The 55678-nt window shown below is 35.7% G+C and overlaps 2 protein-coding genes across 2 annotated transcripts in view; both read right to left on the bottom strand.

Moving 5' to 3' along the window:
- Positions 1-22825: 22825 nt before the first annotated feature.
- On the bottom strand, positions 22826-27634 carry LOC113451710 (vomeronasal type-2 receptor 26-like). The gene is made up of 4 exons (XM_087916152.1): positions 27338-27634; positions 25837-25977; positions 24787-24913; positions 22826-23706 (listed from the first exon to the last, which is right to left on the bottom strand). The coding sequence occupies exons 1-4, from the start codon at positions 27632-27634 to the stop codon at positions 22826-22828; spliced, it is 1446 nt and encodes a 481-aa protein (XP_087772278.1).
- A 26742-nt stretch (positions 27635-54376) lies between these two features.
- The window catches only part of LOC113451709 (vomeronasal type-2 receptor 26-like), a 2595-nt gene continuing 1293 nt past the window's right edge, over positions 54377-55678 (bottom strand). The window contains exon 2 of the mRNA XM_026723101.2: positions 54377-55278. Within this exon, the coding sequence (XP_026578886.2) occupies positions 54377-55276 (900 nt within the window). The 5' untranslated portion in view covers positions 55277-55278. The remainder of the gene's footprint in view (positions 55279-55678) is intronic.

The following is a 55678-nucleotide window of genomic DNA, read 5'->3' as shown; positions in this document are numbered from 1 at the left end:
TATCTTGTTTAGTTCCATAAAAAAATTTTTATTTAGTTTGATTGAATTGTCTGGAATAAATATAGAAATTTTGGCAGAATATTCATCTTAATCAAAGCAATCCTGCCCAATAAGGAAAGTTGTAAATTGCTCCAGAAATCTAAGTCTTTCTTAGATTGTTGGAGAAGTTTGTCATAATTGTTTTCTTTTAACGATTTGCTTTGTGGAGTTAGCCAAATTCCTAAGTATTTTTTTTTTTTGTCACCTGTATTCCCATTGTTGTCTCTAGCTCTTTATTCTGGTCTCCTGTTAAATTTTTTAGTCATTAATTTTGTTTTTCCCTGTTTATTTTAAATCCCACGACTTCTCCAAATCATTCTAGTTCTTCTAATAAGTTGTGTCCTTTTTCTATGGCTCCTCCAGAAAAAAACCAAATCATCAGCGAAAGCCTGTACTTTATATTCTTCTGATTTGATCCTCAGACCTCTAATTCTCAAATTTTGCCTAATGTACGTCAGAAGAGATTCTAGGCGAATATGAAAAGCAGAGGGAGAGAGGGGCAACCCTGTCTTACCCTTTTTCTATTTTTATCGGGCCAGTTTGATCCCCATTTATTAGAATGTTTGCCCGTTGAGTGTGGTAAATTGTAGTGATGACATTTTCAAATCTGGTGCCAAGATTCATATTATATATTATATACTAAATTTACTGGAACAAGAAAAATTGGAGATTAGTCTGAAAATGACTAAACAAATCTACTTTGAGCATGCAAACAAGCCAGGGAGATGGTTAGCCCACAAACTTAAGAAAACGAAAGAAAAAAGATTGATACACCAATTAATGGACGAGGGGGCAATATGCAAGAGGAGATAGAGAAGAAAAAGAGATCACTTTAATTACTTCGAAATTATACAAAAAGAAGAAGTCTCTGAGGATAAAATAATGAAATACCTGGAGGAAGCGAATGATAAAGCAATTGGAGAGGAAGAGATAGAATTATTAAACCAAAATATAACATGGTCCAAACTGAAGTCAGCAATAGAGAAGCAAAGTAACAATAAAGCACCAGGACCGGATGGGATACCGGTAGAACTTTACAAAATTATCATAGAACAAATTGGACCACTGATGCTGGATGTATTTAATGAGGTACTCTTAGCAGCCAAGATGCCGGACTCGTGGAGGGGAGCCTTAATTTCGCTGATCCCGAAGGAGGACCTAGACCACAGACTTATTAATAATTATAGACCAATTTCGCTCCTGAATGCAGATTACAAATTATTCTCTTCTATAATAGCCAATAGATTAAAACAGGTTTTAAACACTTATATCCATGAAGATCAAAATGGATTTCTCCCATTTTGACAAATTAAGAATAATTTAAGAACAGTGATAGACATTTCAGAATACTATGAAGCCCACCCGGAAAAACAATTTGCATTTATGTTCTTGGATGCTGAAAAAGCATTTGACAATTTAAATTGGCATTTCTTAATTCAAAAAATATATAATATGAATCTTGTTTTTATCTTTAAAGAATAGTTTGGAAACTCGCTTGTATTCTTTGTATGTAGAACACATTTGAAGTCATACTCCCTTTACTAATGCCTTGATTGAAGGAAATTAGAAGGCAGATGAATCCTTAAAGGATGTTGCATCTTTGTTTGCTGATCCTGTTGCTAGTCATTCTTATTTTCATCAAAATGCCAAATCGCTTGCAAAGCAATTTAAAATTTCATTATCTCAAGCCTGGGATATTGTCCATACTTGTCCAGCTTGTCAGCAACTGGCAGTTCCCTTTCCAGTGGGTGTCAACCCATGAGGAACCCAAGCTAATCAAATTTGGCAAATGGATGTAACTCAATTTTCAACCTTTAAGCCATACTGTTATCTTCATACGTCTATTGACACTCATTCGTCTATTGACACTTCCTTTGGGTTACTGCTCCAAAACATGAACATGCTTCAGATGTTATTTCTCATTGCCTATCCTCTTTTGCTGTAATGGGTCAGCCTTCTCAGTTTAAAACTGACAATTGCCCTGCATATATTAGTAAGAAACTTCAAATCTTTTGTCAGAAATGGAATATTAATTTAGTGCACGGAATTCCTTACAACTCTCAGGGTCAAGCTATAGTTGAGCGAGCTCATCGTACTTTTAAGGCATTGCTTCAGAAACAATTACAAACTGAGTCTGGCCCTTACCATCTGTGAAAGATTCAAAATCTCATTGCTGTAGCATTATATACTTGGAATTATTTAACCTTTTTAGATTCTCTTGCAGACTCACCTGTTAATTTGCATTTTCGAACTACTGAACCTTTAGCAAGGCCTTTGGTAAAGTATCGCCAAGCTCCAAATCCAACCTGGAAAGGCCCTACACTGCTAATCACCTGGGGTCATGGTTACACCACCATGGAAGATCCTTCTACTCGACAAGCAGTGTGGGTTCCAGTGCGCTGTGTTCGTCTTAACCCTAATTTGTGGGTTCATCATGCCCAATACATGTTTATGACCCATGACACAAATGTTACTTTATACTATGATCCCCCAATGGCATTTGGTCAAATTTCTTTTACCCCTAACTTGATCATGTCTTCTACATTTATTGTCTCACAACTACAATCTATTTCACACTCCTGGCTATTTTCTACACCCCCTATGCAATTGAATTCTGTCCATTGGCATTACTTGAAAGTTAGTCAATTTACAAGGGGTCTGTGTTTCTGTTGTCACACTAAGCATACTTGGCTTCATAATTGGTCTGATTATGATGCTGCTCAGCACATATTAAAAAAGCTAGGGAATTATAGTTATTGTTCTGACTACTATTGGTTTTCAGGTACCTTTAATTCTTCTTTGCATGGAATTAATAAAGCTCCTGATATGTATCCTGATAATTTTTCTATTTTTAATGCCTCTGATTAATCTAATACAGGATTGATATGCACTACTAATGTTCATCCTCAGAATTATCAATGTGCAACTATAGGTTATTTTACTCTACCTGTTCAAATAGGTACGCTGCTATCAACTCGACAGCGGCGTTCCTCTCTGGGGCCTACATGTAATGATGAAGTCATTATTGACACACAATTGTCTTCTGGTTCTACATTTGGCCATGCATTGGCAGGGGCTGTTACAGGAGTCCTTCCTCTAGGCTCTTATCCTGGCATAATTGCTCAAGAAAACAGACGATCTATTCTTGGTCTCATCTGCAGACTTGGAAAATCCATCAATGCTACCGCTGCTATTATTCGTGATTTGCAGCATGAAATAGAAGACTTAAATCAAGATGTCTTACAGCAGCGTTTTGCCATAGACTAACTTTTAGCCCATCAGGGAGGGTTCTGTACATTAGTTGGATGCCATGGATGTGCTGTGCATTTTCATTCTTTGAATAAAAGTATTGAGGATGAGCTTGCCAATTTATAATCATACATTCAAAATATTATCCATGCTCATTACTCACCTTTTGAGTGGCTAACCAATTGGCTCCCTGATTGGTCTTGGCTCAGACAGTTTTTCTTTTATGCTATAATTATTATTATTGTACTAATTGCAACCTGTTGTTTTATTCAATGTATTCCAAATTTATTCACATTGTTTCATCCTGCTTCCCCCTCTCTTAACCATTTTCAATTACAATACATTTATAAATCTTTGAATCCTCCATCTAAAATAAAAAACGAGGATATGTAGAGTTGTAATTGCAGGAATGTTCCAATCTCGGATGGCAAACCTCAGGTAAAGAATGTTTCCAAGGAGATGGGAGGAGCTTGCGCCGTGGCGATACGGTCTGCAATCGAGCTCCTCGATTGCAGCCGATATCTCCGCCACTGGCCGGTCCAACGGACCTACGCTGTCCCGTAGGGACAGCCATCGTGAAGAGCATATCCTGAGGATTCCGGGGATACCGCAAAATCCCTGGAGAGCCCGGGTGAAGCTCTTCTTGCCAGCGGCGGAGAGGCAGCCCCATGCTGCTGAGGCCGGGCGACTCCCAGACGGAAAGAGTTTGAGAAAGAGTTTGTCGGTTGGGTGAGAACTTCTTTTTATTTAATTTTTTGAATTTGGAAAGTTTACTCTAATTATCTGAAGAAACCTGTGTGATTTTTGTTTTGTTTTTTGACAAAATTGATTTAGCGGCGTTTTTTTAGGGAAACGTCAAAGAGAGAATCCATTTTTTTTCTTTTCTTTGCTTTCGGACTCTATTGTTACTTATTGGATAACTGGACTGTTTTCTTTTTCTATATATTCATATGTTTTATTCTTTTTCTGGACTTTTTATTTTTATTTTTCTGGGCTAGAGGCTTCTCTTGATTTTGTTTGATTTTTCGGTGTTTGTTTTGTGTATTGCAAGACGGCTTTCCCTTAAGAGAGGAGGGGAAAGTGAGAACTATGATACTTTGTAACACTGCCACCTAGAGGCTCGGAAATATTTAAAAAAAGAAAAATAGACTCTTCTTCTCAAGGACATCCCCTGATAAGATAGAGGAAAGCACTTTGTGGAATATTATTACAGGTGTCTTTCTGGATATACATGGCTCAGCTTTGAAGCTTGTGGGAAAGAGAAGGGAGCTATAATTAGAGCCTTGGATAATTAAATAGAGTGCAGTGTTGTTGTTTTTTTTTTGAGTTCTGCCAACCCCTTCACTAACATCAAGGTCCTGACTTTTAAGCTTGATTTATTTGCAAAGGAAGCCTCTGAATTTCTTTTTTCTACTTATATTTTATTTTGATTTAACTGATTTTATTTTTCTTTTTTGTCTCATTTGGATCCTGTTTTCTCTTTTTCCTTTTTTTTTTTTTTTTTTTAATGTACATTAGCGGACTATTTCTTTTTCCTTTTTTAATTGAGGTTTTTCTTTTTCTTTTTTTTTTTTTTCTGGCTGGACTAAGTGTGGAATCTGAAGAAACTTATTTTTCTTGGTTTTTGTTTTGTTTTTTGTTTTTTCTCTTTTTCTTTTTCCCTTCTTCCTTTTGGCTTTGTCTTGTTTATTATTATTATTGGGTTTTTATTTTTACTGTTACTTTTTTTTTTTTTTTTTTTTATGGTTTTTTTTTCTCATTCTTTTTATTGAACTAAGGTCAGGAAGAATTTGAAGAATTTTCTTTTTCTTTTTTCTTTTTCTCTCTCACTTTTGGCTTTTTTATTGTTGGCCTTCTTACCTTGGATTAAAATTTCATATTTCTTTCTCTTTTTTTTGTGGACTAAAATTTGAAAAAAACTTGAAGAGTTGGAACCACTTAAAATGAGTAAGAAATTTATATCTTCGGTGCCTCTATGTCTGCTTCTGCCTCCCCACCATCTGGACAGCGTTCAATTCAGACATTGTTAAAGCAAGATAAGGAGAAAGAAAAGAACAAGAAAGAGTATCCTTCCAGATGATTATGCAAGGAATTCAAGATCTTAAGGTAAAATGGATACTATTGAACAAAGAACAGGTAGGATGGAACAGATGATGGAAAAATATGAAGAGAGACTCCAAAATGTTGAAGAGGGAGGCAAACAAAGAGAGGAGAAAATTGGAAATATCGACAACAGATTAATAGCGATTGAACAAGAAAAAGTGAGATGTTGAAGTGGGAGTTGGATAGATCAGAATTTTATCTTAGATTCCAAAATATAGAAGAAGAAAAGGACAAGATTTGGTTGCGATAATGGTAGGAATCTTGGCGGAGGCACTCGAGATAACAGAAGAGAAGATGATGGATGGAATTGATGAGATATACTGAAGTTTTACAAGATATACATGAGAAATAACCTACCCAGAGAAGTTCATATTAGATTTATTAAAAATCTTTGAAGACACAAATATTGCAAGTAGCAAGAGAGAAGCCACTGAAATACAAAAGTAAAGAAATTTTGGTTTTAAAACAAATACCTAGAAGAGTGAGAGAGATGAGAAGAGAATACCGATTCTGACTAAAAGGTTATTGGAAAAAGAGGTGTCTTACAGGTGGTTGATTCCAGAAGGATTGATGTTTACGTGGCAGGAACAGAGACATAGAATTGATTCAATTGAGAAAGCAGAACTGTTTTGCGCAGAGGTTTTTTGGAGGCAGAGAAGGAGGAGCAGGAAAGGAGGTCCCATCAATTGAATCTCAAGAGGAACAAATGGAGGTTGGAAAAGAAGAAGGTGCAGTAGGTGGACAAGTTGATATTAAAGATCAACGTGAGGCAAGACCCACGCAGAGTGGTTAAATCTAAATATAAAACATAATTATGGAAGAAAAAAAAATTGATTACAATGAATATAAATGGACTGAACTTAGCTGCTAAGAGAAGGAAGATTTTCCATAAATTAATGAAATTAAGGTTCTATATAATTTGTTTACAAGAAGTTCATATTAAAAAGCAACATGAACAATTGTTATTACAACCAAAATTAGGGAAATTGTATACCTCTTGACACAATCCAAGAAAAAGAGGGGTGGTTTTATATATTAAAGAGGCCATTCAGCAAAAATGATTTATACAGATGATGATGGGAGAATATTAATGGTAGAAATAATGGACAATAATAGAAAGATACTTTGATTGCAATTTATGCACCGAATGATAAACAGGAAGAATTCTATAGAAAATTACATACTAAGACTGCCGAACTTGACTATGCTAATGTAATTATGATGGGAGACTTTAATGGAATTGTGGATAATAGACTTGACTATATTGCAACAACAGTAAAGCATAACAGGAAAACTCTTCCTAAATCCTTTTTAAAATGATAGATGAATTAACTTTAAAAGACATATGGAGAGAAAGAAATGATAAATCTAAGCAATTTACGCTCTATTCAAATAGGCATTTTATCATGGTCCAGACTGGATATGATTTGGATCTCAACAGATTTAATGTCTAGTATTCAAGAAGTAAATATTGAAACAAGTACTTGGGCTGACCATAACCCATTGACAATTGAATGGAAGGGACAAAGGAAAAGATCGAGATGGACATTAAATAATTCTATTTTAAAGGATAAGGAATTTATACAATGGATGGAGAAAGAATTGGCCTTCTTCTTTAAAGAGAACAGAAAAGAAGACACCTCAATACAGAATGTTTGGGACACAATGAAGGCCTATGTTAGAGGCTTGATAATAGACTATACAAGAAAAAAGAACAACAGGAAAAGGCGAACTCTTAAAGCCTTGGATGATGAATATAAGGACTTGAAAAAGAATTACAGAAAATGCCACACAGAAAAGATGTTAAAATGAAACTGGATATAACTAAACATAAAATGGATTTAATAGAGAAAGAAGAACTGGCACAGAAAATTAGGAATGCTAAACAGAATTATTTTGAGGATGCAAATAAGCTGGTGAGATGGCTAGCATACAAATTGAGAAAGGAGAAAGAGTCGAGGAAAATACCGCAGTTAATAGACGACCAAGGTAAAATTTGTTATATGGCAGCAAAGAAAAAAAGAGATTATTTATGATTTTTATAAGCATTTGTATAAGAAAGAAGACATTGACGAGGAGAAAGTTAAACAATACCTACAGAATGCAAATCTACCTAAGATACCCAAAGAGATTGAAGAAATGCTAGAAAGTAATATAACAATGATGGAGTTAAGTCAAGCACTTAAGAAACAAAATAATGGAAAGGCACCAGGTCCAGACGGGTTTCCTGTAGAATTTTATAAAATCTTTCAAGAATCACTGTGTATTCCACTGTTAGAAGTTATGAATGAAGTTATGTTAAAAAGATGATACCTAAAACATGGTCAGAGGCTTACATTACACTTATTCCAAAAGAGGAGGCGGACCTATGCAAATCAAGAATTATAGACCGATTTCTTTACTAAATGCAGATTATAAAATTTTGCTTCAATATTAGCAGAAAGACTTAAAAAGTACTTCTTGAATAACTCTTATCCACTCAGACCAAAATGGGTTTTTGCCAGCGACAAATCAGAGAGATAATAATGAGAGTAATTCTGGACACCCTGGAATACTATGAGGCACATCCTGAAAAGCAAATGGCCTTGATATTTTTAGATGCTCAAAAGGCATTTGATAACGTGAATTGGAGATTTATGTTACTTTTAATGGAACAGATGGGCTTTGCTAGAAGATTTATTCAGGCAATAGAAGCAATTTATAATGAACAAACAGCTAAGGTAATGATGGAGGGAGAACTTACAGATCCTATTAATATAAGAAAAGGCACAAGACAAGGTTGTCCTCTTTCTCCTTGATATTTGTATTGACTTTGGAAGTGTTGAATAGAAATATCAGAGAAGATAAAACTATAAAAGGAATGAAAATTAAAAAGGAAGAATTTAAACTACAAGCCTTTGCAGATGACCTAGTCTTTATCTTGGAAGACCCTATAGAAACAGCCTTGAAACTGTTGGAAAGATAGAGGTCTATGGGGAGGTGGCTGGTTTGAAAATAAATAGAGATAAAACAAAGATTTTGTCAAAGAATATGTTGCTGAAACAAAGGGAAGAGTTGTCAGAACTGTAAAAATTCAAGTTACAAACAAGGTTAAGTATCTGGGGATATATTTGACATCAAGATGTAGTACATTGAAGGAGAATAATTATATTAAACTTAAACAACAGATAGCTCAAGACTTGAAAAAATGGAGAACTTACAATTGTCATTAATAGGAAGGATTTCAAATAATTAAGATGAACATTTTACCCAGAGTCTTATTTTTGTTTCAAACAATACCAATTAGGCTTGGAAAAGAATATTTTGAGGATTTAAATAAAATTGTTTTGAAGTATATATGGCAAGGTAAGAAAGCAAGAATAAAGTTAAAGCTTTTACAGGATGCTAGATTTAGAGGAGGTTTGGACTGCCTAATTGGGAGTTGTACTACCAAGCTGCAAACTTGACGTGGGTTAAAGAATGGATAACATTAAGGAAAACCAGATTGTTGACATTAGAAGGTCATGATTTGTTGTTGGGCTGGCATGCTTTTTATATAGTACAAAGGAACTAAAACACAGGGTATTTTAGAAGGCATTATATACGGGAGTCTCTGTGGTTGAATTGGGAAAAGATAAAAAAACAGTGTTATTTGAAAATTCCAGTTTGGTTATCATTTATAGAAGCGTTTTTCTTATCCTATAATCTATAAAAAGGAACAAACAGTTAACTATGGGGAATTATTAGATGAAAAGGGTGAACTTAAATCGATGCAAAAATTGGAAGAACAAGGTATACGGATGAATTGGTTTCATATTTGCAAATATATTCAAAGTACCATGAGGATTCCAAAGCAGAGGGATTTTATGATAAGCAAACTGACTTGGATAAGATTTTGATGGGTACTGATGAAAAGGTGATTAAAAAAATTGTATGGTTATTTATTGCAAATTAAGCTTGAGGAAGAACAAGTTAAAGAAACTATGATTGCGTGGGGAGGAATTTTGGATATGGGATTGATTTAGAGAAATGGCAGAAATTATGGTCGCAAAATTATAAAATGACAATGTCTACAGCCTATAAAGAAAACTTGTATAAGATGTTTTACAGGTGGCATTTTCCCCCGACAAGGATAGCAAGAATGTTTAAGAACAAATCCGAAAAATGCTGGAAATGTCATCAGAAACCTGGTTCATACTATCACATGTGGTGGACTTGTGAGGATGCTAGAAAATATTGGACCAAAATCCACATGTGGCTGGAAAAAATGACAAAGAAGCATATAGACTTGAAACCGGAGTTTTTTCTATTGGGAATACTACCAGATACTTATAGTAAAGAGTTGAAATATTTGATTGTAAATGTATTGACTGCTGCTAGGATTGTATTTGCAAAAAATTGGAAAAATGAGAAAAATTCCATTGCAAGAAGAAGTTGTAAAGAAAATTTTGGAATGTGCTGAGATGAGTAGATTGACTTTTGAAATTAGAGAGCAAGAAGATAAACAATTTTATTTAGTTTGGGATCTTTTCTATCAATGGTTGAATGATGAAATATTAAAATATAAAAGTTAGATAATAAGGAATAATAATGACTTTATTTTCCCTTTCCTTTTATTGGTTTTTGATACTATATTTATATAATAGCTTTCTTTGTTTCTTTCTTTTTCATATTTGGGATAGAATTGGTATGATTATAAGATTTGTTTTAGAATAAAATATTTAAAATATAGTTATCTCATAAAGGCATGACCGAATAAAAGTTTAGTCAAATTTTTCTTTTTTTCTTTAATAGAGATACTAGGATTTATAAATTTGTATTGATAAGAGTATTATATAAAGTAACTGTAATTGTGACTATGAGGTGAATGCACAAAACCGATGGACCAACCGACTTACGGTGTGTACAAAAATATGGGGGAGCTGATACTTTTATGCTTTGTTGTTGTGTTTTTTATGTTAAAAAAATAATAAAAATTTATATATAAAAAAAAAAAAAGAATGTTTCCAAGCAAGTACAACTCGGGCAAACAAAGTTACTAATCTATGGATAAAGGAGGATTAGAGAGGGGAAGTAGACATATGTTAGACTTTAACTAGAGATAATTAATTGTATGGATTACTGTACTAAACAGTAACGAAAGTTAAGCAGTAACCAAAGTTAACCAATGATGGAGGATAACTAAAAATGTATATAAATGCAAGACTAGACTCCAATAAAGATCATCATCATAATTCAGTTGTTCATGATCAAACAACTCGACTGCCTCATCATTACAACGTTGCCAAATTGAAAGGAGAAGTCAATCAAGATTATTAGGGTATGACAGATGATTTTTTTTTCGCACTGGAGTTCTTTATTATTCAAAACAGTAAGGAAAGAAAGAGGCTCCAGCTTATTCCCATGGTGCAATTAAGCCATGTTTTATAATGACCTATACCAAAGAATACCAAGGGAAAAATGTGATCACAACCGATGAATGCTTTTTATGATATTTGTATTAAGTTCTGCATGTTCATAAGATGTAAAATAAAATAGTAGCCTAGAAATTCAAGTTGGCTCCTACTTTGAGCACTCTAGATTGAATAAGTTTTATATAGATTCCCAGAATGCCTTGAAATTTTTCTGAATGTGCTAGAAATGTTGCAACCTGTAATTAAAGAAATTGAGATATTTACTGAACTAAACATGGGTGTATAAATGTCATGTTTTTAGACCTTCTAGAATTGGTCTGTAACATTGCAGTTACAGACTAAATGGTAGCAGTGTATAAAAGGCAAGGGGATCTGGGACCACTTTTCTTCAGCAGAAGCAAAAGAGACAGTGAACTGCAGAGTGTTCATATTTGCTGATCTGCTGAGGCTAAAATCTTGAAAAGAAGCATATTTGTATATTTGTATATTTTGGTTGACTTCTCCAGACACAATCTACTTTCATTTAGTCACAAAAGTAAAATTGTAGAATAAACCTTTCCTTGTCACTTTTAGGGGTAACATGTGTCTTCCTCAATCTCAGGTCATCTACCAGAGACCTGGAAGTTTAATAATTCTGCACAGTATCTTAGATATCCCCAAAAGGTAAAGATAAAGGTTCCCCTCACACATACATGCTAGTTGTTTCCAGCTCTAAGATAAAGCCGAAGAGCCTGTTAGGAATTGATAGTCACCTAACAGTTGGGTTGGAAATATATAAACCAGGATAGACATTTAATACTGTCTCTTTAAAGGAATGCTAAAATTATAATTGGGTGTGGTTCCTCAAATGGCCATAAGATGGAGCCAGAAACCTGGGTTGTGATGTTCTGAGTGTTGCTAGTTGCTAGTTGGTTGGTGTTTGCTATTTTTGGTTCCTGCATTTCCCTATTGACTGTTACTGATCGTCGTTATTCTTGGATTGATGTGAGTCTATTATGGAACTGTTTTTGATACTGGACTTTTTTATTGGATTATCCCTGGACTGAAAACTGACTGCTATAACAGTGTATGACTTGGACTGTTTGTTGGACTTTGCTTAGCTGTTTACTGGAAGTAAAAACCTACATTTTACTATTCAGTGTATCTGTGTACTCTCACTACATTTCCCTGGGTGCGCTCATTCTCCTAACAGGGATGTACCTCAACACTGGTTATCGGCCCAGGCCATACCAGGCTCAGATAACTGAGAGTTGGTGTGAATGCACAATACCATATAAAGACACCTGTTTACTGTTTAATTGTGGTTACTGTCCTGGTAAAAATGGCATAAGACCCATCAACAAGTCTATCACTGATAACCCGGTTGGATGGAACAAACTATGTTTCCTGGTCTATGAAGTGCAGTCTACTTCTGCATAGAGAAGGGTTATGGAATGCAGTTCAAGATTCACCGGATGTAAATGATTGGGATCCAGATGATGAGGATGATGCCAAGAAGCTTGCTGACTTTAAACAGAACAACGAACAAGCTCTTTGTATAATTGGATTAACACTGAGTGACCAGCGGCTAATCCATATTCATGGAGAAGAGTCTACTGGTAGGTGTTGGGAGAATTTGAAGAGGATTTATGTTCATGACAGTGTAGGTGCACACATACATCTTACACATAAACTGTTTAGAGTCCATCTTCTGAAAGGTGGAGATATGTTAGCTCATTTGAACTTCATGAAAATAACTTTTCAAGAGCTACATGAAAAGGAACTGATATTTTCAGAGCTGCACCAAGTTTACATCATTCTTTCCTCATTGGATGAAAGTTATGATGATTACATATCTTCACTGGAAGTCCTGCCCAGAGATAAACTGACATTGACTGACATAACCGGAAGGTCGTTAAAAGAGGTGAGAAGACAGCTGGATAGGGACCAACTGAGGAAGAAACAACCACAAGAAGAGGATTTGTCTTCAACTGCCTATACTGTTAGGAAATGCTTTTCTTGTGAGGCTAGGGGACATATATCTAGATTCTGTATAAAGGTAAAGTGACAAACTACTGGTAATCATCAGAAGGCTAAGAAGAATATTAATTTAGCTATGTCTAACAATTCAACTGTAAACCAAGATTTGTGGGTTGTTGATAGTGCAGCATCACAATGAATTACTAAAAATAGAAGAGGTTTGTAACGATGTCCACGAATAAGCAACATGTATCATTGGCAAATGGTTGGAAGATGAAAGTGTCTGGTGAAGGTACTGCATATTGTTCATGTGTAAATGAGCATTGAACCATGTTATATGTACCTAAACTGAAATTTAATTTGCTATCAGTAAGGGCTTTAGTTAATCTTGGTTATGTAGTAACCTTTAGGGGAGATAACTGTATAATAGAAAAAGAGGGTAAAAGTGTTACTGCTACATTAGAGAATGATTTATATGTGGTACATGATGACCAGTTGAAGATGGCTAACTCAGTTTATAACAAGGTTAAGCCACATGAAGAATGCATACATTTACTACATAGATGTCTGGGGCATATTAATTTCAAAATGCTGAAGCAAACTGTCAAATTGTCAGAGGGAATAAAATTAAAACCCTGTAGCAAGTATTTAAACTCTAATGCTTGTAGCCAGGAGAAGAGCAAGGTTACTCCAGCAAAAAGACTTAATAGGTTTAAGACCAAAGAACTTTTAGAGGTTGTTTTTGCTGACAAAATTGGTTTTAAGAAACCCAGTTTGGGAGGTGCCTGCTATGTTTTGAGTATAATGGACCATTTACTCATGGTACAGTTTCTGCTATCTCATGAAAAACAAAACAGAAACATTTCAACATTTCTTTAACTGGCTAAGATTTGCTGAGAGAAAAATGAGGAGTAAAATAATTACTTCAGTTACTGATAACGGGACTGAGTTTATTAACAAGAGATTCCAAACTATGTTGAAATTGGCTGGTGTTGAGCATAAACGTTCTGCACCTTACAGATCCCAACATAACTCATTTTTAGAATGAAGAGGGGAAACGTTACAAGCCATGGCTCACACTATGTTATCTATGTTATTATGGGGTGAAGCCATAATGTGTAGCAACCATGTGTTGAACAATGTAGTGAACACAACAATTGGTGAATTGCCATTCACTCGGTGGCATGGCAGAAAACCAAATTTAAGTTATCTACACACATTTGGAGCTCCAGCATGGGTGCATATTCCCTCACAAGTAAGACTGAAAGGGCAACATAGAACTAGGAAATTATTTTTCATAGGTTATGAAGCCAACCATAGATCGTTTAGATTTTGGGAACGAGGCACAGCTAATATTTATTGCAGCGCTAGTGCTAAATTTCTTGAGCACTTTGGGTGGCATAAACTGGAACAGGAATCCAGCAATTGTGTTATTATTGACACCCACGTAGTCCCTAAAGATGAAATAGTTAAACTATCAATAGCCATTAAAGAGGATGAACAGGCATAGGAGGAAGTAGAAGAACAGGCAGAGGAAGAAGTAGAAGAACAGGAGCAGGTGGAACAGGAGAGTCCACCAGTAAGCCCTGTATTACCGAGATGTTCAACCGAAGTAACACGACCACCTGATAGATATCAGGCTAGTGTTGTATGCCAAGTAAATACAGTTCCTAGTAACTATAATGAACTGAAACTGTATCCTTTTAAGGATCAGGCTGCTTGGCAGGAAGCAAAGGATAAGGAACTGAAACTCTTACAAAGGTTGGATGTATATGAAAATGTCAAGTTACCACCAGGTAAACATGCCATAGGGTGTAAATGGATTTATAAACTTAAAACTAGTGTGGATGGGACTGTTACCTATAAAGCCAGGTTAGTAGCACAAGGATTCAATCAGACAGCAAATGACTATGATGAGGTGTTTGCACCTAGTCTGAAGGCTACTACATTATAAGCAGCATTAGCGTGGACAGCTAAGGAGAACTACATTATAAATCATTTAGATGTAGAGATGGCATATCTGCATGCACCATTGCAACACACTATATATTTAAAGAAACCTTTAGGTATCAAAAATGATAATATAACTGATTGCTGGAGATTGAAAAAGAGTCTTTATAGCTTGAAGCAATCAGGATATGAGTGGAACCACTGTATATTTAAGTAATTAACTAAGGTAGGTTTTGTAGCTGGCATGGCTGATCCATGTTTGTTTAAAAAGGAAAGTAATAGTGTAGCGTCATTGTTGCTATTGTTTACTGATGACATAGCATTAATCACCAAAACTGAACAAGAAGCTACTGAAATAATTTCACTGTTAGAAAAGAAATTTAAAATAAAATAGTTAGGTGAAATTAAACAATATCTTGGTTTAAAGAAAGATAGAACTAGGGGAGGATACATGATCTCACAGGCAGATAAAATCAACCAGTTACTAAAAAAAATAATAAAATGGAACTTTGTAAACCGGCTAAAACACTGATGAGCCAGGAGTTTAGCCATAGGTGATGTACAAAGTCCTGTTTTTGATAAAGATATTTATCAGTCCTTTTTTGGTAGATTATCTTATCTCAGTAATTGGTCAAGGCCAGATATAGCATTCAGTATTAATCATTTAGCTAGGTTTAATGCTGAGCCAACTGAAAGGCACTGACAAGCTATTAAGCGTGTGTTAAGATATTTGGAGCCTAAGGATGAACTAAGTTTAACTGCATATGCCGATGCAAGTTTCACTACAGACATAAATTCACATAAATCTGTGTCAGGTACTGTAGTATTATTGGGAAAAGTGTTGATTGGATGGAGGTCTATTCAACAGAAATATCTAAGTTTGTCAATAATGGAGGCTGAATTCTCATGTTTGCTTTATTATGTACAGATTAATTTGTTATAAGCAACTATTGGTTGATATGGGAATTTGATGTAAAAGATTCCATTGTTGTTTATGAAGATAACCAATCAGCAATACAGATGGCTTCCAATCTTGCCTGTAAAGACAAGATCAAAACACATAGATTTAAGATATTTAAATGTGAGACAATGTGTGCAAAGTAAAATGATTAAACTGGAGTGCAGCATGTCAGAGAATAACATTGCAGATCATTTTACAAAAGCCCAAGGCTCTGTAAAGCATAAGACTTGCTGTGAGGATTATGGACTTAGATTGTAAGCTGTTATATATTGTCCTATCCAAAGGGGAGAATGTTAGGAATTGATCGTCACCTAACAGTTGGGTTGGAAATATATAAACCAGGATAGACATTTTAATACTGTCTCTTAAAGGGAATGCTAAAATTGTAATTGGGTGTGGTTCCTCAAATGGCCATAAGATGGAGCCAAAAACCTGGGTTGTGATGTTCTGAGTGTTGCTAGTTGGTTGATGTTTGCTATTTTTGGTTCCTGCATTTCCCTCTTGATTGTTAGTGATCGTCATTATTCTTGGGTTGATGTGAGTCTATTATGGAACTATTTTTGATACTGGACTTTGTTATTGGATTATCCCTGGACTGAAAACTGACTGCTATAACCGTGTATGACTTGGACTGTTTGTTGGACTTTGCTTAACTGTTTACTGGAAGTAAAAATCTACATACAGTGTATCTGTGTGCTGGTTGTGTGTTATTCTTCACCTCTCTCACTATGTCTCCCTGTGTGCGCTCATTCTTCTAATGGGGATTTACCTCAACAGAGCCAGCACTATCTGAAGACATCTCCATGGTCATGTGGCCAGCATGGCTACATGCCGAAGGTGCATGGAACACTGTCACCTTCCCACCAAAGTGGTCTCTACTTTTCTACTTGCATTTTTCAAATTGCTAGGTTGGCAGAAGCTGGGACAAGTAACGGGAGCTCACTCCATTATGCAATGGTATGGATTCAAACCACCAAACTGCCCACCTTTCTGATTGACAAGCTCAACATTTTAGCCACTGAGCCACCGCTAGTACTGCACTTTTCTGGATAGAGAGCTCTGATGCCATTCCTGGGATTTGTTGGAGCCACACTCCTTCAGAATGGTTCATTCCAGATTCCAGAGGGGTGGAATAATACTCCAAGATATTTAAAAGAAAAATAAAGTTCTATATGTTTTTCTGGCAATGACATTGGAGGCATCCATTTAATTTTACCAAAGTTCCATTTAACTTTACCAAAGTTCCATTTAACTTTACCAAACTATGAGAACAAAATACATAGCAAAGGAACCTTAACAATGGCACTCTTAATTTTTTTACACCAAAACCATTCCTTTTTTTTTAAGAACAAGTTTTATTGATTTTTGAAGACAAACAAAACATAACACATAAAAGTAGAAAACCTCCTTTCTAAGAATTATTTATAAATTTTAACAAGGCAAATAAAGCATTATTTTTTTAAAACATTATCACATTATCACAAACATTATCACATTTCACATTTCCATTTACATATATATATCTTTTCCAAATTTCTCATTATTTCTCCCTTCACTTTTATTCAGTTATATTTCTTTCTATCAAAGTTTTAGTAATTCTCAATCAGTCATAAGCACACAAAATACATAACCTAAAGCAAAACATTGGGAAAAAAACCTCCTTAGTTATCATTTATACATATCTTTTCCCAATTTCTCTCCCTTTGATTTCATTTCTCCAAGATTTTATTAATTTACAATCAAACATAAATAATCCACACACAAAACATAAAACATAAAACTTCTTTTGAAAAGTGACTTGGCCCCAGGTTACATCTTTTTTGACAGACCTAAATTAAATTCATGCCCACCTTATATACCCTTCATATCTTATTAACCATTTTGTATTTTCTATATAACTTCTCCCATCTTTTCACTCTCTTAATTATATTTTATTTATTTCATCTTATTTCAAAGTCATTATACTTATATCTTTTGTCCGTTCTTTACCAAACATCTATTTATCTCTTCTCTTTGACAAAAAATTTCACCTGTAATCACTTTTGAAGTATGACGCCTTCTCCTAAAATAAAGCTTAAAATAATACATAATTTCCATCCTGATTCTGCTTAGTACATACTACATATTAAATCTTAAAATAAAAGAATAGTAAACTTATAGTATAGTTAAATGTATAATTTCTTTTCTAATTCTAATTCTGATAGATACATTGTTTTAGAATAAAAAAATAAAATACTAAGGTTATAATAACATTAAAACAGTAACAAATTAAACTTTAACTAAGCATTAATCATTTAACACATTCTCCTAATATTTTATTAAATATCAACATCTATCATTATTAAACATTAATATTTTATTAAATATTCCAATAAACTATTTCAAATGCAAATACTACAATACTATCTTATGCACTCTTGCAGAATCTTCTTTAATTATAGACTATCCATCATCCTTTGTCTCTAAAAAACACCTTTCTTTTTAAAATCTTGTTCTAGCCCATAGCTTTTTTTTCTTTTTCCCTCCCTTTCTTCTCCAATCTGGTCTTTTTGCCCCCCCCCTCTCCTCTCCCCCTTTTTAAGTTTCCCTCTCTGTTGTAATTCTCTTTTCAATTGCTTTTTAACATTGTACCTTCTTTTCACCCTATTTTTCTTTTTCTTGGTTGTTTTATTAAATCTTAAATTCTCATTTTTCCTTCCTCTCTTCCCATTTTCTCTCTTAGTCAAACTTTTTAGTCCATTAAAAATGGCTTCTTCCTTTTCTTCTTCTTCTCCTTCTCCTTCCTCCAGTATTTGCTGGTACGTAGAAACCACCATTTCCAAAAAATGGAAGGCAGCTCCCAAGGAATCCTTGCCACTTTGTTGTCTTTCTTTTAATTTTTCATATTCCATTTTCAGTTCATCAACAGATGGTACCATTATAGGTTTTTAAAAACAACCCAGATGCTTTCAATCTTAAAGTAATTTCCAAATGTCAGAGTTATCAAACAATCCAAACAAACACAAATTTTTTCCTCTTCTTCTCTTTACAGTTTTTCCTCCAGAGGCAAAATCCCAAATGTATTTTAAAAGCCGTATTACCATTAATTAATGGTCTTGTAATCTTCAAGGCGTCTCCTCCAACAAAGTTTTTTTAAAAAAAATTTTTTAGTCCTCTCCTTCCCACTTATAACAAAGAGCTTATTTTTACCTTTAAAAAGCAGGTTTTTCTGTGCTCCTTTGCTTTCTCCGTAAGGAGGGGCAGTGAGCTTTCCTTCAGCACTTTTGCTGATGTAACAAATTCTTTTGGAAACAAATGTATCAATCCAAAGTCAGGTTTCCAGGGTGTTTTAAAAGTAACATAATGTCCTGGTTCAGCCAAGAAAACTTCTCCTTCTGGCTCTTCCTCCTGCACAATCTTATCCAGTTGAAGATATCTTTGTGGCTGCCATACTGACAGCCGCTCCACCGTCTCAGGAAAAAGGAGTCTAGCTGGCTGGGGAAGGGGGGTGCGATATTCCCAGACCCCTGCCTGGATCTCCTCTGTCTTCTGCTGCCCCTTCAGGGCAGCAACAACCCCCAAATCCAGTTGGATCGTGGGTACCTCGATGGCAAGCGCGGCAGGGACCCACAGAGAAGTGAATTCCTGCCACCGCCGAAGCCTTGCAACCGGAGAACTGCCAAAACCATTCCTGTGTAACCACAGAATGATATTCTGAAAGAAAATATGTAGAAGCAAAGTGATTTTAAAGTCATGCATGATGTAGCAGACTCCAGGATGTTTATCATAGTTGTAACTTCCTTTGGAAACCTTGTTTGTATTTTTGGATTGTTGTGAAACATGAGTGGGTTTTTTTTTATTTTTCTTTTTTTAAAACAAAATTTTATTAATTTTCAAAGACAATACACAAACAAACAAAACATAAAACATCTTTTCTGAAAGCTGCTTGATCCCAGGTTACATCTCTTCATAAAGACACAAATTTAAATTCATGTTCATTTTATATACCATTCCATATCTTATTATCATTTTATTTTTTCTATGTAGCTTCTCAACTCTTTTAACTTTCTTAGTTTTATTTTATTTATCTCATCTCAGTTGAGATCATTATGCTTATTATTCTTTGTCTGTTCTGTTTCCAGCTATCTATTTATCTTTTCTCTTTAAGCAAAATTTCTCCTGTACACTAATTGGAGTATGACGCCTTTATCTCTTTCCCCTAAATTTATAACACTTAAGATAATATATAGTTCTCATTCTGATTCTGCTTAGCACATTTTAAAATTACACATTATATTTTAAAGAAAGAAAAAATTGTAAATATGTAATATAATTAAAACAACAATCCATACCAATTCAAATCTATCTTTAATATTAATATTCATTTGAATATTAAACATTTTACATATTACTTTTTGATTGAATATCATACTTTTATGGGAACACTTATAAGCTATATGAATTAAATTTTTTACCCATGATCTCTAAATGAATCTTGTTTCTTTACATCTTGCTCCACACCATTGAAGCTTCTCATCCCTTCCTTCCTCCCTTGCTTCTTCTTCTCCCTGCCCCTTGTCTCTCCACCTCCCTTTTCCTCTTCTGTATTCCCCCTTTCTGTTGTTTTCTAACATTACATCCACTGCTCACCTTATTCTTCTCTTTTTTGGTTGTTTTTTTAAGTCTTAAAGTCTCCTTTTTCTTTTCCTCCTCCTCCCTTTCTTCCTCAAATAAAGTTACTTGTTCATCAAAGATGGCTTCTTCTTTGTCCAATCATCTTGTTGCGCAGTCAGTTTCTCATAGGTGCAAATCGCCATTTCTAAGAATTGAAAAAGAGAGCCAAGAGAGTCCTTCCATTCTTGTTCCTCTTCTTTGTATTTTTTGAATTCAATTTTCAATTCATCCACAAGTGATGCCATTGTAGAGAGATTTTTTTTTTCAAAACAACCACCCAAGAGTTTTTAGTCCTTCAAAGATAATTTCCAAAAGTCCCAAAGTTACCAAACAGTCCAAATAAGCTGTTTCTTTTAGCACTTTCTTCTTTCTTCACTTTCTCTTTCTGGGGTTATTGTTTAGTTGCAATATTCCAGTTAAAATGTATCTTTTAGAAGTCTTGTTAGTATTTAATGATTCTTTAAAATTCTAGGCAATCTCCTCCTTGCTTCCAAATCTTGCTCCAGTTCTTTTCCTCTCTCTTCCCACTTACAACAAAAGAGATTTTTTTTTTCTGTTCGCTGTCAATGTTAGGAAGGAGAGTGAAAAAAATAGAACTTTCCCTTTTAACTTCCATTCGCCGGTTGTAAATCTCTGGAAACGATGTATCTTTTGCTAGTTTTAAGTTCTAGGGTACCTTCGTTGTTGCTTTGTCCCGGTCAGCAAAAAAACTTTCACTTCTTAACTCCTCCTGCACTTTCTTTTTCTGTCTGAGCGCTTCTTTGTGGTGGCTATTTCTGACCACCGCTCTACCACCTTCGGAAAAGGGAGTTTAGCCAACTAGGGAAGAGAGGTGCAATATCTCTCGACCCTGCCAGATCCCCTCTGTCTTCACCACCTGCTACGGAGGTGGCTAACCCTGAAGCCGGATGACTCAGGGCACGCCAGCGGCGAGCGCAGGCAGAAACCATGCATGTTCGTGGATTCCTGCCTACCCCGAAGCGCTGCAAACCCGAAGGCCCATGAGTGGGGTTTTTTTTTTCAAGCTGCGTATAAACTTGAATCAACCTCTGAAATAAACACAAATGTCAGCTCCCTACTGATAACAATGAATCTGCTTTCTTAATGCTGACCATATGGCCATGTTTTCTGGAGGCTTCAGAAGAAGTCTGGGAAATTTCTATAAGAAGGAGAGGCTCATAGTAAATTATTCCAAAATCCATATGATTTTTTTCCAAAAGCACTTAGATGTCTCAAATGTTATTGAGTCAAAACAACAATAACATAGAACATTTTTCCCCTTTAAATATCCTGTAATCATCCCTCTTGAATCTGGAATGAACCAGTTAGATCTTTTCTGAAATGGCAAACAAGAACAATAGGTATATACTTGATCTTTTTCATACTAAAGGAAGCAAAAAAATCCATCTGCTACCATAACACTTTTTAAATCCCAATCCATTTCCAAGGTGTACACATATGTCTCAAAGTTTGCATCCAGCCCTAATAAATGTTTCATAAGTTGTGTGCAGGATTTTATTTGCTTTATACTATCAGTCTAGTCCCCTAATATTTCCAGGAGAATCACTATTTCAGCAATATTTTTAGTAGAAAATTATTGTTCTTTATGAAAGACCTTACATATAACCAAACTTTTACATGCCTTCTATGCTGTTCTATATTTCTTTGTTTCCTGTTACATATAATTTGTCACTGAAATCTATCAGTCATCAATGCTATCATCTATCTATCTATCTGTCTATCTATCTGTCTATCTATCTATCTATCTATCTATCTATCTATCTCTAGCTAGCTAGCTAGCTAGCTAGCTATCTGTCATCTATGATCTATCTATCATCCATCTGTCTGCCATCTATCAAGTTATATAGCTATCTAGCTATCAGTCTAGCTATCTAGCTGACTGTCTGGTGCCTGGCTATCTGGATGCCTGACTAGCTATTCAATATTAACTTCTAAAAAGTATATAATGCTAGCATGAATACAGTATAACTCAATATATCAGCATTATATTGTTTCATTCAAAAAGTATTGTATCTTTATCATAGTCAATTAATTTGTATACAGCTATTTTATTATTTTCATTTTATTATATTCAGTATTTAGTAGTCTAAACTACTTTACTTTCTTTTCTCTATTTTTAGAAAATGTTTATACAGTTTAATTGAATTTTGAGCAAGTTGAAAAAACATTGCATAAAATACTTTTAAGACAATATAATTAAGATTTTAGGTTAAGTAAACTAAAAAAAAAAAACCTCTCCAAATTTATTAAACTGAGCACCAAACAAACAATTGTGAAAATGCAGCTTCCAGTTTCTCTCATTCTGAACATTATATAAATAAAGAATCACGACAAATTCCAATGCATATTTTTTCATCTTTGGTTGATATATGGGATTTTCTACAACCACCATGACATTTATTATCTGAACTTTAAAGTATCTCTCAAAATTAATGCCTCATGAGATTCAACTCAAAATGCCAATCTCATGTTGGAGAAAGACATAAAACAGGATTGCTTAAATAAATAAATTCAGATTAGGCCTCAAAATGATGATGTAACATTTGGGGAAAAAGATACAAGCCAGAAGCCCAGCACTAGAGGTCAAGAGGGAGAAGATCTCCACTGCCACTGTGTATTTGCCTTTGGTGCTCACATAGGCAGGGATAAAGGACAACCAGACACTGCAAAAAACAAGCATGCTGAGGGTAATAGACTTGGTTTCCTGAAAAGTGTCTGGTAGTTTCCTAGATAAGAAAGCTACAATAAAACTGACCATAGCCAGGAAGCCCATAAAAGACAAGACACTATAAAACATTTCAACTGACCCTTCATTGCATTCCACAACTATTTCAGAAATGAAGGTGTGCATATCAAAGTCTGGGAAAGGGGGTGAAGTTGCCAGCCACACAGTACAAAGAAGAGTTTGCATAAAGGAGCAGGAGAGAACAATGGAAAGGGCCAGTCTTTTTCCAACCCATGTCCTCATCTTTGATCCTGGCTTGATGGCCATGAAAGCAAGAATCACAGTGATGGTTTTGGCAAGTATGCAGGAAATAGCCACTGAGAAGATGATACCAAAAGCAGTCTGTCGAAGGAGACAGGTCACCACCATGGGCTTACCAATGAAAAGCAGAGGACAAAGGAAGGAGAGGAGGAGAGAGAGGAGGAGGGTATAGGAGAGGCTGCGGTTGTTGGCTTTAATGATAGGAGTGTTGTGGTACTTCAAGAATACTCCCAGTATAGAAATTGTGGTAAAAGAAAGAATAATGGCCACTATCATCAAGCTGCTTCCTAATGTTTCTTCATAAGAGAGATAAGTTAAATATTTGAGATGGCAGAAATTATGTTTATTGTTTGGATATTGATCTTCTGGGCACTGGAAGCATTGGTCCATATCTGCAAAAGCAAATATAAGTTGAGGGTAAAGAAATGGTTGATAGGCCACCAGTCTCAGAAAAAGATATAAAACACATATGTTATAAAAATATACTTAAACAAATTCATCTTTGGGAAACAGCATGTTGAGTGGTGAACAAATGTAATCATAACAACAACAGTAATAATAATAATAATAATAATAATAATAATAGTAGTAGTAGTAGTAGTAGTAGTAATAGTAGTAGTAGTAGTAGTAATTCTTCACTGGAAACTGTGCCAAAAGTTTGGATTTCAGTATAGAAACAACTAGTGGGAATGTCAGGCTGAGATGGTTCTGAAGAATGAAAAAGTCAAGATCTTGTGGGACTTCAGAATTCAGACTGACAGGTACTTAGCCCACAACACACCTGACATAACAATAGTTGAAAAGAAAAAGATTTGGTTCATTGATATTGCAATACCTGGTGATGCATGAATTGAAGACAAGCAGCAAGAAAAAAATCACAAAGTACCAGGACTTACAAATTGAAGTTGAGCAACTTTGGAAAAAGAAATTGTGTGTTATCTCAATTGTAGTTAGAGTTCTTGGAGAATTACCTAAAGAGCTACCTTGCTATTTGGAAACAATATCTGGTGACAATATCTGTAACACCCTCAAGCATCCATATCTGCCTATACAAAGTCCTTGGGAAGTTTACGATAGATGAACAAAATGTCAATTCCAGTCTGAATGTCAGCTGACTGTATGACTAACCTTAGTAATAACATACTACTTCATTTCATTCATAATCCACCCAAATATGGATGAAAATAATTAAGCAAGGACCATTATTTATTTTTATAATACTTTTTAAAAAGCATAAATATCTCAAAGGTATTTATGATCCTACAATGAAAAAGATAAACCATTCACATTGAATTGAACTAAAGGAAGGAAGGACTTTAAAAATGCCTTAATACAGGATGTATTCAATATTCCCTTCATTGCTATTTTGACATTCACCTGATACTAAATCATTGTGAAAAAATATACATGGTTAGGAAATTGAGTGTGATAAGTGATGGAGGATATCCAGTATCTTTCACAATTTCTCTTGCCTGTCTGATTTGTGATCTCTCCCTGCGGACATAGGATGCAATCATAGCAGCAAAATGGTTTTCCTTCTCTCAAGGTCTTTCGGTAACCTGGAGAGCAATTATTATTACACAAAGAGAGAGGAGATGCCTGCACATGAAGGAAATAAAAATAGGTTAATATATTTGTAAATTATATTCACAGATTGTCATTACAGCATTTTCTAACTTTTCTAACTTAAATAAAACAACATTCAGAAACATAAACAATTCCTGGCCAATAACTCATACAACTAATGCCATCAGGCTAAAAGAAGATCCACTTTCTAGTTTATATATCAACTAGATGTTTCAGTTATTGTGGGCAGTGCTTCTTGTAGTCCCCCTACACTATGAACTTAATGACACATCTTTTATTACTGCAAAGTTAACCTGTGGATAAACCTGAGCTGAAGTTACCCTCCAAGAGTATACAGGTTGGGTCCCACTGTACAATTTGTCACCTAGCCTACCAATTGTATGACAAATATCACATGGATACTGAACCTATCCATAGGAGGACTCAGATTTGTTAACAGTTCTTGAAATAAAACAAGGCAATAGAATACAGGTAGTCCTCGACTTTTGACTACAATTGAACCCAACATTTTTTTGTTAGGCAAGACAGTTAAATGAATTTTGCCCCATTCCTTGCCACAGTTATTAAATGAATTATTGTAATTGAGTCAGCTGCCAAGTGTTTGAATTTTGTTCATGTGATCGTAGTGATGCTGCAAGAGTGCTAAGTGTGAAAAACAGTCATAAATCACTTTTTTTCTGTGCTGCTGTAACTTTGAATGGTCATTGAATGAACTGTTGTAAGTCAAAGACTACCTGCATACATTTTATCAGTATAGTCACTTGAATTCAATTTGCTTAGCTTTATGTGAACCTCCTTGTAATATTAGGCGAAGTAATAAATCAAACTGGACATTACAGGGATTCTACCTGATTGAACCAGGTGGGCCAGATAAGGTCACCCTCTCTAATGGTCAGCAGGTGATATGAGAGTGGGTCTGGATCAATGGTTCCCACCTTAACTCTAAGAAAGGACTGGTTTGGGAATGTGACCCAGTTTATGATTTCAAATCCACCTCTGAATTCACCATTATCATCAAAGGAAATCTTATTTCCGGCACTGTTATTAAATGAAACACCTCTCAGAAAATAGTGAAGCTAAACAGGAAAGAGAAAAAAGTAAGAAAAAATAAATAAAAGCATGGTAAATTCAAGCAAAGAAAAAAAAACCCAAATACTCCTATTTGCATCATTGTTTTGGTGGAAGTGGAATTTTAAGCTTCTTTCCATTCTAAAAAAGGATAAATAATGTTTTGAAAGCTTAATCTCTAAGTAAGATTCCCACAATTTTTAAAACTTATATTTATTTCTTATGGACAAAACCTGACATTCTTGTGCACATTTAAAATGTCCTAATTAATATATAGGAAGTATCGAAACAAGGTGTCTACATGATTATCTTAACAATTGCTAGATTTATAGTAGTACTTTTTAATAGAAATACATTTTGGAAAACCTCAATTGAAACAGTTGATGGTCAAAATGCATCTGGTATCACTTTCATTACCTCCCTCTTCCTTTCCAAAATATATGATAACCATATGAATCTATTTTTTTAAATAAACTAAATAAGAATGAGCAAAAATGATTTATGCAAATTACTGTTGATATTGAATTAGATATGTGATACATTTGAAAGATATAAGCATTTTTCATATGCAGAGTTGAATAAAATTGTACAGGAGTTTCAATACAATATCTGAAAGCAGGAACATTGGTTCTAGAATAAGAACTCCAAAACTAAAATTCAAATATACAGAAATTAGAGTCATAACTCAACCATGATGTGTTTGCTGCAAACATTTTTGAACTAAAAAAAATCTTTCTGAAAGGAAATTATTTAGTTTCCCAATATATTTGACAGAACTCCAAATCAGGAACTCCTAGATTTAGTTGATGGATTTTATAATGAGATACCTTTTTTAAAAAAAGTTTGGATTACAGGATCAGTATGAACATAGTACAATATGCATTCCTCTAAAAAACTCTTCTTGGTGAAATATACTGCAAAACCAGAACCAGATAAAGACCGAAATGAATTTTACACATTCTTACGAAGATAGTGGAGAGGGCCAAACAAGGAGAAGAGGTTGTAATATAAAAAGAAGAAAAAATTCACTTCCAGATTGGAACAAGTTTTATTATATCAGCATTGTAATGGATGGGATTTGGGACTTAAAACAATTGTAGAAGTGAAAGCAAAAATGCAAACTCAAGATGTGTGAAAAACAAAGCACTGGGCACCTCATTTCAACCTTTTGCTTTGCAGATAAGCTTTAGCCATAGATTTAAATATATGTACTCAACAGGAAGAAGCCATTGGCTCTTGGTATAATGGAAATGTGAGACACTCGGGTCACAGACAGCTGGATTCAGTTAAACAAAATGGGTTTATAATTTTGCTTTGCATCAAAAGAAATAGTTACGTATCTTTCACAGTTCTGATGAAGAGATTTACCTTCCATGACTGTTGCTTAAGAAGTTTCCAGGTCACTCCTGGTCTTTGCTGATCTATGGATGAAAACAGGGCATGCAAAGCATGTGCAACAGCATAGACAGCATTGTAGACACAGTAACTGTGGGCAGTCATCCTTGCTTCAAAAACAGTCATTGGAAGAGCCTCCAGCTTCTCCTCTCCAGTGCAGATATTCTGGTCCTCTGTCTCAGAGGAAGATTTTTGAATCACGCAATCAAATAACTGCTGCCAGATTTCTTTCAAGAAGCCATCTCCTTTATGCAAAAGAGGCTTCCTCATTTGAACAAATCTGTGGAATCCTGACACTTCCTTATATTGGACTGCCAGGGATAGAGAGCCATGAAGGAAATTAATGCTCCAGTTTCTTTGAAACAGGGCTGATGTAAAGTCCACATCTGCTGTCATGATCCAGACCTTTGCTTTCTCTGACAAACAATGAAATGATGTAACTTCAAGTAGAATCCACAAATATATTATCCCTTGATATTCTCCATGAAAGATAATTGTATTCACTCTGCTTTTCCATGCAAGACTTATATTTGGAATTGCTGATAATGCAACAGCTTGAGCTTCACTTAAACCCTTATCTGTTAATTCTCTAATAAAATCAAAGCAGACCCCATGCTGTGAGAACAAGGGTAATATTTTCCAAAGGAACGTTTCAGTTTGACTGCCAATACCAACATAAAACACTCCAATCCATGTCCATTTGAAATGTTGCAAAAGTCGGAGAATTCCATGATACTGATAATCCACATTTGGGAACATCCAATGAAAGGAAATTGCTTGATTTGGTCCATTTGTCTCTGGAGCAGAAGTATATGCAAACTAAGAAAAGGAATATGTGAAAGAAGAAGAAGAAGCTGGGAGAAAGATCCATTTGAGAAAGAATAGTTGCTTAGCCTTATTTTTGTCAGTATGTTTTTAAGACTGTATTGCCTATCTTTGACTGAAATCACATGATTCTGATATTAATTTAATGCATGTATTTTATAAGCAGCTAAACTGAAGCCTGTTAATACTAATAAATATTAAAAGATTTAATTCACATAGTTATTATGGTAAAATAAAGGTCAGCGTACTCCATAGTTGGGCTTACTTTACATAGCCTCCTTTATGGAGTTCATTTTTAGTTGTTTGTTTGTGTTTAGTTAATGTTCAAATAAACATTCTGCAAGGACTTCTTCAGTTTCTCCTCTGTCATGAGGAGGAGCTACCTGTGAAATCTTGTATTTACTCAGAATAGTTGCTATATGAAGAAAATCATTTGAGTTAGGTCCTCCAATGACTGCTACCAGATTGTTCTGAAAATCACATTTATAATTTGGGATGAATCTGCCTGGTGTGGAGAGAATTTCCATTGTAGCTGCATATGTAAGCTTTGGATCAAAATAGTTGTTATAGATGTTGAAACCCAAAGTGATATTGGTTAAAAGTGTAGGGTCTGCATTAATCTCCTTTACAGCAAAAACCAGAGCCAAGATATGTTGGTAGCTCTGGATCAGTAATCTGTAATTCAATTGGAAAATAATAAATAGACTCAGTCAATTACAATACACGTTAACTCCACTTGAAATAAATAGTATTGTATTGTCAACATGTACACATCACCTCTTTCACATATTTGTGCATCATCACATGCAAATATTTAATTTGCATTAAACTGTTGTTCCTTTCCCCCCCAACTCTTTCCAAAACTACCAGCAGTAATCCAGAGGATAACAGCTAAGGCTAAGCAAACCAATTCTATTACTTTTCCTACATGTTCTAAGTTGGGATCTTGTTCTGCAGCAGGTTCACAGTAGAACTGATACTAGCAGTTTTTATATTATATATATTATGTTGCTTATGAGACTGAATGGAATATGGTCTATGTTTATTAGTGGATGAACTTCTTCTACTTCTTCTTTTAAAAATGTAATATGATGATTTGCAGATATTCAGCTCTGCTAAATGTATTCCTCAAAATAAAACAATAATCAGAAAGGAAATATGTCTCCCAAAGAAGAAATTTGGACCTACGAGTTTCCACTGATCAACACATACCCATTGTAAATATTATGTTTAATATTATTTCACCATTCACAAGAACAATTATAAAGATAGATAGATGATAGATAGAGATAGACAGAGATAGAGATAATAGAAATAGAGATAGAGATAAAATGATAGATGAGAGAGAGATGATAAATGGATGATAGATAGATAGATAGATAGATAGATAGATAGATAGATAGATAGATAGATAGATGATAGGTAGACAGACAGACAGATATATAGATGATAGGTGGATAGATGATAGATGAAAGATGGATAGATGATAGATAGATGATAGATGGATGACAGATAGATAATAGATGGATGGATGGATGGATGGATGGATGGATGGATGGATGGATAGACAAGCAGGCAGGCAGACAGGAAGAAGACAGACAGGCAGGCAGGCAGGCAGACAGACAGATGATAGATAGACAGCAGGTAGATACAAATGGGTTGTATCCAAATAGATAGTAGTTGAAAGCATTAATTTAAAAGAACACTTACTCCATAATAAGTGAATTTGATCAAATATAGAAAAAGATTCACTTTCAGGAGAGATTCCCACCCCACTAAAGAAATAAAATATCATTTGGTTCTAACTATTATTAGACAGAGCTACAATATAGTTCTAAATCATCCAACTCCTTACATGAACTCAACAAATATTTCTGGAAAGGGATGCCTTTTGAATGTGATCTCCTCAGAAGCAACAAAGCTCTGAGAAATTATGCCACCAAGAATGAATTCACTTGGTTCATGGTATTTATGAAGACTGGGACTAGGGTCAGTCCTAGTACATTTTTTGAAAGGAATCTTGCAAACACTTGTAGGGAGGGAAACAAGGATCAACACTCCAATGGTTAAAAACATATACATCTTCATGTAAAAAACCTATTCATTTCACACACTTTTGGTCAAAAATAATAATAATACTATTTAATACAGAAGCAAATCAAGAAACATTGAAACTATTTGCTTGCTTCTGCACAGATGGATCACAACTCTTTTGTATTCAAAATTCCAGTGGTTAGAAGAGATAATCAATTCTTTACTTTTGAAATATGAAATTGGCAATGACAGTGAATGTTCAAAGTCAAGAGAGAAAAGAATTAAGACCATAGAAATAGGGCTAATGGATCCCATTCTAACTGTGTTTTATTATTTGCAGTATTATGGAAGAAAACATGTTTTTCCCTTTCAGTTTATTCCCCTGATGCAATCACAGAGACAATGTTTGTAATGACCACTCCCAAAGGAAAATGTAATAGAAAAGCCAATTTCTAAAAAAGTTATTTTTCCTGTGATAGTTGTGAAATTTGCAGGGGGAAAAAACATCAAGCTGTTTTCAACTTCAAGTCTTGATCTTGGTTGTTGATGTATTTACATTACATATTTCTTTCATATTTGCTTTTTTTTACACTAATGTTAGTTCTGGTAGGACAATAATGTTTTTCTTTATACAGATATGGCCAGCTAGTCATGCATAGCAATAAAGTACAGTTGCAGAAATGAAGATTTCTGTAGCCATTTGAAGACAAAAATATGGACACGCTAGAATTTAAAAAGAAATGGGTAAAGCAAACAACAGCCTGCTTATATTCAGAGGTGGTATTCAGTAGGTTCTGACCAGTTCTGGAGAACTGGTAGCAGAAATTTTGAGTAGTTCAGAGAACCAGCAAATACCACCTCTGACTCGAGATTTTACAGCATCTTTCCCCTGCCACACCCATCAAGCCACACCCATAGAATCAGTAATAAAAAATATTCAATCCCACCACTGCTTGCACTGGTCAAAGAAGAAAATCTTATCTGTCCCTTTCCCAAGGAATCTTGCAAAAGATTGCAAGAAATGCTCTATTACCTACAGGATTACCAATAGTTACTTTCTTTTCATTATATGTAAGTCCTTATTAGCGAGCCAGTTTGGTGTAGTGGTGAGGACACTAGAGTAACAACTAAGAGACTATTAGTTCTAGTCCTGGCTTAAACACAAAGTCTGCTGGGTGATCCTGGGGCAGTCCTCTCTCATCTTTAAGAAGTAGGAGGTAATGTCAAAACACTCCCCCACCCCAAGAAAGTTGAGGCCTTTTTGACCTCAACCATGACCTGGATGACTGAGAATCTCCATAGATGCCATTTTGCCTTCAGTCACAGCACCAGCTGAAACCATATTTCACTCAAACTCCTCATAATATTTATTGTTTTATTTATTTATTTATAAATTTTTATTGGTTTTTAAAACAAACATAAACAAACAAAACATAAAAACATTAGCCCATCTTCCATATATGTACATACAGCGTGCCAGTTGGTTTACAAATTGTTTTGTGCTTCCATTTCGTAGTCTTCAATTACAATTACATTGTACATGATCTCATATTTTCAATCAAATATTAAATACTTTAATATCATTATTAATCAATCATTTGACTATACTTTTATTCATTCATGCTTTAGGAAATAATCATATTTTACTTAATTTGTTTTATGACAGTTCATATTATCATCCCAAATCTATCCTAAAATCATTTTGTAGATATAATAACGAAAGAATACATCTTTATATATTTAGTATTTTCTAAAAGTCTACATATTTCATTACTATATTTGATTTTCTAACCATTGATAGAATAGATCCCAAATTTTATAAAATTGTTCATCATCTTGTTCTCTAATTTCAAATGTCAACTACTCATTTCAGCACATTCCAATATTTTCTTAATGATTTCCTCCTGTGATGATATTTTCTCATTTTTCCAGTTTTTAGCAAATACAATCCTAGCCACTGTTAATACATTTACAATCAGGTATTTCAAGTCTTTACTATATATTTCAGGTAAAATTCCCAATAAAATTGGGAATTTTATTGGTTTCAAATCTATGTTTTTTTGTCATTTTTTCCAACCCCGTGTGGATTTTAGTTCAGTATTTTTTAACATCTGCACAAGTCCACCACATATGGTAATATGAGCCAGGTGTCTGATGACATTTCCAACATTTTTCAGATTTATTCTTGAACATTCTTGCTATTCTTGTCAGGGAAAAATGCCACCTGTAAAAGATCTTATACAAATTTTCTTTATATGCTGTTGACAATGTCATTTTATAATTTTGAGACCACAATTTTTGCCATTTCTCTAGGTCAATCCTATATCCAAAATTCTTCCCCCAAGCAATCATAGTTTCTTTAACTTGTTGTTTAACTTCTTCTAGTTTAATTTCTAATAAATATCTATACAATTTTTTAATCACCTTTTCATCGGTACCTGTCAAAATCTTATCTAAGTCAGTCAGTTTATCATAGAAACCTTCTGTTTTGAAATCTTTATCATACCTTGAATGTATTTGCATGTATGAAAACCAATTCATCTTTATACCTTGTTCCTCTAGTTTTTGTATAGATTTTAAGTTCACCCTTTTCATTCAATATTTCACCATATCTAACTGTTTGTTCCTTTTTGCATATTATAGGATAAAAAAATGCTTCAATATTCCATAGCCAGACTGGAATTTTCAAATAACATTGTCTTTTAACCTTCTCCCAGTTTAACCACAGAGACTCCCATATATAATGTCTTCTAAAGTACCCTGTATTTTAGTTCCTTTGTACCATAAAAAAGTTCCTTTGTACCATAAAAAAAACAACAGATCATGTCCTTCTAGTGTCAACAATCTAGTATATCTTAATGTTATCCATTCCTTAACCCACATCAAATTTGTAGCTTGGTAATACAACTCCCAATTAGGCAAACCAAATCCTCCTCTTATTCTAGCATCTTGCAAAAGTTTTAACTTTATTCTCGCTTCCTTACCTTGCCATATATATTTCAACACAATTTCATTTAAATCTTCAAAGTAATCTTTTCCAAGCCTAACTGGAATTGTTTGAAACAAATATAAAATTCTGGGTAATATGTTCTTCTTGATTGTTGATATTCTCCCTATTAATGACAGTTGTAAATTTTCCCATTTCACCAAATCTAGCACTATCTGCTGTTTAAGTTTGATATAATTATTCTCCTTTAATGTACTGCATCTTGCTGTCAAGTATATCCCCAAGTACTTGATCTTGTTCATGACCTGAATTTTCAATAAGTCTGCCAATTCTTCCTTTTGTCTTGATAGCATATTATTTGTCAAGATCTTTGTCTTATCTTTATTTATTTTCAAGCCAGCCACCTTTCCATATCTTTTCTATCAATTTTGATGCTGTTTTTAGTGGTTCTTCTAAGATAAAGACCAGGTCATCTTCAAATGCTTGTAACTTAAATTCTTCCTTTTTAATTTTCATCCCTTTTATATTCTTTTCATCTCTAATATTTCTATTTAGCACTTCCAAAGTTAACACAAACAACAGAGGTGACAGTGGGCACCCTTGTCTTGTTCCTTTTCTTATATCAATAGAGTCTGTCAGTTCTCCCTCTATCATTACCTTTGCCATTTGCTCATGATATATAGCTTCTATTGCTTGAATAAATTTTCTAGTAAAGCCCATCTGTTCCAGAAGTAATAACATGAATCACCAATTCACATTATCAAATGTCTTCTGTACATCTAGATATATCAGAGCCATTTGTTTTCCAGGATGTGCCTCCTAGTATTCCAAAATGTCTAAGATTACTCTCATATTGTCTTTACTTCATCTCTTTGGCAGAAATCCATTTTGATCAGGATGGATAAAATTATTTAAGTATTTTTTAAGTCTTTCTGCCAATATTGAAGCAAAAATTTTATAATCTGCTTTTAGTAGGGAAATAGGTCTATAGTTCTTGATTTGTAATGGATCGGCCTCTTCTTTTGGAACAAGTATAATATAAGCTTCTGACCATGATTTAGGTATCCCCTTCTTTAACATAACTTCATTCATAACTTCTAACAATGGAAGTTTTAATGATTTTTGTAATGTTTTGCAGAATTCTGCCGGAATTCCATCTGGGCCTGGTGCCTTTCCATTGTTTTGCTTCTTAAGTGCTTCAGTTAACTCCATCATCGTTATATTGCTTTCTAACATTGTTTCAATCTTTTTAGGTATCTGGGGTAACTTAGCATTCTGTAGGTACTGTTTAACTCTTTCATCATCAATATTCTCTTGTGTATATAGTTTCCCATAATAGTCTCAGATGATTTCCTTCTTCTCTTTACTACCATAGCAAATTTGGCCTTGATCTTCTCTTTACTACCATAGTAAATTTGGCCTTGATCATCTATTAATTGCAATAATTTCCTTGATTCTTTCTCCTTTCTCAATTTATATGCTAACCATCTACCTGGTTTATTTGCATCTTCAAAATAGTTCTGTTTGACACCTCTAATTTTTTGTGCTAATTCTTCTTTTTCTATTAGACCCATTTTATGTTTAATTATATCCATTTTTAACTTAATGTCCTTTTTCTGTGGCATTTTCTGTAGCTCTTTTTCAAGTCCTTTATACTCATCCTCTAATGCCTTAGAGGCTAATCTTTTCATAGTATTTCTTTTCCTTGTATAGTCTATTATCAAGCCTCTGGCATATGCCTTCATTGTATCCCATATGTTCTGGATTGATGTATTTTCTTTTTTGTTTTCTCTAAAGAAGAAAGCCAGTTCTTTCTCCATCCACTGTGGGAAGTCTTTTTCCTTTAATATAATATTATTTAACATCCATCTAGATCTTCTTCTTTGTCCTTTCCATTTAATTGTCATTGGATTGTGATCTGCCCAAGTACTTGTTTCAATATTTATTTCTTGAATATTAGTTAACAATTCTGTTGACATCCATAGCATATCTATTCTGGACCATGATAAATGTCTATTTGAGTAGAAGGTGTATTGTTTAGTTTTAGCATTTCTTTCTGTCCATGTATCTTTTAAGTTTATTTCATCTACCATTTTAATGAAAGATTTAGGGAGAGTCTGTTTTGTTTTATTGTTTTCTGTGCTGTATAGTCCAGTTTGTTGTCTACAATTCCATTAAAATCTCCCATCATAACTATATTAGCATAGTCCACTTCAATTATTTTCATATGTAATTTTTTATAAAATTCTTCTTGTTTGTCATTCGGGGCATAGATTGCAATCAGGAGTGTTTTCATATTATTATCCATTATTTCCACCATTAGGATTCTTCCGTCATCATCAATATAAATAAATTTTGCTGGAATGGTCTCTTTAATATATAAAACCACTCCTCTTCCCTTGCATTGTGTCAAGGAGGTAAATATTTTCCCTAGTTTTGGCTGTATCAACAATTGTTCATATTGCTTTTTAATATATACTTCTTGTAGGCAGATTATATCAAATTTTAATTTCTCTAATTTATGAAAAATTTTCCGTCTTTTAATGGCTGAATTAAGTCCATTTATATTAATTGTAATCAATTTTTTCTCTTCCATGGTTATATTTTATAATTAGGTTTGGCAGCTCTTGTGGATCTTGGTTCACGTTGTTCTTTGGCTTCCTCCTTTCCACCTACTGCACCTTCTTCTTTTTCAGTCATCATTTGGCAGTCCTCTTGGAATTCAATTAGTGACATTTCTTTTTCTGCCTCTTCCTGTTTCCCTCTGAAAAATTCTGTATAAAATGATTCAGCTTTCTCAATTGAATCAATTCTGTATCTCTGTTCTTGCCATGTGAACATTAAACCTTCTGGAATCAGCCATCTATAATTCACCTCTTTTTTTAAGGAGCAATTTGGTCAAGAATCAGTATTCTCTCCTCATCTATCTCACTCTTCTGGGTACTTGTTTCAAAACCACAATCTCCTTATCTTTATATTTCAATGTTTTCTCTCTTGCCACTTGCAATATTTGCGTTTTAATGGCTTTCTTTGTAAATCTGATGTGACCTTCTCTTGGTAGGCTAATTTTCATTGCTTATCTTGTGAAGACTCGATAGATCTCATCTATTCCATCCATCATCTTCTCTTCAGTTATTCTTAAAGCTTCAGCCAATATTACTATCATTATCTCAGCTAGCTTTTATCCTTTTTCTTCCTCTATGTTTTGGAATCTAAGATAAAATTCTGATCTGTTCATCTCCCATCTCAGCATACCACTTTTATCTTGTTCAACCAGTTAGTCTGCTGTCAATGTCTCCAATCTTCTTATCTCTTTGTTTATCTTTTTCTTAGTAGTCTCTCATCATACTTCTTCATCATCATTTGTTGGATGTTCTCCACTTTTTCATCAGATTTCCCTGTTCTTTGTTCAATGTTCTCTGTTCTTTGTTCAATGTTCTCTATTCTCTTTTCAATATTCTCTGATCTTGTTTGAATGTTTTGAATTCCTTGTATAATCATCTGCAGGGTCATTTTTTTCTTTTTCTTGTTCTTTCTCTTGCCTTAACATTGTCAGTATTGAACGTTGTCCTCCAGGTGTTAGAGAGGGGGAAGTAAAAGGTGAAGAACCAGGAACTGTTAATTTCCTACTCATTTCAAACAATTCAAAATCTTCAGGTTCTTCTAGACCTTAATCCAACTGTAAAATAAGCAATTGCAATTCCAAATAAAAATAGTAGGGAAAAAGAAGCCAAATAGTAATAATAATAATAAAAAAAGAGAAAAAAAGAATTATTCCGGTTCTTGTATACCTTAATCCAATTGATTGGTTAGATAACAGTGATAATTCAAAAATGAAGGAAAAGACCATAAACACACACAAAAGAGAAAAAGTTGTAAAATCCTAAAAAAGACAGAAAAGTGAGGAATAAAAAGCTAAAAAAAAAAAAGGAAAAATTCTTCAGGTTCTTCAACACCTTAATCCAATTAAGAGGTCTCAAATATAAAAGGCTGCATAAGAGAAAAAAAAGGCCAGGAAGATAAAAAAGAAAGAAAGAAAAAACCAGTATAGGAGGTAGAAGGAAAGACAAAAATACCAAAAAGGCAGAAAGAGAAAAATAAAAAAGGCTACTCCCTTAAAAAGAAAAGGAAGGGAATCATTAATACTAAAACTTTTCTTTTAAAATAAAATAAAAAGCAAGTGTAAAAATTTAACTTCCAGAGACAAGCAAAAAAACAAAAAACAAAGACAAGTTCCAAAGAGCTAAAAACCAAATACATATTTCAAAAAGCAAATTGTTGAGGAGGGGTAGCGCAGCTTAGGAAAAATCAAAAGATCACACTGTACTTTATTTAGTTATCCAAGGCTCTTGTTATAACACTCTTCTCCAGAAACTTATCACCTTTTCTTTTCCTATAAACTTCAACATGAGACTCCAGCTGTTGATAGAAACCCAGAAGAGAACCTGCAACAATACTCTCCCATGCTCTTCCCTCTATCTTATCAAATAGCAATGTCCTTGGGAAAAAAGTCTCAGTTCTTTCTTTCTCAGCTTTGTCTGGTCACAAGAGAAATAGAGTATTTCCAACCCTCTAGTTGGCAGTGTTACAAAGTCCCTGGTAGATCCAAGAGAAGCTCTTTTTGCCAGTGGCAAAGAGGCAGCCATTAAAGCTGCTGAAGTTGGGACAGCTCCAAAATGAAAGAGAACAGAAAGAGAGAGTGTGCCGGTTTGGTGAGAAACTTTTCTTTATTCTAAGATTTGAAAGGACACCCTAAGGAAAAGAAAGAATCTGTAAAAGTGTTGACAGAAGTGATTAAGCGGCAATTTTAAACAGGAATGTCAAAGTAATGTTTTTTTCTCATTGCTGGATTTTCTATACATGATCTTATATTTTGAAACTGGTCTGGTTGGTTTTTTTTTTTCATTTATTTTTTTCCTCCTCTTGATTTTGTAACATTTTAAGCTAGAGACTACCTTTTAGTTATTTCTTTTTTTAAATATCTTTTTCTTTTTTTATTAATTCTTATTATATTTTGCTTGGAAAAGGAGGGAGAAAGTGAAAGCAAAGAAACTTTGTAACACTGCTGTTAGTTTTTGGGGATAAACCCCCAAGCAGAGTATGCAGCAGCAGTCAAGCCAGGCAGGCAAATGAGAGAGAGAGTGGGCCCAAGAGTATACACACACTGGAGACAAAAACACTGTTTGTAGTTTTAAAATAGTTATTTATTGCACACAGAGATTAAGAAGTGTCATTCAGTCCATATATCATTATCCAGTATATCCATCCAGTTATCAAGTCCATTAACAGTAAATACAATGTCCTTATCTGCTTGTAAATCTTCTCCTCCTGATACCTTTCTCTCAAAGACAACGCTGAATCCTCAGCTCACCAAGTAAACAGTCTTTGTGTTCAGTTGAAATGGTATCTGGCACAGTAGCCTCCAAAAGCAAGCAGACGTTCCAACACAGCAGGCAGCAGACCAGGAACAGAACCAGGTGCATCCAGAAGCCGGGTCTATTACGTTTCCCTTCCTACCTTTATTACTGCCTGCAACCGCACCCACAATGACATTGCAGTTTCTTGTACTTAAAGCTACAAAACACTTTAAACTAGGTTTACATATTTATTCAACCCAAACCTGGTTGGTGTATCCATATACCCAACATTCTCCCCTTTTGGGTGACATAAATATGTAATGCCTTTACATTCTAAACCCATATTTTTCACAACTCTCTAGATGCTTAATGGCACCTTGGGTTTTAGTAAAATGATCAGCTATATTGTCCTCCGACATGCAGTACTCCAGCTGTATCAATTTACTCTGTACAGATTGTCTTACATTAAGATACCTCAAATCTGTATGTTTACTTCTCGTTTTAACTGCAATATTAGTGGCCATTTGAATTGCTGCCTGATTATCTTCATGTACAACTACAGGGTAATTTACAGTTATACCCATATCCTTCAACATTTGTTTGAACATAATTAACTCAGTACACAATAAAGATAAACAGGAAAATTCTGCCTCCATAGTAGACAAACTTATATGCTGTTGTCTAATTGACTTCCAACCAATTAATGTCTTACCCAGCATTATGGCTGTTCCTGAAGTCGACTTTCTTGTGTCTCTTTCTGATGCAAAACTAGCATCTGCATAAGCACTCAATATGAGATCATCTTCTGGTTCTAAATACAGTGCATGGTGTAATGTTCCTTTAAGATATCTTAAGATTCTTTTCAATGCAATCCAGTGACATTGAAGCGGGTCATTGTTATGTCGTGCCAGCTGATTAATACTAAAAGCAATATCTGGCCTTGACCAATTGCTAATATATGATAAGCTACCAATCAAAGATTGATACAGTTCCTTATCACATTTGGGACTTTGTGTATCCATTTTGCAAATATCCTGACTCATTGGAGTCTTTACAGGCTTACAAAGTTCCATTTTATAATCTAATAGCAATTTAGATATCTTATCTTCCTGAGATATCTTATAACCTTTCTGTGTTTTCACTATATTCAAACCTAGATATCTCTTTATCTCACCTAATTGCTTGATTTTTATTTTCTTGGCTAATGATGATATTATTTCATTTGCTTCATCATTAGTCTTAGTTATCAGAGCAATATCATCAGTAAACAACAATAATAATGATACTTTCCCATTCTTTTCTCTCTTAAATAGACATGGGTCGGCTAAACCAGCTTTAAACCCTATATTGGTCAGTTCCTTCACAATATACTGGTTCCATTCATAGCCTGATTGTTTAAGACCATAAAGGCTCTTCTTTAATAACCAACAATCATTATCATTATTATTGTCTTCTTTAAATCCATTAGGCCTTTTCATATAAACAGTATGTCTTAGTGGAGCGTGCAAATAAGCAGTTTCCACATCTAAATGGTTAACTATATATTTCTTGCTTGCTGCCCACACTAATGCTGCCCTTAAAGTTGCTGCTTTCAGACTAGGTGCAAATACTTCATCATAATCATTTGCACTTTGTCTAAAGCCTTGGGCTACTAACCTTGCCTTATGGATTGTGTTTCCATCCTTATCTGTCTTTATTTTAAAAATCCATTTACAGCCAATGGGTTTTTCATTACTAGGTAATCTCAGGTTTTCATACACTTGCATATCCTTCAGAGACTTCAATTCCTTATTAATTGCTGCATACCAATTTTCTTTCTCTTTAGAAGGATATCTTCTAATCTCATCCACAGTACTTGGGATTCTATTTTCCTGGCACACTGTATTAGCCTGGTATCTATCAGGCAGTCTAGAAATACGTGTAGTCCTTCTGGGTATTACTGGGCTTGGTTGAGTTACTACCTGTTCCTCATCTTCAGCTATTTCTTCCTCTAGGGGCTGTACTTCTTCCTGTACTTCTTCCTTTACATTATTTTTAAAGTTACAGGGATACTTAATGGGATTTCTGTATGATTCAATAATCACCTCGTTATTGTTATCCTGCTCTAACTTATCCCATCCTACATGCTCTAGAAATTGGGCATTGGCACTACATAACACCTTAGATGTGCCTTTCTCCCAAAATCTATATGCCCTATGGTTAGCTTGGTAACCAACGAAGAAAAATTGTTTAGCTCTATGTTGCCCTTTACGCCTGAGTTGTGTAGGGATATGCACCCATGCTGGTGCACCAAATGTGTGCAGGTAACTCAAATCAGGCTTCCTGCCATGCCACATGGTGAATGGTATTTCACCAGTGGTTGAGTTAACAACGTTATTTAATAAATTATTAGCACACATTGTGGCCTCCCCCCACAAAGAATCAGGTAACCCAGAATCAGTTAACATAGTACGGGTCATCGCCTGCAATGTTTGGCCTCGCCTTTCAACATATGCATTGTGCTGTGGTCTGTATGGTGCAGATTTTTTATGCTCTATACCAGCTGACTTTAATCTATTCTGGAATTTGCTGTTAACAAATTCTGTACCATTATCTGTCAACAAGGTTATCAGTTGCCTTTTAGCCTTTCTTTCTGCAAACTTTAACCAGTTGAAGAAATGTTGATATGTTTCAGTTTTGCTTTTCATTAAGTAGCAAAACCCATATCTAGAGTAATGGTCCATAATGCTCAGTATATATCGAGCACCCCCCATACTGGGTTTCTTTGGACCTATAATGTCTGCAAATACTACTTCTAAAGGTTCTTTAGTTTTAAAACCATTTAGTCTATTTGCAGGCAATATTTTACTCTTATCTTCACAACAGACATTACAACGCAAATACTTATCACAGGGTTTTAACCTTATTCCTTCAGATAACTCTACTGTACGTTTTAGCATTTTAAAATTTACATGCCCCAAACGCCTATGCAATAAATGAATACATTCATTATGAGGCTTGGTATTATTAAATACAGTTTGTGCCTCCCCTTTCTTACTATCATGTAAGACATACAATGTTCCATTTAAAGCTGCAGTTACCTTTTTGTTATCTCTTTCCAGTATGCACTTATTATTTTTAAATGTAACCACATATCCTAGTTTATCCAATACTCTTACAGAAAGTAAATTCATTTTTAACTGTGGTACATATAACATGTTTATATTCTGGTTTAAACATGGACAATAAGCAATACCTTCACCCTTGGCCTTGAGCTGCCAACCATTGGCAAGTGATATACGTTGAGAACTTGTAGACATTTTTATAAACTTTGTCTTATCTCTCGTGATGCAGTGGGATGCTCCACTGTCCACCACCCATATATCATTCTTCATATCACAGTTGCTAAACGTGGCCAATTCAAAGGATTTCTTTGGCTTCTTTAAATTCTGGTGTTTTCCTTTTCTGCAGAATCTTGCCAAATGTCCTCTGCCTCCACAATTAAAACACTTTTTAATTGTGTATGCCGTTGAAGATAACTTCTCTTCCTCCGGGTGCTTTACCTTGCATAGCTGGTTTCTTTCAGGCTTTGAAGATAATTTCTCTTCATTATTAGGCTTATCTGCTCTCAGCTGGTCACGTTCACTCCTTCTCCTGGCTTCCTCTAATAGCCTGCCGGTTATCTCAGTTACTGATAAACTGTCTTTTGGCAATATTTCTAAAGCAGTCACAAAATCATCATAGCTTCTATCCAAAGAAGACAGTATGATGTATACTTGTTGCAACTCATTAAATATAAGCTCTTTTTCTTGTAATTCTTGAAAAATGCTTTTCATACAGTTTAAATGAGTTAACATGTCTCCATTTTTCTCAAGATGTGTTCTAAACAGCTTCCGTGTAAGATTTATATGAGCTCCTACACTGTCTCGAACATAAACCTTCTTGAGATTATCCCAACACTTGGCAGCATTCTCCTCTCCACGAATATGTATCAGTTGCTGGTCTGAGAGAGTCAGTCCTATGATGCACAAAGCCTGTTCATTCTTTTGCTTATAGTCCTGTATCTTTTTGGCATCCTCATCAACAGTAGGATCCAAGTTGGATACATCTGGTGGGTTTGTAATTATGCCCCACAAACCTTCTCTTCGTAGCAGTAAACTACACTTCATTGACCATGAAACATAGTTTGTTCGATCTAGTCTGGATATCATGGACAGATGTGGCAAATTTACTTGTGCCATTGCTCTTGTGAAAAACAACTATTTAACAAACAGTTTGTATTTACAGTAATGTGCAACTCACACCAGCTCTCACTGCTATATCCTGGTTAGTTAGACTGTGCACACTGCTGGGCCCATAACCAATGTTAGTGTTTGGGGATAAACCCCCAAGCAGAGTATGCAGCAGCAGTCAAGCCAGGCAGGCAAATGAGAGAGAGAGTGGGCCCAAGAGTATACACACACTGGAGACAAAAACACTGTTTGTAGTTTTAAAATAGTTATTTATTGCACACAGAGATTAAGAAGTGTCATTCAGTCCATATATCATTATCCAGTATATCCATCCAGTTATCAAGTCCATTAACAGTAAATACAATGTCCTTATCTGCTTGTAAATCTTCTCCTCCCGATACCTTTCTCTCAAAGACAATGCTGAATCCTCAGCTCACCAAGTAAACAGTCTTTGTGTTCAGTTGAAATGGTATCTGGCACAGTAGCCTCCAAAAGCAAGCAGACGTTCCAACACAGCAGGCAGCAGACCAGAAACAGAACCAGGTGCATCCAGAAGCCGGGTCTATTACGTTTCCCTTCCTACCTTTATTACTGCCTGCAACCGCACCCACAATGACATTGCAGTTTCTTGTGCTTAAAGCTACAAAACACTTTAAACTAGGTTTACATATTTATTCAACCCAAACCTGGTTGGTGTATCCATATACCCAACAACTGCCAACTAGAGGCTTGGAAATAGTCTATTTCTCTTTAATTTATTTTATTTTGTCAAGTGATTATAAGATAACAGGTATAAGTATAAACATATTATAAATATATGAAATGGATACATAAAAGAAAAATATAAAGAAACAATAGGACAGGGACAGTAGACACGTTGGTGTGCTTATGCCTACCCCTTACAGACCTCTTAGGAAAGGGGTGAGGTCAATAGTAGACAGTCTAAGGTTAAAGTTTTTGGGGTTTGGGGAAGAAACCACACATTCCAGACATTGACCACTCTGTCGCTGTTCAACATCTTCAACATGGCAGCGCCCAACTAGGAAGGTAAGGCTCTCGCTCCTGGAGCACTATCTCCCTATAAAGCCACCACCTGCACCAGAAATCACTTTTAAAGCTGCTGCTTGCACCAGTAACCGTGAGTAAATCAGAGCCCAAAAAACAAGCCCCAAAATGCTGGATTCTGAACCCGTGGAGCCCTAATAATGCTGGCAGAGCTCCTGCTAGCTGATCTGGAGCCCTCCCCTCCTTCCCAAGAGAAGTGAAGCTCTTTCCATCGAGCCCTATTAACTCTTGAGCTGGATCACTTGGAGCCAGCGGACTGCAAACAACGTACCTTAATTTAAATTCCTCACACAGCTGATAGAGGTATCTTCCACTCCAGACAACGTGTTTCCATTAATATCCCCCACACAGTTTCTCCGGAGCCACATCAGACAGCTGGCAGGGAGAAACAAGGAGGAAGGAGAAAGCCCTGAGGCTCTTAGGAGCCAAAAGTCACCCTGGATGGGTGGTAAAGGCAGAGGAATGCTTTAGTGATTGCGAGGAGAGGAGAGTCTCCTTGATTGACCCAAAGAAACCCCCCCCATCCGAACTAAAAAGAGAACTGCCAGCATGGCTAAATTGAAGCCAGGAAGGCAGCTGAGACAGAAGTGAAAAAGAAAGGAAAGATCTTGTAACAGCGTGCTTAGTCTTGGTAAGAATCACTCCAATTTCTGCAGTGCAATTTTTCTTGGAAAGTGGGACTCAAAGGAGGAAAATAGCTGCAATTAACGATCTGGAGTGACTGTCAGATTTAGTTTTAAAAAAGATATTGCAACTAGAAGTAACTTTAAAAGTAAAGGACAGATTGGATTGGTTAACCCAAATTTCTGGACTGTATTTTTACTACTACTCAGCTTGAAGAACTTTAGGAAACTATTGAAAAACAATCTTATTCAGAGACATATTGATTGTAGTTAGTGTTTTAATTCAGCAAGTTTTGCTCTCTTTCAAAAATCCAGCATGCTTTGAACATCTTGTTACAGCCTATTGTTTACAGAGTAATAGCAGCAGCAATCAGAGCAATAAATTCCTCCCACCCAGTAAATCACAGCTGCTAGTAAAACAATTAAGCCTTTCCTTGCAGACTCTCAATACTACCTCATTACTTTAATCAAACACTGATTAATTCATTACCTCAAAACTTACAACTTTTCTACCTCATCACCTATATCAATGATTAGATAATCAGTTTCTATAAAATATTTCATTAATGGTTTAATTGATTTATTGTTTTAATTGATTAGTGTGATTAGAGTGTTTAGTGCAAATAGTATGATTACTGATTAGTTTAAAAGACCAAGATTCATGTAATTTAATTGATTAGTAAAATCAGTGATTTGTGAATTTAATTGAATGGTGTGATTAATGATTAGTGTAATTAACTGATTAGTGATTATTGTAATTAATTGATTAGGCTGATTTTTGCTTAGGAAAATTAGACTAGAGAGATTACTGTAATTGATTGATTGGTGTGATATTGGCTATATTGATTACCCAAAATTGTTCCATTAATTAATTCAATCAACGTACTTAACAAACCTATCATGCGAAGAAAAAAATCCAATGCCAAACCACAACCTAAAGAGAAATTAATCCCCAACAATGAACCACAAGACTCCTGCACATGCCTTAAATGCTACAAAACTCTAAAGGATAATGAAAACTCCATCAAATGTTCTCTATGTAACAAATACGCTCATCATGACTGCTTGGGATTACCTGAGCAAATGATCCAATATCTAGAATCATCCAATGAGTTTCCATATCTCTGCAAATCATGCAGACCCAAACTGGATTTGTTTGAAAGAGTTGATACCATAGAAACACAAATAACATCCCTTGACACCATAGTAGTATCCCTGGACACCTTAAAAGAAAGATTATCCAACCTTGAAAAAAAAGACACAACGCAAAAACCTGAACATCCAATAGCTACAAACCACATCTCTACCCAACAACTACAACCTAATCCACAACCCAATCCCCCAAAAACATAAGCCAGACAAATAATGATATCCCAATCCTCATCAGAGAAGCTGTTGAGCGTGAACGGAAACGTCCAAATGCCATCTTATTTGGTCTAGAGGGCATCAATGATAATGATGACATCACAACTGTCCGAAACATCATCAGTGATTATCAAGCATCAACCATCTCCCCTGATGAAATACTTGACATTTCCTGCATTGGCCAAGAACTCAAAAACAGAGATGTCTCTGTGGCCCCACGCTTCTGCAGGCTCATTTGCAAAAATGAATCAAGCAAATGTAAATTCATTTACACTATAAATTCACTCGCCAAAACCAACCCCAACCATAAGAACCTCCATTGTAGCCCTGACCTAACCATAAAGCAACGTGCCCACTCCCGTGTACTCCGCACTGAACTCAAAAAATGTCTAACCAGGGTTTCCCAACCTGGGGTGCGAGACGATATTCTAGGGGGTGTGAGAAAAGTCCAGGTAAATAATAGGATATTGAGTATATGTTGGCATTTTTATTTTCTTTTGCAATGGATTAGTTTAACTGAGCAAAATATAAATTTCAGGGGATGCGAGGTTCGAGTGAAATTTCTTTAGGAGTGCGGGGCGAAAAAAAGGTTGGGAACCACTGGTCTAGACAATGGGGAGAAGGACCTGTACATTGACTACCATGCTGACTGTATCAAAAATAAGTCACACAACCCGCAACTCAGCTTTAACCTTCAACCACAACCCTACCTCAACCAATCCACCATCACCCAAGACTAGGCACGCACGCCCCTAATTACCTCTATTCCAACCACAACTGGCCTTAAATGCAAGCTACTCAATGCAAAAAGCCTTGTGAATAAAATACCTTAATTTCTCCTCTTACTAAATATGACTAAACTCAACATCATATTTGTCTGTGAAACATGACTCAATGCATCTCTCCCTGACTCCATTACCACAGAAAGAGGCTATCATGATCATGTTTACTGATCAGATCATGAAATTCAAATTGGTGTTGCTATCTTCTATAAAAAGTCCTTACATCTAAAAAACATCCAAGTTACCCAGGAGCTTGCTCTTCCTGAGACCATCGTCTGTGAACTGTCCTTAAATATCACGTTTTGGTTCTTACTAGGTTACAGAGCTCCTGATTATGACATCGAACATACAAACACGCTAAATACACTACTAACATGGGCAGCATCCTGCCCACATGCTTTTATCTTTCTTGGTGACTTCAATCTACCTCATATTGACTGGACCCTAAATGAATGTACAACTGAACCCATACATGCAATCTTATACCAAACTAAAATCTTACGGTATCTCTGGACACCTGCATAACTGGATAGAAGCATTTCTGTCAAACAGACAACAAATGGTCAAAATTGGGAGTGTCCTACCAAATTCTGTACCTGTCAATAGTGGTGGCCCCCAAGGCAGTGCTCTACGACCAACTCTCTTCATATTCTACATAAATGACCTCTGTGATCATATTAAGAGCAACTGTGTCCTTTTCGCTGATGATGTAAAGCTGTACAATACCACAGACAATACTGCTACCCTTGAAGAAGATCTTGACTATGTATCAGAATGGTCAAACAAATGGCAACTTCAAATCTCAACAGATAAATGCTCTGTCTTACATATTGGCAAAAAAATCAGAAAATAATATACAAGCTGAATAGTCAAGATCTTGTTGATGATCCAAGCTCTGTAAAGGATCTTGGAGTACTCATCTATAATGATTTAAGTGCTAGAGCCCACTGTAACTACATAGCCAAAAAGGCATTAAGAGTTGTTAACCTAATCCTAAATAGCTTTTTCTCTGTTAATATCACACTACTAACTAGAGCATACAAAACATTTGCTAGACCTATACTAGAATACAGCTCATCAGTCTGGAACCCACATTACATATCTGATATTAATACAGTTGAGAAAGTCCAGAAATATTTCACAAGAACAGTTCTCCATTCCTCTACTCGTTGTAGAATACCTTATGACACCAGACTTGAAATTCTAGACCTAGAAAACCTTGAATTATGCCATCTTCAGTCTGATCTAAATATGGTATATAAAATCATACATTGCAATGTCCTACCTGTCAATGAATACTTCAGCTTCAACCATAACAACAGAAGAGCACACAATAGATACAAACTCAAGGTTAACTGCACCCAACCTGATTGCAGGAAATACGACTTCAGCAACAGATTGGCCAATGTCTGGAATACTCTACCTGACTCTGTGGTTTCTTCCCCAAACCCCAAAAACTTTAACCTTAGTCTGTCTACTATTGACCTCACCCCTTTCCTAAGATGTCTGTAGGGGCGTGCATAAGCGCACCAACATGCCTACCGTCCCTGTCCTATTGTTTCTTTTATTTTTCTTATATGTACTCATTTCATGTATTCATAACTGTTGTGACTGGAAGGATCGATCCTGCTGGGAGTTTTGACTCTGATGACTGTTAGATCGTGGATTGATGCCAGAACTAGAAGAACCAGGAAACGTCAATCTGAAGGGAGGCATCAGGACAAACATTGATTGGAGCGAATGAGAAGGGCAAGTCAGTAAATTAGCAAGTTGCCTTAATGAGTATAAAAGGACACAGCTGGGCTGGTACATTTCGCCAGGAACAAAATAACTATTTGAGTGAAGACGTTACAGCAAAGAGCTCTGAGGCTGAAGATTTATTGCCAGGACTGGTTTGCCGGACAGAGTAAAGATTTATGCTGTGGTTTCTGCCAGCCGTTATCTTGTAAGACTTCTTTCCGTTTGATTTAATTGTGAAACGGCTGCTTTCTGTTTTGTTCGTTTGAATTTTGAAGGGGAGTCATAACATTATTGTTCCTGGCCCAAACAAACCATCTTTAAAGCAAGATGGATTCAAATCAACTGCAGCGTTTGGTAGAGCAGCAACAGCAACAAATTAATCAGCTACTGCAAAGCAATGTGATGCTTCAGAATCAGGTAACACAATTGCTGAATTATGTTTCCAGCTTACCAAGCCCTGCTGCTGTTCCCCCTGCCCCTCCTGTGAGGAAAAGCCCAGTATCCATGCCGGAGAAATTTTCTGGGCAAATGGACAGGTTCCCGGCATTTATGGGTCAATGCCAATTGTTTATCTCTCTGAGGCCTGAAGACATCCCAACTGACTGGTCTAAAGTAGGATTTATGATCAGTATATTAACCGGGCAGGCTGCTAATTGGGCTACTCCCTTGTTAGTTCAAGATAGCCCGTTGTTGAATAATTTCCAGGGTTTCCTTCAACAAATGAGAGTGATGTTTGAGAACCCAATTAAGATACAAACTGTGGACAGACGGTTATGGGACATTAATCAGGGGAAATATTCCCTGCAGGAATACGTTGCAGAATTTCGTTTGCTGTGTATGGATTCTAACTGGAATGAACCGGCTCATATGGCTGCATTCCAGGAAGGTTTGTCTGATGCCATCAAAGATGAGCTGGTCCATGCAGAACGGCCTTTAACTTTGGATGCATTGATAGTTCAGTGCTTTCGAATTGAAGCTTGTTTACAGCAACGTGGACGCAAACGGCTCGTTATGGAACCATCTTCGTTTTCTCATTCACAACCCACGCCACTGAGAGTTTTCCAACCCACGGTTAATGTTGAGGAGCCGATGGAGTTAGGCGCACTCCACCCTCGCTTAACGGTGCGAGAACGTTCGAGAAGGTTTCAGGAAGGCTTGTGCCTTTATTGCGGGGGTCTGGGACATTTTGTTAATTCCTGCAAATGGAGAGGGACCCGCAGACCCGTACCTGAAACCACTCCTGGCTCGTCGGGAAAACAGGGTAGACCTGACCTCAAGGAAACCCTAGGTCGGGCACGTTTCACATCCCCACCTCAAATTGCTGAAGCAAATCCTGGCCCTCCTCGGCATTTACTTTTGGACACTCAATTTTTTTTTTACAGTCACAGAAGGAGGGAATTCCTGCTGTTGCGTTGGTGGACTCAGGGGCTACAACCAGCTTTATGGACCGAGCTTTTGCTACGCACTATGAGATCCCATTGGTTGCTGTGGATCCACCCATTAAGGTGGAAACCGTGGATGGGCGTGAGCTCAAGTCTGGGCCCATTCGTTTGGCCACCCAGCCAGTGCGTATGATCATTGGGGATCATGAGGAGGCGATAAGTTTTTATATCACCTCGAACCTTCATCGCCCTTTGGTGCTCGGAATGTCCTGGTTGCATTTGCATGATCCGTTGGTGGCTTGGTCGCAGAACGCCATTTCTTTTCCAAGTCTCCAATATGTAGACCATCTGAGACAATTGGAACGAGCGAAAGCAGATTATAAACGTTTCGCAGATCATTCGCGTCGAGCGACGCCTCAATTGGCTGTGGGTGACAGGGTGTGGTTGTCAACGAAACATCTTCAAGTTGATCGTCAGACTCGGGGGAAGGGCCCTGCGGTGAGGGATAGTGTTGTGACTGGAAGGATTGATCCTGCTGGGAGTTTTGACTCTGATGACTGTTAGATCGTGGATTGATGCCAGAACTAGAAGAACCAGGAAACGTCAATCTGAAGGGAGGCATCAGGACAAACATTGATTGGAGCGAATGAGAAGGGCAAGTCAGTAAATTAGCACGTTGCCTTAATGAGTATAAAAGGACACAGCTGGGCTGGTACATTTCGCCAGGAACAAAATAACTATTTGAGTGAAGACGTTACAGCTAAGAGCTCTGAGGCTGAAGATTTATTGCCAGGACTGGTTTGCCGGACAGAGTAAAGATTTATGCTGTGGTTTCTGCCAGCCGTTATCTTGTAAGACTTCTTTCCGTTTGATTTAATTGTGAAACGGCTGCTTTCTGTTTTGTTCGTTTGAATTTCGAAGGGGAGTCATAACACATAACTATGTATAAACTTATACCTATTATCTTGTAAGCGATGGACAAATCAAACTGAATAAAACAAATAAATAAATAAAGTCATATTTCCTGCAATCAAGTTTGGTGTGGTTTACCTTGAGTTTGTATCTATTGTTTGCTTTTGTGTTGTTATGGTTGAAGCTGAAGTATTCATTGACAGGTAGGTCATTGCAATATATAAATTCATGTACTATACTTAGATCGGACTGAAGGCAGCATAGTTCTAGATTTTCTAGATCTAGAATTTCAAGTCTGGTGGCATAAGATATTCTGCAATGAGTAGAGGAGTGGAGAACACTTCTTGTGAAATATTTCTGGACTTTCCCAACTGTATTAATATCAGATACATAATGTGGGTTCCCGACTGATTCAAGTATTGGTCTAGCAAATGTTTTGTATGCTCTAGTTAGTAGTGTGATATTACCAGACAAAAAGCTATGCATGATTAGGTTAGCAACTCTTAATGCCTTTTTGGCTATGTAGTTACAGTGGGCTCTACCACTTAGATCATTTGAGGTGAGTACTCCAAGGTCCTTGACAGAGTTTGGATCATCAACAAGGTCTTGACTATTCAGTTTCTATTTTATCTTCTGATTTTTTTTGCCAATATGGTAAGAATTATAAATGCTCATAAAATGCCAGCTAAAACACTGCTCAAAAATGCTACCTGAGAGGCACAGTACAAATGATCTAATGATCGTTACACACCTGACCCCTCCAAAAAATGAAAAGAAAATGTTGATGACAAAACAAATTAATTCAATCTTTTAATGCTCTTTTTGGTTGAGATCAGGCCTCATTGTAATGATGTAGCATTTGGAGGAAAAGCCAGGAGACCAGAATTGGTGGACAAGATGGCTCCACGCTTGTCATGTACTTGCTTGCTCTCAAATATGCAGGGGCAAAAAACAACCACACAATGCAAAAATAGGCATGTTGAAGATAATAGACTTGGTTTCCTAGAAAGTGTCAGGTAGCTTCCTAGATAAGAAAGCTACAATAAAACTAATGACCAGGAAACCCATAAAAGCTAAAAGAGAATAAAACATTACAACTGATTTTTCATTACCTTCAACAATTATTTCACTGATTATGGAATTCATATAAAAATCTGGAGAATTGGAAAGTGAAGAAAATAGTGTTTTACCAAGTTATTGTTTGAGAAACAGTGCTAAATAGAAAAGCTGCACAGAGATTTAGGTTAAAAAAGGGTTTATTTGGTATTGTATGCATACAGATTCATGCATATAAGTTATAGGAGCCTCTGTGGCACAGTGGTTAGAGTGCAGTACTGCAAGTTGGCACTTCAAATCCCACCAGGCTCAAGGTTGACTCAGCCTTCCATCCTTCTGAGGTGGGTAAAATGAGGAGCCAAATTGTTGGGGGCAATATGCTGACTCTTTAAACTGCTTAGGGAGGGCTATAAAGCACTATAAAGCGGTATATGAGTCTAAGTGCTATTTCTGCTATATAGAGAAGGAGAATATTATTACATCTTCTTTCATGTCCTCTTCTATACTGTCATCTAAACCTTTGCTAACCAGCTAATAAAACACTAATTGAACAAGCAAATGGAAAATGACTTTTATTGAAAAGAACAGATGCAATGCAAATATGAACGAACTGATATAATTGATTACCAAATATACTTTCTACAATGAAGTGTCAGATGTTCCTTTAATATCAATAAAATATACCAATTCAATAAGCTATGGAGTAGTAAAATTTAAACTAATAATAATAATTACAGACAGAAAAAATTGCTTGAGAAAGGACTATTTAAAATGAACTGAATTGACACAATTGCTTAATTTTTAAAATAAAGACAACATAAGAAATATTTGGACTCCAGTCACAGTAAATAGGTCTATGAAAATGAAATGAGATATATCAGCTTGAATGGGATAATTTAACTTGAAAGTAGATCTTGATAATAGGTAACAAAATTATACCTGTTTTGTGAAGTTAAAGGAAATCAGAGAAATTCTTTTCAACTAAAATTAAAAATAGTGTTCCCTAGAATACCTGGACCGTGACCAGTAAAGGATATACAGAGAATAGCATTGAAATTGTAGCATGCAGGGGTGGGATTCTACCGGTTCTATCCAGTTCTATAGAACCCCTTGTTAACTTTCTAAGTAGTTCGGAGAATCAGTAGTTAGAAGCAATCTCAGTTTGTTTGTTTTCCACCCTTATTATATTCTTGGCAGATAGCCTAGACTTCCTGTCTCTGGAGCTTGTGAGGCTTGGCTTTCTTAAAGGGTGTTCTCTCGCCAAATAAGAGACTCACAGACCGGAGTTGAATTCAGCTCTTTAATGCAATTCAGTAAATTCAGTAACTTCAACTGCAGTCGAGCTGCAGCAGCCCCTTTTATAGCGGCTGCTCTGCGGCTCGCAACCAATGACATTTATTTGAACTTCCCGCCACTATAGGCAGCCAATCAGATACCAACGTTACTAACCAATCATATCATTGCTTCTGCTAACCAAAAGGAACATCGTCCTAGAAGCCTTTATTTAAATACACTACAAAGGGAAAGGGTTGTTTTAAGATTTTTACACTGCTGTTGGGAGGAAATATGAAGCAAAGCTTTTAGTGACAGGGAACCAAGATGAGTGACATTCAGCAAGGCTTCTTGGCTAGCTAGAAGGATTGACATTCAAATGTGAGTTTACATACTCTTTCTGAGTTTTGGTCTAAAACTGTTTTTTGGTGAAGGTTATTTTTGTGCTTAGTGAAGTTGAACCCTTTATTGATGGGACAATTTTCCCTATTCAGCTTCAACAAGCAACAGCTACTGTCATGATTTAATTATTTGTATTGTGTTTGAATTTTTTCTTGCCAAACTTGCAGGATGCAAGCTTGGTACTCATTTTTTTTTACTGCCTTTCTGGGGGACATGTGACCTTTCCTTAAATCTGGGTGGTTTCCTTAGGATATCTTGTGAAGTGAATGAGAAGAGCTGGTGTTTTTAAGTGTTCAGATCGATCAAAAATTGCTTCTCCTGGGTGTGCTCTTTCTGGAGAGCTTAAATGACTTCTCTGCTAAAAGGTTTCATTTTATGAGCAAAAGTTGGCTGTTTGATAGTTATCACTACATGTTAAATATTTTCATTCCTCAAAGTACTCTGGCACCCTGCCTGATTTGTAACTCTGGCTTGCATGTATTTTTAATCTAGTGATATTTAGGGCAGCTTTTTGCAAGCAAAGAAACTTCGTGTATTTTTGTACAGGTAATCCTTGACTTACAGCAATTCATTTAGTAACCATTCAAAGTTACAATGGCACTGAAAAAAGTGACATGACAATTTTCCACACTTATGACTGTTGCAGCATCCCCACTGTCATGAGAGGCCAAACGAGGAGAAGCGCCCCTTGACATGAATGATGTCAAGTTGGCTATGCCCACCCAGTCACATGACCACCAAGCCACACCCACCAACTAAGCCACACCCACAGAACCAGTTGTTAAAAAAACTGAATCCCACCCCTGGTACCATGAGAACAAAACTGAATATGGATTGTGTGAGAGTCTTTGAATTCAAAGTCTATCTCAGAGATTATGAAAAGAAAAAAAGAACACACACAACTTCCTTCTTATTGCTATAATAATAATGGCTATATATAGAATGCCATACTTTGACAAGATAGATATGTCAAGAGCAATTTAAATGTCATGGACTATTGTATTTTTACAACTAGAGGAAAAAGTAGTGACAATATAGTTTAATTCACTCTTTTTATTAATTGTTCTCTTTTATTAAGATCTGGTCTAATTATAATAATGTAACATTTGGTGAAAAAGATAAAAGCCAGAAGCCCGGCACTTGAGACCAAGATGGCAAAGACCTCCACAGCTATTGTGTATTTTCCTTTGGTGCTTATGTAGGCAGGAACAAAAGATAACCAGACACTGCAAAACACCAACATGCTGAAAGTGATCGACTTGGTTTCCTGGAAAGTGTCCGGTAACTTCCTGGCTAGGAAAGCTGCAATAAAACTAATAAAGGCCAGGAAGCCCATAAAACCTAAAACAGAATAAAACATTGCAACTGAACCTTCATTACATTCTATAATTATTTCACTATTTATAGACCACATATCAAAGTCTGGGAAGGGAGGAGAAATTCCAAGCCATGCCATACAAAAAGTACTTTGAATAAAAGAACAGGAAAGAACAATGAAAAGAGACAGTCTTTTCCCAATCCATGTCCTTATCCTTGATCCTGGTTTGGTGGCCATGAAAGCAAGGACCACAGTGATGGTTTTGGCCAACATGCAAGAAACAGCCACTGAGAAGATGATCCCAAAAGCAGTCTGTCGAAGGAGACAGGTCACCTTCATGGGTCTGCCAATGAAAAGCAGAGAACAAAGGAAGGAGAGGAGGAGGGAGATAAGCAGGGTGTAGGAGAGGCTACGGTTGTTGGCTTTGACGATGGGAGTGTTGTGGTTCTTCAAGAAGATTCCTAGCACAAAGATTGTGATAAAAGAAAGTACAAGAGCTGATGTGGCTAAGACTGTCCCCAACAAGTCTCTGTAGGACAGGTAGGATATATATTTTGGCAAGCATAAATCCTGTTTATTGTTTGGATATTGATCTTCTGGGCATTGAAAGCAATCTTCCATATCTAAAAAAAACAAAAACAATTGTATATATTTAAGTCAAAATTTACTAAATTCTTTCTGTGTCTTATGGCTAAGACTCTAGCTTCTTTGGGCCTCAGAGAGCCCAAAGAAAGACTAGAATAATAAACTGATACCTTTTTGATTTTTTTTTCTTTCTGGGCATTCAGCCAAGAGCATTTCACACCTCATAAAAGTGTTGTTAGATAAAGCACTTGAAGAGGGAGAGCCATTGAAAAAATCAGATCACATAGCCACTAGCCTCTGACAAGATTAATTCCCAAATAATAAGAATCACATAACTCACCAGAAACTACACTAAGACTCCAAGATCCCTGTCTATTAAGCCTGGTTTCACTCAGTCTTCTATTTAAGTATTAAGTGCATGAAATAATACACAACTTC

Source organism: Pseudonaja textilis, chromosome Z (genome assembly GCF_049901715.1).
Source record: "Pseudonaja textilis isolate UNSWEBS1 chromosome Z, rPseTex1.2, whole genome shotgun sequence".
Lineage (NCBI taxonomy): Eukaryota > Metazoa > Chordata > Lepidosauria > Squamata > Elapidae > Pseudonaja > Pseudonaja textilis.
Note: the sequence above shows the minus strand (reverse complement) of the source record. Positions and strands in the feature narration are given on the sequence as shown.

Excerpts from the sequence above, each read along its gene's own strand:
- LOC113451710 (XM_087916152.1), bottom strand. The coding sequence starts at position 27,634 with ATGAGGAAGCCTCTTTTGCATAAAGGAGATGGCTTCTTGAAAGAAATC. Across the intron at positions 25,978-27,337 it reads TTAAGCAACAGTCATGGAAG|CTTCACTATTTTCTGAGAGG; the intron begins GTAAATCTCTTC and ends TTTCCTGTTTAG. Across the intron at positions 23,707-24,786 it reads AGAGATCACAAATCAGACAG|ATATGGACCAATGCTTCCAG; the intron begins GCAAGAGAAATT and ends TTGCTTTTGCAG.